At 45.0% G+C, this 60,948-nt stretch overlaps 1 protein-coding gene across 2 annotated transcripts; it reads left to right on the top strand.

Moving 5' to 3' along the window:
* The first annotated feature begins 15,977 nt into the window (after nucleotides 1-15,977).
* Nucleotides 15,978-59,705, top strand: FRMD1 (FERM domain containing 1). 2 transcript variants are annotated; one of them, XM_074818565.1, is made up of 14 exons: nucleotides 15,978-16,078; nucleotides 26,354-26,517; nucleotides 32,782-32,872; nucleotides 41,257-41,336; nucleotides 43,399-43,475; nucleotides 45,137-45,323; nucleotides 47,893-48,048; nucleotides 50,428-50,493; nucleotides 50,671-50,772; nucleotides 50,963-51,137; nucleotides 52,860-53,195; nucleotides 53,336-53,464; nucleotides 54,175-54,254; nucleotides 56,361-59,705. In XM_074818565.1, the coding sequence occupies exons 2-14, from the start codon at nucleotides 26,422-26,424 to the stop codon at nucleotides 56,646-56,648; spliced, it is 1,863 nt and encodes a 620-aa protein (XP_074674666.1). In that variant the 5' UTR covers nucleotides 15,978-16,078; nucleotides 26,354-26,421; the 3' UTR covers nucleotides 56,649-59,705. The 2 variants fall into 2 exon arrangements, with proteins under 2 accessions (XP_074674666.1, XP_074674667.1); XM_074818566.1 differs by having other exon boundaries at nucleotides 50,704-50,772.
* Nucleotides 59,706-60,948: the final 1,243 nt, after the last annotated feature.

The raw sequence follows: 60,948 nt of genomic DNA on the forward strand, positions 1-60,948 counted from the left end.
GCAGCCCCAACAGCCAAAAACTGCAAACGCAGCTACAAAAACCCTGCCCATCATGTCTCCTAAAGATGCTTTCTGAAGCAGACACAGTGGGGGTTTGGAGTACTTCAGTGGTCTACTCCTTGTCAAAAGCACCTGCAAAAGGATGTGAGCTGCCTCGTGCAACTGCGGTTTGCCTTACACAGGTGATGCTGTATGTTTTTTTGTGTGTAGAAGAAAAAAACACAAGTAACTCTGCTGCACATGGATAGCTTGTATAATTAGGGGACCATGAACAGCATTAAAACTGGGCTCTCTAATGCATCCTGCTAACAGAATCTCCCTTCCCACTGATCCTTCTACCACATCAACGTGCTACATAGACATGGAGGCTGTGCCTTGAATTACTTAATAAAGTTACTGTTTATCTGCTTCTTAATCAAAGATGAACAAGTTTAGCCTCTGCTGAAGCCAGCTCTGACCATAAGAAGGGGGTAACTTGATAACCCCACACATGCACATACTCATGCACTCACACTTAGTGAGAAGTTGTCCTCAATGCCATTTTGCCTTCCTTGATCTCACTTTTTCCCGCAAAACCCTTGAGGTGGTATTCAGAACTACCACCTTGTGGTAAATAAGCAGACTGCTTCAGTGTGAATAGGGGCTCTGGGAGCAACAGAGAATGTTGTGGTGCTACTATTCTGAGTGGTAAGCTGCCAGTGCAGAGAAAGAGAGAAAGAAGGCTTGAGAAAGACAGACGGTTATTTCATGATGTTAGGTCAGCTGGTGCTCCACTTGTCCCAGGTGTTAACCTTGCATGGGAGGGCCTGACCAAGACTGCCAGGATGCACTGGCCTAAAAGACTGTATGAAATTATACTTAAGACATTCAACACTAAGGGCATTCATCTCCTGAGACATGGAAAATTCGCTCTTGGATCTGAACATATCTTTGTTTCATTTTATTGGTGAAACACCCTGGAGTATGAACCTCCCAGCCTTCACACAAAGGTCCAGAGCGTTTTGGTTTCAGAGGGGTGGGCGAAAGCGGTGGGGTGAGGGGTTGGGGGGAGATTATGCCTGGCTGTTTTTCTGTTGAAAGTCGGTTTGTTTCTGTCTCATGAAGTATGCAAGAATGTTCCCATGCCCGGCCCGGGCCAGCCCCCAGCAGCATGCTTTGCACATTAGCAGCTGATGCTGGAATGCGGCGTTCCCAGGGCAACTATTAACCCCCCATTGAGCACAGCCAGTCCCCCACCATTGTGCGGGCTTTGGCTGAAGGATGCTTTGTTGGGTGATGTAATGCCATGTATGCAAACTAAGCCAGGGGCACAAATGGCACTTGGAAACTGTTCCCTGACTTCAAAGGGTGGGCTGCCTGACTCCTACTAAGGCTGCCTGGCTCAGGCCTGCGCCTTCGCTGCCGTATTTCACCTACTCTCCCACCCTGCCCCTACTGCCGCAGCCAAAGCCCTGGCAGAAGCATGGCAGGAGCTCTGCGGTGGACACGACTCAGATGTTGCTATCAGTATGTCAATCTAACTTGCTCACCCACTCGGACCCCTGGGATACAGTCAGGAGGCTTTTTTCAGAATATTTTTCTTTCTTGATGCTTGAATATAGGACTGAAAAGAGCGCTGCACAGTAAGAAGGAAGAACTGCCCTCCCAGATCCATATCCCAGCCACAGACACAGCTAAATTCTTACCCATCATCTTCAATAATTCAACTAATTCTACACCACTGTGTCCTCGAGAGATGTGGTTTCGTATTGATTAGAGGCTTAGGCTACAGGGAGCCATGACTTGATGTAGACCTAACACCTGGTAAATGTTAAAAAACCACTATTCTTGTCCCTGACACTTTGCTGTGTTCTCCAGGTAATGAACACAGAGGGGAATTGGAGGTTTGCCACCAGCTTCAAAAAGAGAGAGCAATGTTATTGTTACATTTAAAATCCACTTATTAGGTGGCTGTCTAAATTCAGTTACATAAAATGCAGAAATAGAACACATCAGGGCATTGTGGGGACTAATCAATTCCTTAACAACTCCTTCAGATTACTGAAAATCTTAGCATCAGACCACTCACCGGTCAGATTGATTGAGAAACACACGAAACATGCTTGTTGTGTGTGCCTGGTTTCTGTTCTCAACAAGAAATTGGCGGAGGTATTTCAGAGCATATTAAAAAAAAAGGCAAGCGGAAAATATGCAATGTTCAAAACAATCTTTACAGTGCTCTTTGGTTGTGCAACAGCAAACTAATATGTAACTCCAACTAGGACTGAGAAAACCCCTACCTGGGAACCAAAACCATCCCAGTTCCACACCTATTTGCAGACTGCAGAATTCTTTAATACTGATATCTTGTCCTAGTACATTTTGGCCCAGTTTTTCAAATATATATCGTGTGACGGAAGATGCATATACGCATCAGTGAGTTAAGTGTCTAATGTTTTGGGCCATGCTTCTTTCTATTCTTGTCTTTTAGGACCAGGACCTTGTCAGATAATCTCAGACACTTCCTGTAGCACTTCTGAGAGGCAGGCAAGTCGAGTGCAGCAGTGATGTCTTCACCCAGTGCAAAATCAGTAAGCAAAATGGCTAGAATTTTGGTCACTGTTGGTGACAAAACTGGGACAAGAAGCTGATGGATGCAGATGGAAGAACTCCTCTTGATTTCAGGAGGATCAGGGCCAAGGTTGCTTCCTCAGCCCCCTAGCTCACCTGCTATGCAGGAAGGTGATTTCATGATCACACAGTGCTTCTGATGAGAATGAAAACCGAATGACAGTGTTCTCTGTAATAAAGATAAAGCAAAATCAAACAAAACAACAAAAAAAATACATGCTTGCAAGACAAGAATTTCAAAAATACTCTTAAAACAACCTCATAATGCAGAAATAGAGATGAATATAAAGCATATAACCTTAAGTCTGCCCATGTGTCCTACCAAAACTGCAGCAGGAGGGCTTCTGCTTCAGTTATCCAGCTCCCTAAAAATGAAGCTGAGTAGAGAAACTTCCTGACCTGCTCTAGTGAGACCCAATTCTGATTCCCTCCAGCTTATACAAAGCTCCAGTTGCTTTCAGTGGGAACAGCTTAGCAGTTCTAGTAGTGTGAATGGACGCATTACAATGTCAGTAATAACAAATGTCATGCACATTCCATGATTAGCTAGAAAAATGATTCTAGGGTTAAATAGGCATGTCTCATTCAGATGCATGTCACTGAGATGGGCCCATCACCTAGGTACTGGATGCCATCTCTCCCTTTTTCTCCTTCTCCTATTGCTAAACATGCTAATCCCGCACAGCAACCAATCATTACTGCAGACCAGGCTTGTCCAAAAATTATGCAGAGACAATTAGCCTCATTGAAAAAGGTATCAAAGACCTCACAGTATCATTCATCTGTCCCTCAGTGCGCACGCACACACACAGGCATCCAAGGGATTTTAAACATAGCTAAAGACAGTGTTTTCATTAGTTCACTATGAATGGCAGTGACTTCATGCATTAAAAACTCCGCACCTCCCCCTGTGGTGTAATGCCTGTGCCCTGAGATGAATGGCTTTGCTGCAGCTTTTTGTCCTGAAAGGCTAGGAGAGAGATATTCGCCAGTCCCAAGGGAGATTGCAGCTGAACGTGCCCTATTACGATTATGCTGGCAGCATCTATTGACTGCAAAAAGCAGGTGACATCCCCAACAAAATCAACACAGGGATAAATCAAGGACCTCGAAGTGACTGGCATGGAAACTGGGAAAGGGGAATTTAGAGGAATACCACCGATTTAGCTTCTCTTAGGGTGTAAGTAGTTAGAAACAGAGTCTGTACTTCCAGACTGCTTTACTAGTATGAACAACCACAGTGTTCCTGAGAAGTAGAAATGACATCCTTTGTCTTTCTCCTTTATGTTACTAAAAAAAAGAAGCATGAGGTGTGGTCGATCACGATGTTCGCAAATGTCACTCTCAGCACCCACACAGCATGGGGACAGAAAGACTAAAAGTTAGACAAGTAGATGCAGTAAGGATCCAGATATTTGCAGGAAACTGTGTGAATAGTCTGCTGTGGCTACAAGGTTTCTGCAGGGGTTTCCATATGAAATAATATTATTAAAGGAGTGTTTCTTGTTTAAAAAAATACCTGTCATCTATTTTGATATTTTTTTATGACCACAATGCATATATTCTATTGTCTATATTAGTTATTTTCTTGTTCACAACTGTTCAGTGCATATTCATTACAAATACATGCTGCGATACGGTCATGAGAGAATATCTGAACCACTACAGAGCAATACTGTAGTGAATCAGGCTACTGAATGAGATACTAAATCACTTCACACTTTATCTTACAGAGAACTTGTCAACACACAATATGAAAAACCCACAACTCTGGGAAACAATTACAGTTGTAACTTTTGTTGGGAGACTTGGCAGAGCAGCCACAGCCTCAAGAAGCTATGGAAGCTGAGCACTTGGGAGCAGCTGATGACTCTCTGCAAACCTACTGAAGAGCCTCTGGGCCCAAAAGCTTGCTCCTGTTTTACAGCTGTATGAGCTGTCAGTGCCCCCTAATAACAGCACTTCTCTGGAGCACTGAGGCTGCAACCATTTCAGTGCTGCAACTCTTCAGACCAGTGTCTTTCACAGGATGTGTCAACAGCCTGATCCAAAGTTGGCCATAAATAGAAGCACACCCATTCTAAAAACTTAGCTCTTAAATCTGCTTGAAAATATAAGCTCAAACATTCCCAAATTCCTTTAATAAAAATATTTACATGCTCTGAAATAATTTACAGACTACTACCATCCCCGTAACAGCCCTATGGAAAATCATTGTTGTACCAGATAAGTACATTTTTACATGGGGCTACTTTTTAAGGGTGGATTAAACCCCACTGCAGAGGCTGTACACAGTCTTTTGGAATCCGCTGTTGTTAATGATTAAACTACACACTATTTCCTAAAGGTGGTGCTGCAGCCAAAATGCAATCCATAGGTGGGCAGCAGAAACCAGGCAAAGTTACTGTTCTTCTAAGAAAGAACGATTACTGCCTTCAACCATAATGCTTTTGACAGGCTGGTCTAAACTCTTGTCAGGGTCAGAAGGTTAATCTCACAGCAGCCACAGGCCCCCTTACTGCCGAGCGTGAACAATATGGTTAACATCTTTGGAACGGAGTTAAATTTCTTTGTCATTCCTAGCCTACACCTGACAGACGCAGCCCTCTTCTCTGCTTTCATAACCTGCCATCTGGAAGATAACAAATTCTTATCTAGCCTGTTGATCTTTTCTTCAATCGCTATGAATGTTTCCCACCGCTGACCAAAAGACCAGAAGACAGAGTTTACCCACCTGAAATAAACTCTGAGCTTTCCTGAGGCTAATTCCTTCAGATCCTAATGTGACTGCAGAAAATACAGGAATGTGTGACACAGCAAAGAGCTCTCAATACCAGCAGCATTCCTTCGGCTCATCACCACAACCACCACAGCTCTCATTCCTGGGCTACTGACTAAACGCAAATAAATTTTGACATTGTTTTTTGTTCACTATCTCATCATATTTGGCTTCATTCATCCGTTTATCCTCATGTAAGACTAAAGGTGGGTTAACACAGGATGGATGATGCCATTTAGTTTATGTCCCAACAAAGAAGATGTTGCACTTTGCTTGAGCACCTACAGTGATGGTGCAATATTTACCTTTGGTAAATTAACATGAACAACCAGTTACTGACAATCTCAGCAATGGATCTTCTACCTGTCCACATGAAGACTTGTGTCCCATGCAGGGGGAATTCTGTAAATCGAAGTATTCAGGCTCAAGAGTGAGATCCCTAACCTTAGTCCTTGTAATCATCTGCAAGTGCTATCTACAGCTCCAAGTCTTATCCAAATATATATGTGGCTTAGCATATTTTCTTGGACTCAGGCAAGCTTCTTTTTGTCCTCCATATTCCTGTCAGGAACTTGAAGATGTCATGGCCAGGGTTTCGTATCCAAATGACTCTCTCATCTCACCTACAAATAACCAAGAAATTCCAAATTTTCCTTGTTAGCAGTGCAGACCAAACACTTAAGGTCCAGATCTACAAACACTGAGATCTTACTTACATGCCCAAATTCACTCAAATCACTGAAGTCAGATGCATGCACAGTAATGCAGACCTGGACTATTGAGAGCTATTTAGGCTGCCTAATTTTAGATGAGGCAACCTGTACAGTCACAGAAGGGAGTCAGGCCTCCCAGGGCCAGTCAGAGGTAGGGTTTTTGGTTTCCTTCTCAAACCGACTGATGTGCCCCATCCAGGGGAGGGGGAAACATAATGCACACTGGGAAAGGTGAATATATGTTGAGCCCCAAAACTCTTCCAGAAGAGAAGAGGCACAGTATGAACAGTTTGAGAATCCCTCTGCTAAGTAGCATCTCTGTTGATTCTGTAAGGAACACAGACTAACATCACAACTGCAGTTACCCTGGCTGTCCACTCCCACTCTCCTGCTTCACATCAGATCTAGCAAGCATGCAATTGCCCAGAGATTTAAGTCTTTTCTTTCTGTGGGTTAAGTGCAACTTGATGTTTTAGTAAACCTGATTAAAATACTAGGCTTCTGCTGAAAAGGTGGTTTGCTGCAGTGTTTCCAGCTGCAGTGTCCCTGACGTTCCTCTCATATCCTATGGGAGCAAGGTGCTTCAATTCAGCTGGTTCAGAGTGATAACAATAGTACAATTTTTCCATAAGATCAGTCTTCTGAGGTTACCCAAATAGACTGATTCACCCTGCAACTGTACGATTACTAGACTGCACACCAAAGAAGCAGCAGAAGCCAACGGCAGAGAGAAGCAGATCAGAGCATTCCTTTTGGCTGGACCAGCTTAGCTGTAACCTGAAACCATACCATAAATTAGGTGCCTTAAACACAGATAGCAGGAATTTGCCCCCTTGCCACCCAGGAACAATGCTTAGACCACAAGGCAGCAACAGGGCCAGCAGTGAGCCATGCTATCTGTTTGCCTCCTCAGCAGGTCACGCCATCCCTGCTTTCAGGTTGTGTGGGCAACACAGAAGAGCAATCTTTACCATGGGCATCCCCAGTACATCGGTGGCAGTGACGCTCCTCTTCCCTGTTGAGATGCCTGGATGCATTCACATAGGTATTTATGCATGAAGTAAAATGAGGTGATCAAGACCAAATTACTTTGGAAATACTATTTTGCGTTTCAGAGACGTGAGCTTCCAGAGAAAGAGCTAAATAGCTAGGTAGCAAAGATGCTGTAGGTATCTGAAAGTAGTTTATACCTGTCAGTGCAGGGACTCTGGACTGGCTTTCTATACCTGACATATAATCAAGGGGGTGACAAAGGTACTTCTGTTTACTTAAAAGTATTTACCCTACTCATTTTTACCCATGTAGAGTCACAATACAGTAAATCAAAGATCCAATGAGCACAGATGCACACAACTGGCATATGCATGGTAATTGAAAATGAATAGATATTTCTACTTTTCTTATAATTCAACACAAAAGCTGATGGAAAAAAAAGTATTTGTAATCTAAAAGCAAGCCAAACAACTGAAAAAAATATAGGGCAGGCATTATAATGTGCTATGTACCTTAGTTCCCAGTGGCCTGAAAAAGAACAGCCCGCAGCCTAAGACACCTAGCTGAACGTGCCTTGACCTTAGCTGAAACGACCTCTTCCAGCCACTTGCTTCCTTGCTCATCTCTACCTGAGCTAGCAGTGTGTCTGGGGCAGTGTCAAGCCCACTGCATCCCCCGTGAGTGAGACTCTCCCTTCCATGCTAGCAGGGCTTCCCTCTGCAAGAGCTCAGCTTTACCTCTGGGGATGGCAAGGGATAATTCTAAAAATTGCTTTCATTGCTATGAGATGAGCATTTATTTCCTCTATCATTTTAAGGGAAGGAACCAGGTATTTTTAAATATTAGGCTCAGTTCTCTGTGGGATCGTTTCCATGAGGCTGTGGACATCTTCCCCCAGAAGAAAACCAACCAAAACTCAACCCTCAACTTTGAACTAGAAAATTAAAAATAATCAATAGCAGTAACAGTTTTTTATGGGACATAATTGATATATACAAAGAATTAGAGAACACTTCTTACCTTTTAAAGGTTTTAAATACAATTTGGAAGCAACTTTAAGTGAACCAGGCTGAGTTGTGTTTCTCATCTTTACTTGATGTATGATGACAAAAGGAGATAACCTTGGTATAGATAGCATGATTTATTCAGAACTGAAGACAGTGAGACATGCTTGAAGCCATTGCAGATTAGTAACCCCTGTGCGTACATTTTTTATTACTTTAGGCTTTTCTCCACTTCCCACCCTTTATCTCCAGCTTTTACTTTGTCTTTGCCTGTCTCGAAGTAATGTCCTTTCTAAAAGACAGAAATCAATCCCACCAAGGATTATATTTCACAGCCACATTCTTTATTTACAAGGGGTTTTCAGTGCTCAAGAATTTTTATACTTATTAAGATACTTCAGTTGTTTTTATAACTTGATGAAATGTTTACAATGTGATGAAATAGCTTTCAATTCAGAAATACTTTAATGAGAAGTTACAGCAGACATTTTAACACCTTCAGGCAGACTCTAAAACTATTGCAGTTTGGTGAAATGTGATTATCTTTCTTGATACAAACTTTCAAATCAGCTCTGATTTTTTTCAGTAACAAGTAATTTTTTCTTCCTGGAGAATGACAAGTTGAAACATTCAGTCCTGAGTAAATTGTTTTGTTCAGGCACTAAAAGACCCAACATCCCCTCTAGAGCCAAGGCAAACACACAAATAGGCAGGAGCTATTATTACAGGCAACCGGCCCTCTGACCAGAGCAGTGCCACTCATGATGGGTAAGGGCAGAGCCCTGTCTGTAAGCAAGAGGGGGGCTGTGTGGAGCTTGTGGAGCGCCTTTAATCTCGACCCCCATTTTCAGAGATGAGAGTAAAACCTGACTAACTCCACCCTGGGCTACCCACCCGACTGCTCAGAAAACATTTAGCAGCAATGAGGGGTGACCTAGTTGCCTCTTTTATTCACTTACTTCAAAATATGCTCTCTGGGTGGAATGAACCCCATATTTCAGGCACTTTTCCCAGTGTCACCTCCTGTATGGACAGGTATCATAGCACTCTTCCCAGCAGTCTCTCTCCAGCTTCGCACAAGAGCTGGGAATTCATCTGAAACCCTTGCTCGGTGCCCATGTAATGCGATGATGAAGGAAGCAGACAAGACCTACACGTTAGTAACTTTATTCAGAACACGCTGGAGAGAAGAATAATATTTATGGAATTTATCTGTGCAGGAGATGCACACAGTACAGCAGAAGATAACTTTTTGTGTATTTCAATAGCTTTTATTGTCAGATAGAGGCAACGCCTTTTCTTCATGTTTGGAACTCTTTTTCCCTGAGCAATGCGAAAATCGGAAACATACTTTAGCCAAAGTTACAACATTTGACCTCCATTTACATTGACATTGTTGCAAATTCAAATCATTTCACTCTAAGATCTTAATTTGCTAAAATATAACTGACTTCTAATTATCATTTTTACAACTCTTTGTTTACAGATTTCACCAGTTCTCTCCTGCCATATTATATTCCACTCCTGCTGCCTAATTTCAAAGCTCTTGCTGCTTTGACACAGCATACCAGTGTTAATACATAACTGATGCATTTACTAAATGGGCAGGAGGGAAAAACAGATGAGCAAGAGCAGGGTAAGCACTTGACTGTAATTATCTGTGAATGGGCTTAGGTTAGCAGTGATAATGGTAGGAATAGATTTTACACGTCAGGCTAAATTCATCCTGTGGGTAATTCAAATCGTCTTAGTGCCATTACTTCATGGAAATGTTCAGCCTAAATGTGGCTTTTTTTTCTTTCTTTCATCCCCCATTTCTCATTTAAGAAGCAGGATGACACAGCACATAAGGGTATTTATTCTCTTCCCTTAAACTTGCGGTATCGTGTCCTCATTTTTGGCTTTCTCTCCACTTTTCCCAGTGTTTTCTCATCTAGGTACAAGTTTTCCCAAGGTGGGGGAATCTGCAACACTGTCTGGTAGCAGGAGGTAGAGAAAGGGCCAGGGCATTTGCAAGCCGTGGCCTCTGTTCAGCCAATTGTTTCCTGCACGTAGGATTTTGGAGCTTGTGGAACTGCTCCCAGGCACGTTTTCCTCCCCATGAACTCCCAGACCCCTCCTCATTCCCCCACTAGAAACACCAGCTCTCCTTTGTGGGAAGGCAGAAGGTGCTCCCCAGGCAGGAGACTGCAGGCGGGATCCCAGCAGCCAAGACTGCATTTCTTCCACATCCCAATTTGCTGGGGGGTGGATCAGAGGGAACACATACAGCATTTTCAAAAAACAGGAAAGGGCAACACTTTTGGCATGAAAAAAAACAGTGATTTTGCAGAAGAATCCTTCCTGGTTCTACTGCCTCTTTAATAATACTCTAACACTTTGTAATTGCAGACACTTCCACTATTTGATCTAGGGAAGAACACAGAAATGGAGATGAAAAATATGAAAAAGGGAAAACGCTGAAATTCAGATGAAAATAAAATCTGCCTTTGATATTACAAAAAAAGCTTAACCAGGGAATATTATTCCAAATATTTCAAAAGTCAGTTGTTTTTTGTAACCAAAACCTACCCTTTTCCATCATCTAGTGGTGTTATTCTTCCTTTTGGATTAAAAATATTTAAGTAAACTAGAGAGAAAAAGGGAAAAAAATAGGAAAACAATATTACAGACAGTAATTCTCATCAGAGCAAAAATAAACACATACCTGAAAGAAAATAAAATCAAGAGAAAAGCCTTTGTGAAAGCCATCTTCAGAGACAGCAGAGGCCACTTACTCCTTTGGGAGGTATGGCTTTGCCAGGATTGTTGTTGTCTGTAGAGGCTGAGAGAGGAAAACTTGCAGGGAAAAGACAGCAGAAAAGAATATGTGTAATGTTTGCCATGCAAAGGACATCACAATTATTTTAGCATTGTGCCTGAAGCCTAGCACTCACATGATAAGCAGGGAGAAACCCTGGGCAGGGATTTAACAGCTCTGGCATGGTTTCAAAGTCATCTGAAAGTAACCAAAACTCCATAGTTCAAACTGCAGCGTATGGTTAAATAGATGACTCCTGTGTCGTTATGGTATTAAACACAATTGGACAAGAGCTGTTATAGATCTATTACATTTTATTTGATGAAGTACATGGAAGTGGCATTACTGAGACCCCAGAAAGGGGCTCATACCAGCAGCTTATGCACTTCGTATTTAGCTATAGATATCAACTTGCCAGAGCACCTGTATAGGCAAACACATGTCAAATGGGCCCTATTAGAGAGAACACGACTTAAAACTCCTCATGGCCAGCGGCCATGCCACTGCTAGCTGTGATCTCAGGAGGCTGTGTAATGAACACAGGTTTGGGCTTGATTAGAGCTTGGGTTAGGAAATCTTGAAAGGAAGGGCCCTGGGAATTGGTCAAAGTTAGAATAAAATTGTGAGCCTACAATGATGTTAAATGATTTACTGTTACAGAAAGACTGTTTTGCTTTAGAGCTAAAATGAAGCTTATGACCATTTTAGTAAATGCAGTCCCACGGAGACTCTGTCAAGGGTAAGAGTTACAGCCTCTGTGCTCTAGGGCCAAATTTGATTTATGAATCCATTCTCCCTACCCAGATTCCCCACATGGTTTCCAAAGGTTGTTGACGGAGCAGTGTTAAGCAGTTGCTCCCTCACTACCTGAAGGTGTCTCTGTTTCAATGGCAAATGAAAAAACTTACAGAGGAAGCACATCAGGATCCTCTGGGATGAAAGATATATAATATACAGTGGGTGCTAGGCACTAGACACAATGGGGTGTAACACGTCTCCCGTGTCCTCACAGCCACACGGCACGTCCCTGGCACAGCAGCCATACCGCAATTGCCCACAAGCAGTTTACGGCTCCAGACCTGTTCCTTGGCCTCACTTGCAGTGTAATGTGGTCACTGATCAGCACAACAAGCATTGGATTTTTATTTAATGTAAATTGGTGTCTCAAACCTCACCAATTATATCTATATCTTGTACACAGCTTTTGGTATAATAATGACTAATTATTACTAATAAATGTAACCAATACTGTTATTAGCATATAAGCCACCCTGCAACTTTAGAAGTATTTTTTATTGTTTGCATGCTATTGTAGATAAATATGATATTTTACAGGTGAAAAAAAAAAAAATCCCTGTCCCAGAGCTCACAATTAAACCTGATTTTGCAACATGCTGATCATGAAAGCCCTGGTATGATAAACAGCCCCACTGAAACTATCGATGATTTTCTAGGAATAAGGCAAGAGCCAGCAAAATCAAGCTCTAACATGCACTGAAAACATCACAAAATAAGATTTTGTTTCAGCATGTATGCTAACAGAAAGCAGATTATTATCATTTCATGTGTAATACCTATGATGACTGTATACACGATGACATATACACACAAATAATTATTACTGCTGCAAGAGCTGCGTTATGGTTGGAAGGCCTCCATAACATGTGCAGCTGGTTAAATCTGACCAGTTTAAACCGAGGATGCAGAGTTCTGCAAATAACCTTTCATGTAAGACAGACAAGTAATTTTTTTTTTTAAGGCTCCCTGACTGTCATCTCACTGCTGCCACAGCTAGTTCAAACTTTCTTTAGGATTCATTTCATGCCCTCCTTTCTGTTGATATCCCCGAGATCAATCCTTTCTCTAATGAATAGCTGACCTATTCTTCTTTGATTTGCCATTGATTTCCTCTGCTTACCTCCCAAAGCTTTGCCTGTTGATTAAATGCTAGACATAAGAATGCCTCAAATTTCTGACTTCTGAGTCATCCTCTGATGACTTGAACAGCTTGAAGCCAGCTTCAGCTCCCGGAGATCATTAGTGAAAACTCCTTTTGTTTCTAGACTCTATAAACAACCCATTTCTCTCTAAGTTTAGGTACTCCTTGTGAACTAGATAATAAAATTATCTCCTATACGCATTGCTAAAATTATTGTAAGAAAAGGAAAGATACTTTTCCACAGTTGTGAAGGCAAACCCCAGCTTTTCCTTTTTGCACTGGGAAATCTTTTTGTCTACATGCAATGCAGACAAGACCATGAGCAAAGACATCTGCTTATGCAAACTTTTACTTTTGCATGGGGTCCCTCTGACTTGGCATGACTCTGCATGAGACACAGGCTTACAAAAGGGCCTCTATTTTCTGAATTTTCTGAATCAAGACACTGGTTTATAAGAACCGTTCCATAATTCCCCCTCTCCAGCTTCCACTTTACAGAGCAAGCTGGATGAAATGGCTTATCTGCACTGCAAGAAGGAGAGCTGGAGTTGATGCTTTGAAAACATGCAGTGGTATTTCCTTGAAACACAGATACCTTCAGTCTCCAACACTTTGATGTCTCCTTCAAAAACAAACAGGCTAATGTTATCTCCATTTTCCTGCAGTTCTGATGTTTCTCAAAATGCAGCTTATTTTCTCTAGGGTAACACACAACATCTGCCAATCCTAGGAGACCAGCTATGCAGGATAATTACTATACTTCTAATTAAGGTAATCACACCTGACATACTGTACCATATTCCATTCTGACTGTGGCTAGACTGGGAGCATCAGCTGCATATGACCCACACTTTTCTTACTCTCCTATTCAGGTTCTGTCGGAAGGAAACACAACCCTAAGGTGAGAGCCCTAAGGTTTCTGGTGGGAATGACGAGCGGAGCACGTTAATGTGGTGTGCCACAAAGCACACCCCTATCTCAACAGCCTAGATGCAGTCCTTTGCTCCTGTGACAGCTAAGGGACCCTGTCACAGAAAGCCAAGCTATGTGTTTGTAAGCAACTGTAACATTTTTTTTCCAAACAATCAAAACCAGGAAGCATGCAGCAACCATTCAGAGCTGTTTGCTAACATTTCAAGTTCTCCACTAGCTGTCAGGACATGACAGAAAGTCCTACTGTGACCAGAGCACTGTGCTGGCTCTGCTGCAGGCTTCATGCATGCGATTGGGCAGGTTAAGTAAGAATAAGTTCAGCAACAGAGCCTAAATTTGGGCAGCCCTGCCCTTGCATTGAATCCTGCAATCCATGGTAGAAAGTAAGTGAGGAGACACAGGTGATGATATTACAAGATGCTGACTCCAGCACTGGCTGGACCACTCCATCAGACAATCGAATTCACCAACATGACAGACCACTCTTCCAGGAAAAAAAAAGCCTGAATTTTCTGTCCCTTTAGCGAGTTTGACCAGCTCGGCAGTCTGAAGTGCTCCAACACTGGCATGAGGATGGTGCTACAGCCACAAGCAAAGGGAATGAAGAAGACAGAAGACTGAAGATGGGAAGGAGTAAAAAGGAGAGGACAGTGAGACATCTTTCTATGGGCAGAGGGGAGCTGTCATGCCAGCTCAGCTGCCTGTGAAACCACGTTAGGCACCTCAGAACAGCATTAGAAACAGCTGGCATGCTGAGAGGGTAACTGTATAAATCAGCCTAGACTTCACAAAAGGGTAGGCCATGAAGGGTGAACCTTGGCCATGGGGGGGGTGTCCACCTCTGTTCATCTGGGACCCACAGCCCTGGAACCATTCCAGAAATGAGGTGTCTACATATTTGCTCAGATAATGAGCAAGATGCCAATATTTTCTCTCAGAAGACCATTGCGAGAAGAGAAGGGTTTGGTGATGAGATGTCCCCTGTGCTTACAGAGCAGCCTTGCTATTACAGTCCAGCTGGGAAGAGGCAGAGGTAAGTTGTCATCCACACTGGCAAGGCTGAGATTTTATCCAGCCTCATGTCCAACCTAAAATGCAGGAGAAAAACCTGGGAGCAAGGACAGGCGACCTGATGCTCTGCTTCCCTCACCCTGTCAGGCAGTCACATCACACCAGCAAGCCAGGCTTGCTCTTGTGGTCCCTCCTGGGCAAATTCCAACTCCTTTCCCTGCAGAGTAGTGCAACACTGTGCAAAAGCCTTCCCACCTGCTCCCCTTACAGCTTGCTGCTGCCCCAGTTCCCATGCGGGCTGCACCCTCAAATACAATGGGATATGTGGGGAAATTAGGCAACAGCCTACTTGTGAGGGAGAGGGAGCAACACTACAGAACTTGAGAGAATGTCGGCTGCCTCCTGGAAAATTGCTACATTAAAAAGCAAATTATAATACAGGAGAGGGAGGGAGGCAAGCAGATTTCTAACTCTCGTGCAGCACAGCTCCCCAAGTACGCTGCCCCCTGCACACGGGGCTCCCTGACCCTGCAGGGTTTCCAAATCTGACTCCGGCTCCTCGACTGCATCTTTTGACGCTTTGTGCCCTTTCCCCGCGCCAGCACTGCCCAGCCAACCTGGCTACGGCAGAGAGACCTGGGCTGAATTCTTGTGCCTTGCTGTGATCACTCTTTAATTAACATCTCACCTACGCAGACTTCAGTGCTGCCAGCGCGGAGCACAGAGTACCCTGACAAGAATAAATTCGGCCCCAAAGGGGGACAAAACCCCCACAGGCGGCCCCTCGCCACCCGCCCACACGCGGACTCCCCCCGTGGCAGCCGCAGGGGTCCCCCCGACACAGTCCCTCCCCGTCCCGCCGCCCGTTCTCTCCCCTCAGCGGCCGTTACCGTCCGGGACGGCCCGCAACGACGAACCGCCCCCCTCCCCTCCCGCCCCCTCCCGCCGGCCGCGGCACGGATTGACGGCCGCGCTCGCCAACCCGAGGCCAGCCACCGCCCCGCCCCGCCCACTCCCTGCCCGGCTCTGCCAATCCGCTGAGGAGGCGGTGCGGCGGGGGGCGGGAGAACCCCGCGCGGGGCCGCCGCGGGTGTCGGCGTGCAGTCCCGGGGAAGGGCGGGGTGGGGCGGGGGGCGTGTCCGTCCGCTCCCGGCCCCGCCCCCACGGCCGGTCCTCCTCCCGGGCCCCAGCGTGCGCCCGCCGCTTGCCCCGCCGGGACGTTGCTGGCTCGGCTCGGCGGGCGCTGGGTGCCCCTCGCAGAGGACGGCGGAGCCCCGCGGCTGGGGCCACCCCGCGGTAAGTGCGCGGGCGGCACCCGAGCTCCGCCGTCGGGGCAGCGGCGCCGGCAGGTCCCGCGTCTCCCGCGTCCCTCCGACTCTGGCAGCGGGGTGGGGCGGGGCGGGCGCGGCCCCGGTGAGCTGCCGGGGGACAAAGGACGGGGGACGGGTCCCGAGTGCGGGGCGGGAGCGGTCCCCGGGGGAACGGCGTGGCTGCAAGCGGCGCGTTGCGCGGCGGGACCCGGGGAGCGCCCGGCCAGGCGGGGCGAGCGAGCGGGGCCGCAGCACCGCGGGCGCGGGGCGCCCGGGGAGGTGCCCGCGGGGCTGCGGGGGGCTGGTCGCCTGCCCGCGCCTGCCGGTGTGACCCTGCGGTGGTGACTGCACAAGTAGGTGGACAACTTTGTCCGCAAAGGCGCGTCTGAACTTCGGCTGAAGCGCCGCAGCGGTTTCTAGTTGTATTACGTTAGCGGGGAGTTTTGCCGTCAAAGCAGCGGCGAGCGGCGGGGCTGAGGCCGTGGCTGTCGTCGCAGTTCCCAGAGGTGGCGAGGGCGGGCAGGAAACGGGAGAGAGTGGGGCTCCGGAGGAGATTTGGAGCCCTGGTGACTCCCTCATCCCTCGCTGTTCTCCTGTGCCACCGGCGAGTCTCGCCGGTGCTAGAAGATGAGGTGATGCTGGGATGCGTCCCCCGGCTGCGCGACGAGACCCAGGGCAGGTGGGCATCTCCCAAAGGGCTCCTGCGGGGCAGGAGGTGGCCCCGAGCCTGGGACGCCTTCCAGCAGGCACTTGGTTGGCTGCCACCTGCCTCGCAGGTGCTGGGGGACAGTGACATGGCCGTGGCCGGTTGGCGCGGGACGGCGGCGAGGCCAGCGCTGCCCGGCGGGGTGCGGGCCCCCCCAGAGCCCCGCATGACCGAGCACCTTGGGCGGGGTGAGCCCACTGGGGCAGGTGCACCTGGGCCTCCTCCAGCGCCTGCTGCCACCTCCTCGGAGGTGGCCTCGGGGGCGAGGGGCTGGAGGCGTCCTGCGGGGCTGGTCTGCCCACGGTGACAGGTTTTCATCTACCGCCCGGGACAGGACGAGTGTCCCAGCAGGTACATGTGCACGGGAGAAGGGCCGGGTGTCAAAAGGAAAGTGTCCCCATACTTCGTTGTTTCTCCACCTCTTGAATTCTTTCTTGGTAATGATTTACAGGGAAAGGCTCTGGATTTCCTGTGCTGAGAAATCGGCATCCTCTGCATCGAGAGGTGTTTCTCCTGCTGCTCGGCAGTGACGGGCTCTCAGGTTAACTCCCCGGTGGCATTTAAAATGCACATCTGTTTTTTTCCACCACACCAGGAAACTGTAACGTGCTGTCTGAACCTTGTCCCTTCTTCAGAGAACTGCCATGGTGCCCAGGTGCTGACAATAAATACTTCAGAAGCATAGGGCGCTTTCCCAGAGAAGATAATGAGGATGTATTGCTAGCACTGATGATCTCAGGGGTAATGTTTAAAAAAAGGGAAAAAAAAACCAAACCCAAACAACTTTTTGGACATTGGTTTTCCATTTATTCAGTTTTTATCTTTTTTAAATTTTATTTTGTTTCTGAAAAACTTGGAATGACAACAAAATGCCTTGGCCTCACTCTGTTGTTTATTCCTCCCATTTAATTGTTGTGTACTCTTAATCAAAGTGTTCTCTTTTCAGCACAGGCGATGTTGAGAGTCTGTGTAGTAGCCAGTGTTTTGGCTTCAGATGAAGAATGCCAAATCAGAAGAAAATGGAATCCAAAAGGGGAAAAAATTTTTCCTGCAGAGATCACCATAAGAAAAAAAAAGGGGGGGGGGAACAAAAGAGGGATAAGACAAGTATAGGCAAAAATAAGTCTACAAAATGCTATTGAAGAACATGAGTGTAGTGATTCTTTTCAGTGGTTTAGCAAAAAATACTGTCTGTGCTTCAGACAGGTTTTTTTTTTTTTTTCCCCCAGGGATTTTTGTTTTAATTAGATTTTTATATGTATGCGATAAACTGGGATAAACACCAGTGACAAATAAGTTTGTGTCACCTTTTTTTCCTGAGACAAAAAAACCCTAAAACAAACAAAAAATTTCTACTTACATGTGTTTTTCTGATTTAAGTCTTTTTTGATAGAGGAAATTTTTGCATAGCGGGTAAGGGCCATGTCATTTCTTTTTTTTTTTTTTTTAAGCAAAGCTGATAGTGCTTTAAAGCTAGAGCAGTCTTTTCTGTTCCCAACACTGCAGGTAAAAAGTGTATCAATCCAGTGGTTAACTCTGTATCAGTTAGCTTTTGTAGTAGAGTCCTTGCCCTACTGTTCATCCAATGCAAGACAATGTAAATTACTTGCATGCTTACTGTGCTCCAGGGTTACACTACTTTTCTTGCAGAAAGTCCTGTGCTACTGCACTGCTCCTTGATTATCTTGGCGGTGTTTAGCAGTGGTACCTTAATTCATAGTGTGTGGTTAGTAACTGAGCACGGACAAATGGTGGTCTCAGCCCAAAAGAAGTCCTCTGACAAGGAGGAGCTGCTCCTTGGAGAATTGCAGGAGGAAGTAATTTGCTTCTTGTTAAACCATTTCTTATGCTTGGTCTTTTTTTGCTCCGTTTCCTCTTTTTGCAAAATTCAGCATCACCTGAAAAATGCAGCACTCTCTGTAAAGTTGGCTTTTTGTTCTGTTTCTTTTTTTGGGTCGTGTCTTCCTGTTTCCCCATAGCTTTGCTGAAGTTGATGTCTGGTGGTACTGTGTGCAGTCTCTGGAGCTGCTTCTAATCATAAAGACCCTGCTGTTTGTGTTAATTTTGTCAAGGTATTGGCAAATTGATGTTTTCACACTTGAAATAGAGACAAGCTGTGTTCCAGGCAGAGTTTCATCTATTCTTTCTGGAAGTCCATCCACTTCATATTAATCAGTATTCCTCTCTGCTCTGAATATGTTCAAGATGAGCTGTACACTTTAGGGGGAAAAAGTTAGAAGCAAACTGATGCAGAACTTGCCTAGTTGATCTGAATATTTAGACAGTGATCCAAATGCCACGAGATCAGCAGTGGACTTTCTCCTTCCTCTAGGGAAGTAAGCCAATTTTTTTAACCTGGTTATTACTGGTAGCAAAGCTATTCCTCATCAGAAGAGTTCTTTACATGATATATTGGTAAAAGTGTGTCTGTTCTTATTTGTCCTGCAACTTCAGGTGCTCCTTGTGAAGTTATAATGATGCTTTGCTTTTTTTTTTTTAAATAAAGGTTTTGTAGTCTGCTTACTTCTAGAATTGTTACATGGTCTTTCCTGACAGCTCTGCAAAATATTTCAGAAGGCTTGGTGATCTGTTCCAATTCAGTCCAGCCCAGCTCAAATATAAAAATACCATCACTGTGGAGTAACTTCTCAAAGACAGTCTTGTAGAAGAGTGCCTCTCAGCTGTTGTGCTTAAGGCAAGAACATAATAGATCCACTTGGGAGAAAGCCTCGGTAGACTTAAAAAAAGGATATGTTTCCAGTTGGAGAATTAACTGATAGGCTTCTGGGTCATGAGACCTCATGCGTTTGCAATATGCATGATATAGAAGGATGCTTCTCTCCTGAGTTGCTAGTAGAGAGACCAGGTCTTGCTGCTGCTCTCCCTCCACTTCCTAAGCTTCCTGACAGTTACAGTGGCCATGAAGGAAGCCTCACTCTCACTTATTTTAAAGACATTGCTGCAGCTCTCTGTACTTTGCCTTTCCTGTTTTCCATAGATGCAAAAGATGACCAGTCTTTAGTGAAGATTGCCCTACATGGCAGAAGTGCGCAGGGTGAGCACTGGAGTGCCAGACTGAAGTATCAGTATTCACGCTGAGGTACCAGACTGTGGCGTTTTCTTTACTGCACTCCTGGCTACATATGTATGCCCATGAATAAGCCTTCTGTAAGGGTTCGTCTCGAAAGACATGTGTCCATGTGTTTGAGTGGAGGCAAGCTTGCTGTTACTGAATGGCTATACAAACAATTCACTTCCCTTAACCTCTGTGAGATCTCATGCAATGCTGTCTTGGTCATCCAGCTGAGAAAACATGGCTTCGTGCTTCTGAGTAGGCTTCCTTTGCTGCTGCTTTATGTGAGGTGTGATGGACACTGAGGCTGGCTCACACCTTGTCCCATATTTTGCTGGTTCTTTCTTATGTTTCTGCATTTACGTGGGCCAGTTGATACCTTCAGTTGCTACTTACTCATAAACTTTAATGTGCTTGATATATGAATTATGAGGAAGCTCTATAAGCAATTGATAATCAGTAAACAAGTCCATTAATAGAATATGCAGAAGTAAACAAATTCATTGTGATGAGAAACTTCATGTTGGTAATCAGACGTGATAGGGTACATGCTGCTACTTTTACCAGTCAATGAAAAGGCAGGCTCAGTTGATTGTTGCTCTTCCCCTGTTGGCAAGAGGATGTTTGTCCCCCAAGGAAAAAGGCATTCTGGAATGGAATTGTGTGCTCTAGCTGCAGACTTTACTGTTTGGGTATTGTTTAAAGCATGTACATTGCTAAGTCTTGCCCATGCTTCTGATAAAATAATGTATTTTAAAAGGCTGCATGTTTTTGTGTACAAAAATTCAAAGGTACTTTCCATCACTTGGAAGTGATGGAAAAGTGTAGTCCCTGTGAAATCCTAATTTGTCCCTTTTTGCCTGGAGCCTTTAATACTCATTGTCTGTTTCTCGCAAAAGGCTCCTGAATTCAGTTTTGGTTTCAGGGAAAGATTAAGCCCAGATGATTCATCCTGGGCTGTCCTCACAGTGAGCAAACTGCTGAAGAGCTTTTTTCATCCCATGGGAGAGCCAGGTGGACACGTGGTAGCCACCCTGTGTGGTCCTGCCACTGCTGCTCTGCCATTGCACTTCCGTGTGCTGTAGGAGCACCTCCTTTGGTGCTCTGTCCTTAGCTAAGCCTTTCTCCTCTCCTTGAGGACTAGTTAGCAGCAGTAAGGTCTGATGTGTGCCCAAAAATGTGAGTCACTTTTACTTGACCACCAGAGAACCCTGCCATCCCTGGATAGGAGAGTTGTCCCCTGTCTTTGAGCTTAAGGACTACGGCAGCCTACAGACCGAGTAGCATAGCAGCATGGTCCCAGGTTAGGAATGGGTGTCCCTGGGAATGTTGGGAGATCCCTTCTTCCTGAGCACACTGGCCACGTTGTAGGGCAGGTGCAGAGCAGAAGACTTACAAACTCAAGAGCACCTTTCATGTTCTAGCACTCACTCGTGCTGCTTGATGTGGGGCAGGAAAACTTCACAGCACAAAGGTGGAGTGGGGGCAGTCATAGGGCCAGAGCTGTGTCTAATCCTGCGATGAAGACTAACGAGAAAGCATTTTCCTCTCTATTGTTAAAGCTCAGCGTCACCAGGGAATGCTGCTTGTACAGAAAGAAAGGGAAAAGTGATTTCCCCATCTGTCCCAAAAGATACAAGATGATGGCTAAGTCTGCTAGGGCTCCACAGCCCTGGAATTTTTGGAAGCATCTCCCATTGTACCTTTTGAAAATCCTAAAGGAAAGGTGGGGGCCAGGCCCATTTCCTATCCCTGCGAGAGGACTGCACTCAGATCTAACAGGTGTTGCTAGCAGATGCAGGTCTGCTGCAGTTGCATCTCCCACACCTGTGGACTGAAAGCCAGTTGTCTTTGCTGCCAGTGTTGCATCTTTCCTATAGGCAAGCTGCATTGGTTCTGGGATCCAGTCCTTCAGAGCACCCAAGTGACTGGGAGGTGTCTTGGTATTCCTCATTCAATGGCTTTGAATAGGGGCTTCCTACCAAGTGGTGCTCAGTGTTTGAAGGCCGGTGTGTATGCTACCCCAAAAGCAGTGTGTGGACACCAAATTCAGTACCTTACCTCCTTGTGGCATCCTCGCCCTTGTGCTAGTGGTGGAGTGATGCTGAGGCAGGAACATTTGAAAAGTCAGTGTGCTTCTGGGAATTCGCTGCAGGACATGACCTAGTTGTCCTGGGCGTTGGTTGCAGGTGGCAGTTCTCGCATCATCTGCAGCCATGACATAAAGCTGTTTAACTTCAGTCTTGTTTTCTGCCCTGACAAGCATCTTTTTTTCCCCTCCCTCCTCATGGATGCATCTTTCCAGAGAAATTTTCATCATCTCAGGGGATAGTCAAAGGAGATGGGTGGGGCCTTAAAGGTGGGAAAAGCTAATATATGCAATCATTACCTCTTTTACTTGCTCAGGCTCTTTATTACTCTGTTTTTCAGAGAGTACTGATGCCCTACAGTATGCCTCTGAGGGGACAAAATACCTGGAAGGTGAGGGGGGTTCTCGGTTTTAAGGCTGCGTTTCATCATGGGTACAAGGCAGCCCAAGTGTGGGTTGCTGCCAAAGGCAGATTTGTTTCCAGGCAGTTGTCTGTCTCTCTTGCTGCAGGACTGCCTTGATTATTGCTGCTTAAGCTGATTGTGAAACTGCAGCCTAAGAGTCTAGTTGTCTTAGAAGCCTAAGATATCTCTGGATAAAGACTAAATGTTAAGAAGAGTCTTAACATTTCTGGACAGTTTTTGATGGGACTCTGTAGGGCCGCTGTGGTTAAGATTTCCTCAGCAAGATGCTCAATGGTCATTTTCTGTCATCTCTAGCAAAACCAGCTTTCCTAAGATGTTTTACTACAATAAACCTTACAAAGCATGTTTCCTGGTGTTTTTGAGAGAAGCACAGAATTACCTGTGTCTTTTTCTCGATAGAGGAGGACTTTGTTCTGTTTTGCTGCTTTGAGTTGGTAGGTGATTGCTTGTTCATCTGTTTGCTTTATCCTCTCGAGATGTGGTTCTGGCAGTACCTAGAGGCTGAAATCACGATTAAGGACCCACTTTGCTGTGGTTCCACAAACTGATGTTTAAAATATAGCTAAAATAGAGCAGTGCTCAGAAGGCTATGAGAACCCACATGATGTTTGGATGAGACCTGCTTCCAGGCAGGCTGGCTGTGGCATGGCCCCAGATTCAATGGTGCCAAGCGATCCTTGTGCTATCATATATGAAGGTGTGAGGTGGTTTACGTAGCCATCCTGCTGATACCTGAAGCAAACTGTCTTCCTTCTCCTCTTCCTCCCTTGAAGGGCTCTGCTGCTTCTATCATTCTCACTCAGGCAAATCTCAGCCATTCCTGCTTTGACCCAACAAGTGCTGAGGTTCTGGTCTAGTGCTGGGAGGCAGCTTGAAGGGCCATGGAGAGAGGAGGGGAAGATTAGGGTTTTTCTTAATGATTTTTTTATGTCTGTGAGCTGTTTAATCAGAGGAGTCTTGAAATTAATGGCAGGCGTGTTTTCCAAAGCTCTGCTACATATGTGTTTCGGTAAAATAAACAGTGCTAAATAAGCTATGCTACCACTCTGGGCACTAATAAGCCTCCTGACTGACACCAGAAGAATACAAATAAATAGCGCCTTTGGCTGTTTCATTGATAGACTGCTGGGCCTTTGACCGAGCAATTACATCTCAAAATGCACTTTTCTGGGCGCTAAAACATGAAGTGATGTTATTTAAAAAACCAAAACAACACAAAAACAACCCACCCCAACAAAAACAACCTGTAGGGTGTCCCAGAGGCTGATGATTGACTTCAGCTTTTATTAATTCATCTGCAGTGCATTTGCTAGAGCTTTTAGGGTTTAATTGAGGTTAAGAGGTTGGAATCTGTGGTAAACAAAAGAATGGCATATGGGCAGTCTGAAATAGTGTATCTTTAAGTAAGAGCATTCCTTCTGGCCACTTGTTTTCATTGGGCAGTTATTCTTGGCTCACAACTTTTTTTTTTTAAAAGGTGTAAACATGCAGTACTAGCAAGTTAATGATTAATGTTTTATCACATCCCAACATACCTCTAAAGAAGAGAAGGCTGAGCTGGGCTCGTGTTTAACCTCCCCCTTCAGATTAAGGATATGGCTTCTTTAACCTCTTACCTGCTGTGGCAGGGTCCACAACCTCGTTTGTTTTAAAACATAAGAAGAAAAACACTTTCTCCCCCCTCCTTTCTCACTTCCTGGCTCCCAGGGTCCACAGTTGTTCTCTTAAAAATTCAAATGGACAAAGCAGGTGTGAGACCAGAGGAAAAGCTTTCCAGAAGCTGTGTTTTATAGAGACTATGGAGAAGTGGGATTCAGTTTCTTCAGTTAAACACATGCACGCAATATTCTATAGATTTCATGGTCGCTTCTTTGTCCTATTGTCAGTTCTGTTACGAGCCACATGAACGTCTTTGGACGTGATCTCCCCTCGGAGTGGGAATGTGTACCGGCCAGTGCAGTGGTTTGACAATTAAGACAAACCTCCTTATGTTGGAAAGCTTGAGCTCATGCTCTGAGGTCTTTATGCTGTTGATAAAGTTTATGGTGCATATGACATCAGCTGGCAATAACAGTGGTGACCCGTTGCCCTCAAGTCATTCTGTAGACATCTGTAATTTATATACAGCTGTTAGTAGTGTGTAGCCTGGAGCCTAAGAGAGCTCATCAGTATAATTATGTTGATAAGACAGGATAAATCAGAGTTTTTATCTTAATATTTCATTTAATAGAAGCTTTCACCTGTTCCAAGAAATCAAATATGCTTTTCCTGCTTGCTTGTAATTTAGAGCAATCTCCTTTTTAAAAATCCTAGTTCTTGTTTAATTAAATTCTGATTTTGAAAAAAAAGTACTAAAGCCCTCTTTTCATTAATACAACAAATGCAATTTTTGCGTACTTCTGTCTCATAACTTGTATCAAAAAATGCTTTATTAGGAAGCATTGTATATGCCTGCTCAGGGAAGGAGGTGCATGGAACCGCTTTTGTACTTGTAGATCATGTTTGTACTTGATTTTTTAAAAAAAATGATGTTTGAGCATGGAATTGAAGGGAGAGGGGTAAATCCAAGTTCTTTTTTTCTGTAGTGTAGTTTGTTTTATCCGTGACGGTTTGCTTTTCCCATCTCCCACGCATGAGTGTGATTCCGACATATTTTTCCCCTGAAACAGGACAAACATGATTTTAAATACCAAATGCTTTTAAAACTTATATGTAATGCACACATGGATGTGTACATACATACGTGTGTATGTCATGTGTTAGCATAGCATGACGTGCTTCCTTGCTGCTTATGATCCCTTGTCATTGAATCCATTTTGGAGGGTGAAGGATGAGCCCACACATCCCTTCACAGCCTGTCCCCTGAAGGTGGGTGGTGCTGTGGGTGGTGGGAGAGCGTAGCACTGCCAGAGCCCCTGTGTTTGGCTGCCCTTGCTGGGGGTTATGCCCGTCCCTGGGGCCTGGGGCGCTTTGCGGGCAGACGTCAGCCAGCAGCACCTCTGTTGCTGCATTGGTGATGAGTGTTCGGGTGTTGCTGGTGGAGACGAGTCACGCCAGGGGGGACTTTGTTTGGGAAAGCCAGGGTTTGACTTGCATCATCTTGTACGGGGATGGAGCAGTTGGTATCTTGCTGGTTCAGGTCTCTGCCGGTGTTTATCCCTAACTCACCCTCAAGGAGCCTCTCCCCTTCTTGCTGGATTCGTCAGGTGCCACAGAACGCATCCTTGCCCTGGAGAGCATTGGAGATGGAGAGGGCAGTAAATAAAATGTCACAAGTTGCTGAGGAAACTGTATCTAACCTAGCTATAATGTGAAGATGATGTTGGCTACTGTGCTTTTGAGTGTGAACTGAATTTCTGTCTCTTATTTCTGTTGTTACCGTAACTTCAGCTCCAAGATGCTCATGCAGCTTGGGCTCAACCCTTGGGTGGAGACTGGCAGTGCTTGTCTCACAAGAAGTATGAGACAGTGGCTCAGCCTTGTGAGTTTATGTGTTTCCACCTCTTCCTTTGAGCTGAGGTATACAGCATTTGGGGCAGCGGTGGGGTGAGGGGGAAGACAGCTCAGATGAAGTCCTCTGCACTGACACACACCTGCTGATGGCTCACTGAAATCTCCACTTTTGGGCCAGAGCGAGGTACCTGGTTGAAGGACGGGGTGCTCCCCTCTCTCTCATGGGCATTTTTTGGAAGCAGTCCATGGTGTCACCTGCCTTACCACTTACGTCCAACTCAAAACCTTGAGTCTGGTTTGTTATTCTAGGGAGACCTGATTGTTTTATGGTGCTCTCCTGGGACTCACAAGCTATTTAAAGGTCGACTCTGCCCAGTTTGTGCTGTGATGCTGGTGGAAATGTTGACCGTGGTGCTGCAAAATGATGAATGTGGTTCTTTTTTTTTAAACGTGTGCTGTGGGCTGCTCCCAGCACCGGCAGGAGCATGGCACTGATGCTGTCACCTTCTCAACAGGTGCATGGGATGAAGGGAGCCTGACGCCCACCCGGAGAAAAGACCCCAGTCCCACAGAGCTGCCCACCATGAGCAGGGCGCTGCTGGTGGGCAGGATGCAGCCGGAGAGCCGGAGCGTCTGCGTCTTCCTGCCCACGCGGGAGCAGCTCAGCCTGGTCGTTGGGGTGAGTGGCTGGGAGGGAGGCTGGGAGGTCGATGCATCACGGCTGCAATTCTATTTTGTTAGCTCGCATTGTTCTCCGAAAAGCCTGGTGCTGGTCTGCTGACCGAAAGGCTATTAGCCAGCTTAGGGTAATTGGTGCTTCATTTACTAATTGGGCAGCTTCAACTCATTTGCAGAGTTCCTTAAAAGTACCGGTTGTGTTTTTGGACAGGGGGATCCCCTCTGCTCTTTTTCTGTTGTTTTTTCTTTTTTATTCTCAGAGTATTTTTGCCACTGATAATCCAGCAGTTTTTACAAAACTGAACCTGAAATGCCTTGATGACTTAGCAAGTGTGCCTAACACATGACCATTTGCTCTGGGGTTTTATCTATTTCTGGTTTTGATAGTCTGCAGATCCCTTCAAAGACTCTAAGGCAGAATAAACAGCCATTGAGGGTGGGGGGTTTTTCCCTCCTTTGAGCACTTGTACACACAAAAACTAGAGGTAAGTCACTTAAGTTCTTTGATCACCGCTTCAAATGCCCAAGTGTGTGTGTGCAAGTGATGGCAGAGCCAGGTCAGCTGGCAGCCCAGCGTGGCACGGTATCCACCATGGTGCAGTGCCTCTTTGTGCAACACCGGCTGCTCCTTGAACTTCTGAGAAACTGAGCCGACAGAGGCACTTCACGTTCAGACAACAAGCTAGCCTCAAAGATAAGTGCTCTCTTGTGAGCGTGTGTGTGCACTCGTGTGGGCTGGGGAGGTTTTGCTTTGGTTTGGTTTTTTTTTTTTTACCCCTCTGGGATGGGGAGGGGGAGAAGACAGTTGAGGTGAACTGTTATTTTAAGCACTTGATTGAAACGGTGGTTTTTGAAACTATGCATGCTAATCTTCAAAATCCATGTAGGAATTTTCCTACCTGCTGTGCTTAAGTGTGGCATCCTTAAATGAAACAGCCACAAAGGCTGGATGGAACAAGGCTTTAACACCAAAATCTGGGGTGCTCTGCTTGTAGGTTACCCTCAGTAAGTTTGCAGATGACACCAAGTTGGATGGGAGTGTTGATCTGCTCGAGGGTAGGGAGGCTCTGCAGAGAGACCTGGACAGGCTGGAGCGATGGGCTAAGGCCAACTGTAGGAGTTTCAATAAGTCCAAATGCCGGGTGCTGCACTTGGGCCACAACAACCCCCAGCAGTGCTACAGGCTTGGGGAGGAGTGGCTGGAGAGCTGCCAGTCAGAGAGGGACCTGGGGGTGTTGATTGACAGCCGGCTGAACATGAGCCAGCAGTGTGCCCAGGTGGCCAAGAAGGCCAATGGTATCCTGGCTTGTATCAGCAATAGCGTGGCCAGCAGGGACAGGGAAGTGATCTTACCCCTGTACTCGGCACTGGTGAGGCCACACCTCGATTACTGTGTTCAGTTTTGGGCCCCTCACTACAAAAAGGACATTGAATTACTCGAGTGTGTCCAAAGAAGGGCAACGAAGCTGGTGAAGGGTCTGGAGCACATGTCGTACGAGGAGCGGCTGAGGGAACTGGGGTTGTTTAGTCTGGAGAAGAGGAGGCCTCTACAGCTACCTGGAAGGAGGTTGCAGAGAGCTGGGGATGAGTCTCTTTAACCAAGTAACAAGCGATAGGACAAGAGGGAATGGCCTCAAGTTGCACCAGGGAAGGTTTAGACTGGATATTAGGAAGCATTTCTTTACAGAACGGGTTGTTGGGCGTTGGAATGGGCTGCCCAGGGAGGTGGTGGAGTCCCCATCCCTGGAGGTGTTTAAGAGTCGCGTTGACATAGCGCTGAGGGATGTGGTGTAGTTGGGAACTGTCAATGTTAGGTTAATGGTTGGACTGGGTGATCTTCAAGGTCTTTTCCAACCTAGACAATTCTGTGATTCTGTGGTTCAAACCCAGCCCATCTACCAACCCAGAAGGCTTTTGCAGTCTGCTGGCTTTTGTGCAAACCACAAAATGATGATTTAGTTGAGTTCTTGGTGGCAGGTGAGCGGGCCTGGGTAATGGTCTGTTGTGGCTGACCCTACATCTCACCTTCTTATAGCTTTTATCAGGGAGGCTAAAGGTCCAAGATAGCAGAGCCCGCCTTGCCATGGGGAAGGTGCAGACTGGTGTGCAGGAGGGCAGCATGCTGGCAGGGCTCATGCCATCACCGCTCCTTGCTGTGCGGATCCCTGAGCTGGACACATGGCTGTTCCTCCACCACTGGGTCATGTTCCACAGTATTAAGTTTAGGCAGTTCTTAGACCATATGGTAAATCCTGGATACCTGCAGTTTATCATAAAAGCATTTAGGTTGGAAAAGGCCCTTAAGATCATTGAGTCCAACCATAAACCTAACACTGCCAAGTCCACCACTAAACCATGTCCCTAAGTGCCACATCTATGTGACTTTTAAATACCTCCGAGGTATTTAATAATCATAAGAAATGGTCTTTTGCATTGGTCACTGACAGGGATGGAGGGAAGGTGCCGTGTCCTCCCCGTTCCCGCCTGCTGCCCCTTCAAAGTGTCAGGGCACCTTGAGCATCGCTGCCTTGTCCTGTGGAGGGGTCCCTGACACAGTACCCCTCAGTAGCCCTTTTAAAGATGTTTTCCTTCCTCATTTCTGCTGCCGCTTGCTTTGGTGGCTGGGAAGCTGGGAAAATAAGTATGTGGAGATGCCTGCGTGTGAAAGGGAATAGCTGCCTAGGCAAAACATGAAACCTCAACACACAGTTGTGTCCTAATTGCATAGAGAGTGAAACATGACCTGTTACAGCTGGGCAAGTCACCAAAACCAGCTTTTCATTTGGCTTCTGTCTTTACCACAACACCCCTTCAAAACAACAAAAATTAAGATTTTGCAGCTGCAGAGATTTTTTTTTTTAAAGTAACATCAAGGCAATTTTCTAGTGATGTTGGTAGAACCCAAATTTAATTAGCACAACCACAGGTGATACTTTGTGTATTTATTAGAATAATAATGCCACTACTTAAGATTTCCAAAGCCTTTTAACCTCTTCAGTGTGGAATGCAAATACTAAACAAGCTTGTAGCTCAGTGAGGTAGGTAGGAATGGTTATCCTTCCAGCAGAATAAATTATAGATCCTTCCCGTGATAAGCACAGTGTTTATGCAGGTAATTCCTTTCTCCCCCCCTCCCATATAAATTCCACCCTTCCAGATAAGAGTTTACCTATATGTGTTTTATGTGGTCACATGTAGATTGAAGCCTGCTCTTTAAAATGGATTTGTCTTATGCCCTTCACAGATAGTGCTGTTGAAGAGAAGAGCAGGAGCCATTTTAAAGTCTGTTCCCCCATAACTGGGTATCTTTTAACTAACTTCGGTGTCCATCTTTCTGGATGTATAGATGAATTTGAGGGGATGGCAATGAGGAAAACTTGTCTTCCCAGGACCAACTGTGAACGTGAGGAGCTCACCAGCCACCTGGAGGACAATGAGGCGAAGTGGGAGGTTTCTTCTGGGGAGAAGGGACATCAGAGCACAGAGCAAAGCAATCTGCCTTGCTGCAGGCAGCCCCAGTGGGGAGATGGGGTATGAGCGCCAGGGAGCTTAAGCAGGCTGTGAGTGAGAATGATGCAACTAAAAATTGCATCAGTTGCACCAAAGATCTTGGAATTGTATCCAGTTTGTTCAGTTTTGTTTATCTGCCAGCATTGTGTCTTATCTCCCTCATAGTTTTGAACCTGTTGATCAATATCAACTAGTTTTTATGACTTGGTTTCTGAAAATTTTCTGGAGTGGTAGCAGCTGAATAAAGGAGAGACCTATGGTAGTGAAGGTCTGGCTGCCAACAAGGGGAGCAGGGCAGCAGCCACCCTACCTGTGTTTGGTAGTTCAGAAGCAGCCACAGCAGATGTTGCTTCTTGCCTAGCTGCTGGAGAAAGGGTGGGAGTGTGAGCAGAAATTTTTGGAGGGGAGGAAGTCTGGTGAGGTCCTGTGTGTTGGTGAATGGCAGGCAGAGGTCTGAAGTCTTGCAGTTGTTCTGTGAGCAGGAGAGCTGATGTTTTAAAGCATATGGACCAAGAAGGATAGAGACAACCAATACGTGTGAATATTTTGCACACAGAATGACCCTGGAGTAGCAGTTACCTTTTATAAACTTGCACTCAGCTTCACTTTGGACAAAATTTCACGTGTAAAGAAGCCCTGAGTCTGACATGGGACAAAGCTGAGTATCAGGGGAGGGAATGATTCATGGCGTGTCTGGGATAGAGCTTGGCACAGGAACCATATGCAAAGGGAGGAAAGGCCAAAGAGAAGTGCACAGATTAAAAATGCAAAGGAAAATGTTGGTTGCTTTGAGCAGAGTGGAAGGCAGGAGGAGGGAACAGCAGTTTCAAGTGTAATCAGTATTGCATAGCCTTGAAGGCTGGGAGTAAAACTTGATACAGAAAGGAAGTGCCAAAAGGAGAATGGAGAAGGTGGTAGCTCACATACTTTCTGTGCAAGAAATCTGATTAAATTGCTGATTTATAGCTGAGTGTCACAAAACACTGAAGTGCTCAGTTCCCTAGAACTAAGCATCTTAAAGCAGGTTTTTCTTCCCTTAGGTGTGAAAGCATGCCACTTACAAAATTAATCTAATCATATAGCTTTTACATGTGTAAAAGTCCTGTGTTGCCAGAGACTCTTGTATGCATATAACCATTCTGGCTGGAGTAAGTCACTTCTTCCTTAGCGAGTACTTCCCAAGTAGGAGAACATACTCAGAGCTTGCATCCTTGAGAAGGGAGACAGATCCATGCTCAACTTTCCCTTCCAACTGCATGTTCTTGGAAGCTGAGCAAATACTGTATTTAGGTGTGAGACTGTAAGGGTGCAGTCTCACATGGAGGCCTCCCTGGAAGTGTTCAGGCCAGGCTGGATGAGGCTTTGAGCAACCTGATCTAGTGGAAGGTGTCCCTGCCCATGGCAGGGGGCTTGGAACTAGACGATTTTTAAGATCCCTTCTCAACCCAAACCATTCTGTGATAATAAGACCCAGGTGTGGTTTTGGGTCTTACCAGAACTGTGCACTACCTTCTCCCCTCCCAAAGCACATACATGCACATGCATGTGTGTATTGGTGTAGCGCAGGCTTCAAAGCTCCTGATAAAGCAGTAGTGAGTGGCTGACTAGTGATGCCTTGTCAAGTAGAAGAAAATGAGTACTTAAATGACCTCCAGTTTCCCATTGTCCATGTCTAGTGACATGGTACGTCCTGGGGCAGGGAGGGGAGTGCAGCTGGTTTCTGTAGGATGCCTGTACGAAAAGGATTTGAAGAAAGAATGGTGGCGATGAGTTTGATGGCAGTGATTAGTTTGTCGGAGAGTTTAGTAGTCGACTTCTGCCCCATCATCTTTGCTGCTGTGAAGGTAGCACTGCACTGTCACCCCTCGGGAAGGCTGTTGGTGCTAATTGGCATGGTCCAGCAGCAGCAGCATAACCAAACTCAGAGGTTCTGGACTATTTTGCAGCTGGTAGCACTGAGGGCTGAGCTGAGCTTGTCCTGTGCTGTGCTTGCAAATACTACCCAGCTTCTGTTCCCTGCAGGAGCATATGCTGGCAGTCCTACTTTCCCAGTGCTTCCTCAGTGCATGCACAGCATTATGGGGGGCAAGGGTCTCAGTGTGGCATGGAAATGGGCAGGAGCTTATAGGCCATTGGTGACAGCTTCGGAAGATGAAGATGTTAATTGCTGTGTGACCAGAAGTCAGCAGGGGACAGAAAAAGCTCTTCTGTGTGGGGTACTGAGCAACCTTATCTTTAACCCACAAGCTATTTCTACTCAAACCATGCAGTCTTGGGTTTGTTTCTATACTTTTGTTTCTAGTTCTCCTGAATGAAAGTTTTTGGTTTTGTTATTTCTCTTAACCTCTCAAAAAAGAAAAATAATCTGCAAGAGAGTAGTATTTTCATTTCTGTAATTACAAACGCACTTTTTGTAAGAGCACCTATAAATAGCCAGGTCAGTACTGCACAAAACTAGGACTCCAGCAGCGCTCCAGTCTTGTACAAAGATGCCAATAGATAGAAAACTTTAAATTCATGTCTTACTGAGCTGAGCTACTTTGCACTGTGAAGAAAGGAGAATGATACGTTGATTATTAATCTGTGATAATAGCAGTAATACTGAAAACAAAGCTTTTTCTGTGGGGGTGGTGGTTGTTGGTTTTTTTTTTTTTTGCTATGGTACCCAAAAATGTTTTGGCCAATGTAAAGAAGGAGAATGGCTCCATCCAGGTGTGTGAGCCATCTGTAATGTTGGATTGATTGTTTCTTTCAGGTCAAAGCCACTGGACAGGAGCTCTTTCAGCAAGTTTGTGATTTAGTGAAGATTAAAGAGCCTCACTTCTTTGGCCTCAGCATTGTTAAAAGTAAGCAAACTCAATGCATGGAGCAAATGACTTGGCAAACGTCCACAGACCCGCTTGTGTATTTACAGTGTGCGCATATATACACAGCGGCCGTGCCTGCGGGGAATTTGATTGTAATAAGGTCACAAAGTATGTAGATTATGCACAGGCTTCTCGGAGCTCTTTTGATCTTTGGTATGTGGGCAGACAAATTGGGAGAAGGGGGGGCTTTTGTTCTGCTCCTTTGTTCTTATGTGCCACCTCTTTGTGGGGTTTTCTTTCTCTCCTGTAGCTGAGTTGCTAGCCAACATATTTGTCACTGAATTCAAAACTGTCAGTAGTTGAACAGGAGGTGAATTTTAAAAGGACTTTGGGGCTGAAAGTGTTACTTATCTTCTGAAGTCACACGAAAAGAATGTGGCACCAGGGGGAGGAAACTCAAATGGTTTGAGGGGACTGAATGCATGGAGGGGGGACACTGGGTTTTGAAATACGACATGGGAAATACAAAATTTCTTAGTCTGTGGGTTGAAGTCCAGACTGCTTGGTCCTATGGCTTAGTAATGACCAGGGAGCAGTGTAAGATGATGCCTTAACAGAGCAAACTGATATGAGATATTCAATTTCTGGGATGGTGTGTGCATTGGCACACCCCACCCCACCTCAACTCTTGGTAATTAGAAATGGATCTGTTGTCCTCCTTATCCTGCCTCCCCACATGTCCAAAAGTGTGGAAAGGACTTTTCTTCCCTCCAAAATTTTTCTCAGGTGTATTGATATTTACTACTGCAAGTCTAGATATTGTTTCACTGAAATGGGAATAGTCTTTTATGAGTCCTTTAAATAAAGTTTCTTTTGCCTCCTTGTGAGTATGTGGGATAAAATAGTTTCTTTTAAGATTGCTCATCTCATTTCCTTTCTGCTTTCATTGTCTATGAACTGCTTTTTTTGAGCGCAGCACTCAAACTAAGACCAGTGTAAGCTGTTTATCTCCATAAGGTTTGTAGAGTCTCTAAGAGATTCCATCAATGTAACTAAACCAGTAGCTAACAAAAATATCTGTGCATTTAAGTCAGTGCAGGGTTTTTTTTAATGTGAGGAAGACCTGAATGTTTTTAACTTTTTTCACAAATCGACTGTGTTTCTGTGAGTCCCCACCTCCACCGCCTTTTTATAACACCAGTTTTTGCCTATTCCACTTGCAGGATGTCTTGGGTGAAATTGGAGCTCCGTCCTCCCCTGCAAGACAGGACAATTTCATTCCTGTTTTCTTTGAATTAGGTGCTCTTCTCCTGTTCTCTTGTGTTTATTTCACTTTCTTTTTTCCCCTTCATATCTCTCTTGTTTAATATTTTCTGTTCCCCACCCTGCTTTTTTCTTCCCTCCCACCTTTTGTGTGGAGCAGTTTCCTTCCCCCTGTCAAGCACAGGGGCTCTGGCCCCAAAATACCCTATTGTGGTAGATGCCTTTCAGCCTGTTGGAAATGCAGTGTAACTACCCGAACCCAAAGAGCGTAATAAAGCTGTGTTGACTAGACCTTAAGGTATATTGCCCATAGCTTTAAACATAAACAATTTTCTTTTCACTTCACAAAAGTGTTCTTCCTTTTTAGAGCAGCTAATTCTTCACAAAAGTCTTAGAAAAATCTTAAGGAAAAGAGTCGCAGGAGCCCAGTAGCCTGGACTTTTGTTGTGCTTTCTTTTTGTTTTGTTTTCCTGACCGTTCCTTACTCCTGCTTGCTGTAGCTCAGTTTGTAAAGCTGCTTAATTGAAGGCTCCTTGTGCTCACCCTGGCTCCTCCTGACAGCCGTCTCCCTCTGCCACCCAGGCAGGTGTCAGGATTTTGGATGAGGAGGAGATTTATTTTCGTTTGTGCCTCTGTTTAAGAATCTGTGGGGCCAGACAACAGAGAAGCATCAGCAGTGAGATTCTCAGCCTGAATGGCCGTAGCCACCAGGGAGGCTGCAGCCCACCCTCGAGAGAGGGAGCAAACCTGGTCTGCTTGTTATTGCTTCTCTGGTCCCTACCTTTCAACTGTGAAAGTCCAGTAAGCTGCTGACTGGAGTCTTGTGGGGTGGGTTTTAGGGTTTTCTTTATGTTGTTTTTAAAATAGCTCCAGGTTTATTACTGTAGAGCTGTAGCAAATGAAGTCTTTTGCTTTCTGTTCCCCAATTTGATTTCCCACCACCTTGTTTTGGCCAACAGACTGGTGATCATCTTCCTTGCTGCCAGTGGTAAGTGAGCTCTTGCTTCTATTGCAGATGTAGCACTCTCCATCTCTGGCATTTGGAATTAGCCTTTAAGGCACTGTCTGCTTTTCAGGAATTTTTGGTTTCACAGCAAGCTATCATCTCAAGAAAGAGAAGCAGTCTGGTCAGGTTGTAGGGAGGCCTGGGTAAGTTTTGCATTGCCCAGGGTTGTCTTGTGGGTACTTAAGTCAGTTGCCTTGGACAGGCAGCAAGTCAGTGTATGTCCTGCAGAGGCTGTGAAGGGAAGGCCAGGGGCTGGTCTGCAGGGCGAGGGTGGGCTGGATGTCTACAAACTGGAGAGGAAGCCTGTGTGTTTCGCACCAAACTATTCCTCTTCTGCATCATGGTTTCACCTCTCTGTGCTGCAGCTCTAAGATCTAATTTTTTAAGAAACAACTGCCCTGTTTTAATAAGGATATATTTCCCTGTTTCTTAATGAGTATTTATTTTTGTCAGTCTGGTGCTGCTACATGCAGACCAAGGTATTCTAATCTACCTGCATCCATTACCTTGCTGCTAATTTGTCAACAAAACCCTGACTGTCAGCAGTGGCAAGAGAATGAAAATTAAAGGATTTCTACTGTAACTGTAACCAATCACACTGGGTGGATTATCTGGATTAAGAGCCCGTTTGACCTGCAAGACGTTGTACAGATACACTAATGCTCTGCTGGTCTCGTAGTATGTGTGTGAGGGGGAGAGGTTGGGCTCCTTAATCATAAACAGAAGTTTAACCCCTAAGTGTGGCAAAAATGAAAACAGCACCACAAAGTACCATGCAAACTGCAAACCATGAATGCTGTGAGATCTAAGCTGTGGGTCTTGGAGTGTGTCTTCCAGCATTCATTGCCTAAATTCATTGCCTTCACTTCTGACTGTTACAGATGCTGAGAGCAAGCTTCAGGATTTAAGGTAACACTAATGGTGGCAGGACAGAATTTTTCACCCCCTGAGCTTTTTTTATTCTCAAGATGAAAACTATTTCAACCAACTGTATTTGGGGGGGAAAAAAGCTTGTGTCTATAAGAAGTTGATCACTTTGAAAATTGAGTTCAGGAGTGTATGTTAATAGGAGGCCACACTGGCACAAAGCTTGGGACATGTTGCTCTTCTAGTTTTGTCGTGGATCATCAAGCAGGCTATACCTTGCATGCTGCTGCTGCTAAAGGGCATTTTTTTTTCCTCATAGTTTGCTCAGTGAAAAACCCTGCAATCCTGCCAGGTTCAAGATGGCTCCATAGGCTTCAGCAGCTGGGTCTTACATTGCAGCTCCTCCTGCAGGGTCAACCTTATCTAGTGCCCTGCGGGAGGTTTCGGTCTTGTGTTGCTGCATACTTTCTGATAACAATTCAGTCTTCTAAAACAAAACTGATTGTCAGCAGACAAAGAACAGCCAGGCCTTCTTTGTTGTTATAACCCAGATCTCTTCAACCCCCAGTCTTGGGCTTCTCCTTTCCAGGAGCAAACCTTGTTTGACCCAAGGAGGTGGAAGCCTTTGATTGGGAAGGAGCAAGCCTGCAGCTCCTACACCCTGCTGCTGTCTCTGTGTCCTCTTATCAATTTCTTAGACTGGCTTTCTAACAAAACCAAACCCCTTTGCTTCAGCTCCCCTGCCTCAAGGATTCCCCTGCCTCAAGGATCATCCTTCAGTTATTACAGCTATGGCTGTTCACCTTGCCAGACCCATGCCTCAGCACACGCTTAGCAAGGAACTTGGTGGTTAACTCTGCCAAGACCACTCTGTCTCCAGTTAACTCTTCCACATCTGTGTATTCTCCATTACTGAAGTTCATGGATGGAACATGCTACCATGTTATATTACATGGGTATCTATTACAACAAAGGGTCTCTTAAGAAGACAGATGACAACAGGAGTTCTCCAAAATACTCTCTGACTATTTCTACACCCCCAATCCTTCCCCACTATCTGCTTTCCCCAGCTTCTGCCTCTCCTCCCTTAAATCTGCTTGGATAGTTGCATCTCCCTTACGAATTTCTTCTGTATTCTAACCTGAGATACAGCTCTGTTATAATGACTCTGATACCTCAAATGAGTTAAATTCAATGTAAGAACATGTGCAGAAATGTGCCACCTAGAGGGAATTGCAGGGGTTCAGATGTTCAAAAAGTTTATAGTACTCTTTGCAAGTACTTGCATGGTCTCTTCCTAGGAAGACATTATTTTGCCTGTACCTGCTGTCAGTTGTTTTTCTATCAGCATCACTACAACATCCAGCCAAGGGGTTTGTTTGCTCCTGGATGAGCAGCACTGCAGCTCTTCTTGGGTAGAAGAATCCCCTGTGACACTGCCAAAAGTCCAAAGATCTTTGCCTGGGCATGCCTTGTTGCTAACTGTAAGATGCCAACATAAAATTCCTGCAGTACTTATCCATTGTCAGGAATGACTGAGCCTTTATCTCAGTCAGACCTCAACAGTCCCTAACAGCCACACAACCTTGGGCATCTTGATATTGCCTCCTTTCATTCTTCTGTCCATCCCAGGTAAAGCAACTTCAGACAGGACCTCCCTTGCTATGCTTCCAGCCTCTGTTGTGGTACTTTCCTTCTTCCCTTGGGATACATGTACTTTCCAGCTAAAGCTGAAAATACAAGGTTATCCTGAACCAAGTTCTTCTAGACCCCTTAGTAAACTAATCAACCAGGTGCTGAGAGGTGGACGAGGTTTCTTTCTGTTGACTTGAACGGTGACACCAGGAGCATTGAGAAGTTATGTAGAGGTGGTGGGAGCAGATGCCATGTGGATAGTGATGGTCCCAGGCCACCAGCACTTGGAAGCTTGGGGCGCTCCACATTCAAAAGGAGTATGTAGCTGTCTTTTCTTCAACAAACAAAAAAAATCCATGCTGGTATTCAGGGAAGCTAAACAGGTTATGTGAGGTCTACACCATGTGTTGTGAGGTATTTTTGAGCACTGTTTTTTTTTTTTTTTTTAAGCTTCAGCTCTGCTCTCACCCCAGCATCCCTCTGTTCTGCTCCCAGTCTCTTTCCTGTTGCCTCTCAAGAGAAATAGTGGTGTTGCCATGAGGCTTCTTGCAGCATCTGGGAGAAGTTAAGCACTATAGCCCCTTCTCTTTAAGGCAGAAAATGCTTGCTATGTGGAAGCTTGGCTTTGCACTAATTCATATTTTATTTGAATCCTAATCTTCTGGACTGTCTAAATAGTTATAATATTAAAGTATACTTGACTCAACCAAAGGAGCTAATGGGACATTCCTGGCTGCCAATGGGGCCTGAGCTCTGTCTCTTGGTAGGACAGGACTTGCCTCTGTGGAATTTTTCAGTGTTCCTAGTCTGAAATGGGCACAGGAGGAGAACAGGTTATTGGCATTCACCATTACTTAGCTTTTCCGCAGCGAACTTCCCATTTCATTTTTTATGAAAGGTGAGGCACTGGTTAATGCAAAATAATGGCTTTTAGAGTAACAGTGACTCAGAACTGACTTGACCCTGTATTACAGCCATAATTTTCTATTCCAGTTTTCCCTGCAGTGTAAATAATGCCTATTGTAAATCTGCATCACTCACTGGAACTGTCACCTTTTCCTGACTGGAGACCTGGCCCTTTCTTTTGGTTTGGTTTTTTTTTTTTCAACAACACACATCCTATATTTACCTAAATATGTAAATGTGCTAAGCTAATTTTGAAGAGTAGGAGTGCTTGAATGTTTGCATTTCTGGTGGCTGCTTAATTTGAAGCAAGATTTTTACAGCACAAACTTCCCGTTTCATTTTAGGGCTCTTAAAAGCTGAAATTGGAAGAAATGTTTAAAATACATTACTTCAAGCTAGCTGGCTGCCCAGATGCATTTCTTGGGATTGCAGTGCACTGGTGTGTTGTGCCAGGTCTGGTATCTGTATGCACATACATAAGAGAACCTTATGAGAAGCTGATGTGATATATTTTTAAGCTCACTGCCAGCACTGAGACAAGATTCATGAACACAGTGTCCATAGCTGCTGGTGGATGTGTGTGTATTTACATGTGTGCATGCTTCTGAGCCAGCTTCTTAGTACTTCTCAGTTGTTGTCATTCAGCTGAGGCCAGTGAAGCAATGACAGTTTGTACCTGCTGAGTATCCATCCCTGTTTGGATCCACGGGTCAGACACATTCTTCCCTGGAAAGGCAGCCATTTGTGCATTTTTATACAGTCCTTTACAGCACTGCTCTGAGGTGCTGCAGTTTGGTGCCCTCATCTCTGTTAGAGATGCTTGTTTTCAAACCCGAGACAGTTTTAGCATCTGGCAAAAGATTGCTAAGTTTCACTACTAATCCAGTTTAAGGAAAAAAAGCCCCTCCACAACTCATGTAGGGCTGGGGAGGGAAATACCTCTTTGTTTTTGTAGATGGCTTACACTGCTGGTTGACATTCCAGCAATATTAACTTCATTAAGGCAGGAATGCAGCGCTGCATTCTTGCACAGGAGGTAGGATGGGGAGGATGCTGGGCTGCGCTGGGGAGGAGCAGCACTTTAATTCCCACCACTAAAATTTTCATAATTTCTGTACAGCAGTTTCAACAGTGCTATTAAATACTGTGTTGTATATATATGTGACACGTCAAGCAACGTGGTAAACGTTGTAGTGTATTAAAATTACAGCTGTAATCAGTACAATGCAGGGAAGACTACAGGGATGGAAACAGGACTTTTTGGGGATTGTTCTCTTTATTTGTATCCAATATTACTGGTATTTTTCACAAGCTTCCTGTTAGTGTGGTGTGTGGACCAATTCTGGTTAGCACCAGGTGTGGTTTCTCTCACTTGAGCTGGGAGCTGAAGGAGGTGGTGATAGGGGGTTGTTTTGATTGCTTGTTTTTTAAAAGCTTGCAAAGGAAGTATTTGCTGTATCTGCCCCTGTAAGGAGCTGGAATGCTCTGGGAAGAGGCTGCGAGGTAGCTCACAGCCCCCTTGCATGCCTGCTGCTACATTGGCCTCTGCCAGTTCTTCATCTGCTGTACAGACCCAAGTGCAGGCTCTCATTTGGTTGTAAATTTCCATTGGAAAGAAATCACCTCTGTGCTCCCCTTCCTTTTTTTTTTTTGTTTGACATTAGAAAGCAAAAGCCAAAGCTTGGGATTCTGGGCTGGTCTTTCGGGGCAGAAGGTTGTTTTGTGAAGAGTTCTTTTTCTTTTTTCTTTGTTTTTTCCTTTTTTCCCCCCCTTTTTTCCTTCTCCTTTCATGACTAAGGAACAAGCTCTTCAACTTGGCACTTATGTCACCTGTCAAAACACTTCCCCGGGTAAGACCAAAGAGTAGAGGGACTGGTCAGGTGAATGTGCTCAGCTGGCCTGGCTGCTGAAGCCTGAAACACTTGTCAGGTCTTTTTTTGAGAGACTTGAGAAGGCGCAGGGAAAAATCTCTCACTAGCTGAATTGTTTGGATTTGATAATTGGGAAGCAGTGTTACAAAACACTGGCTTTGAAAACAGCACAAAGCTCTTTCAATACAACATGCTGTCCAGGCTGTCTCTAGTTCACCCTCACCTGGGTGGAGAGTAAGTCCTGGTCTTTTGAGGCAGGCCTGGGTTTCCCTTCTTTTCATTCATCTTTTTGCTCTATGAAAGGAGCTGGGTGTGAGCAGGAGACACCAGACCTTCTGAGGAGGGCATTTGGGTTTGGTCTTCCTCCTTCTCACCATTTCAGAGGACCCTGTTCATATGTAGAGGGTGAAACCTGTCAAATACCTGACTCTGTCCTCTTGCTTATGCCACATTGGACTATGGTGGTACATGATAGTGGAGTGGAAGGTTGGGTAGGGCTTGCTTGTTCAATAATAACAAAAAAACTGAATCCACTAAACTGACAGTACAATTAGCTTGGTAAGATGATGTTTCCCTTCTGTAAGTGGCTTCTTGCTTATAAAGCAAGAATTCTGCATTTCTGGTTAAGGTGTTTGGGCAACTTTAGCTCAGCATTTCTTGCATCAAGGCACAGCTAACTTTGCTTCTATACTGTCTGGAGTAGCACACATACTTAAGAGACTCTGTCCTCTCTCTTTTCCCTGCCCTCTCTTTTCCCTGGTCAGCTTTGTTTTAAAGTGTATTGCTTGGAAACAACTTATATAGTTACTGAAGTATTTAATGAACATGAATTTCTAATTCTTTAACACTAAATGCTTTTTCCTCTTGTCTTTCAGATAATGAATATGTCTTTATAGACCTGGAGCAGAAGCTTAGCAAATACTTTTCAAAGGAATGGAAGAAAGAGACAACCAAAGTAAGACAGATGTTTAATTTTGGAGGCTAATGCTTTGCTATTGGAGTACATGGTGAAAAGAAAGCTTTTAAACTCAGGTCCATAAAGCATTTCTTGAAGATGGTCTGCAGAATGCTATTCAGTAGCAAGATGCAGTGACTTGTGCACGGCTGTACAATTCATTAAAAGACCGAAAACAGCCCCTTACACAACTTTACCTGAGCAATGTAGCCACAGGGCTGCTGCTTAGCTGCTACAGGAGTGGAGAGGGTCAGTTGGTCAGTCTTCCTTTTGAACTAGCCAAGCCCATGAAGAGTCTGGAGACTTCGTTGTTATCCTTAAGCAGAACAGCCTAAAATGACCCTTTGTGACTTGAACCTGATATAAGGGAGAGGGCTGGAGCAGTGACTCTTCCAGAGTGCATGCAAAAGGACAGTGGAGCAAGAGGATGGATATGTTGTTCGAGAAGAGTCTTGGTTCTTTAAGGCTAGCCTGCCCTGTCAAGGGAGGGAAAAGCTGTGTGAAATAAAGACAAGCCTATGTAATTGTTTAGGGCCAGTCATTCAGACATGATAATGCCTGTTTGTGTGTGTCATTGTTAGAGGAGCCACAGTCTAAAACAAAGTATAGTGTGCAATTACATTCAGCTATCTTAATTAGCTCGTTATAATTTTTTCCACCTTCCTTAAGGGTTTTCTTCTGCAGAGTAGGCACGCTTGACATTTCTGCTACTTAGAGAAGTTTGCAGATGACTAGTGAGGTTTGGGGATCTCTTTTATCCCAGACTAGTAAGGGTTACTTCAAAGACAGCTATCAGTTGTGTGGAGGGCTGTGTCCAGCCAGTGAGGGTTTCCTGAGGCAGGTGTTTCTGGTTACCTCAGGATGGGGTATGCCTTGTGGTTACTTTGAGGCTGGATTCTTGCAACACTTCTTAAGTCAGGCTAAGTGTCAAACCTCTGGTGTGAGGTGAATCAGAGAAGGCTGAATGAGTTGCCATTGGCAGTACTGATGTCTGAGAAGAGTTAGGCTATTGGACTGGGTTAGCAGACAGGGATTTTATTCCTATGAAGAGGTTTCAGGTGGAAAGTCCCATCCAGCTGATAAAATAGGGTGACTGTGAACAAGTTCTAGAGATAAAATGTAAATATTTGCATGATGATCAAGAAGTTGCTGTCTGCATCAGATGTGCATGGCATGCCACATACCTTGTCCCAGGGAGATGGGTCTGACCAGCCTTGGAACTGCCCATGTGTGCAGTTACCTGTATGAACGTTAAAGAAGTGAGTGGCAAAGTAGGAAAGATGGGAGAATGAGATAGTAAGATAAGATGTTCCTTTTTTTTCTTTTTTTTTTTTCTTCTCCTGTTTAAACAAGCCTATAAGTCTGAAAGGTAGGCTTTAGTTAAAACAACAACAGAACTCTTGCTGGCTTTCTTCTAACAGCCATCTTCAGTGTGAAGCAGACATCAATGTCTCCTTTTGGTCTGTGGCTGCAGGAAGGTGTGAATAACTAAACATTAGCCCTGCCGAACAAAAGGCTAGGAGTTAATATCAGGCTGGTGCGCTTCAGCCTCGGGCAGTAAATGCTGAACGCAGCAGCGCGTGTGTCCCTGCGGAGTGATGTGGTGTGGCTCAGCGGTGGCTGGTTACTCCTAGGTGTGCCCTGGAGACGCTGCAGCCGTGCCAGGATGGCACGCTGCCATACCACCTTACCTGCTGCTTTGAGGGAGGCTCTGTTAAACTTGCTGTGCTGATGCGTCTGCAGCACTGCCAGGTGCTGAGACAGGTAACTCTGGGCCAGATTGGGCATCCCCAGGCTACGCTGGGACTCTTATACCTGCTCATCCTCCCCATCCAAAATCTTCTGCCCTCCCTAGGATGTTTGCCATTCAGCCTGTCTAAATGTTTTATGATGCTTTATTGTTGTGAGCCTCCAAGACAGTCGGATCCCCCCTAAAACTTGGCAAGAGCAGAAAATGAAAAGCAGCATGGGGAGCAAGCTTGGGAGAAGAGAACGTTACCAGACGGTAATGGGAATCTTGAATGCTGAGTGTCATCTAACTTGTCTTCTGTCTCTGCTCTAGGGAACAGAGAAATTCACCCCTCCTTTTGTTGCATTCTTTAGAGTACAATACTATGTAGAAAATGGAAGAGTAATAAGGTAAGTTCTCTTCTGTGGTAGTTACTGTATTTTATATTATTTGCTGTGTTCTTAAAAGGCAAGAAAAATAATGTTTCTTTGTTAAACTCATCTCTATGAGCTCACAGAAATAAGCTTAAAAAAAATCCACTTGATTTTTTTTAAGACCTTCACAGACTTCCTCACCCAGCCGTGAATGTTTTCCCCCTGAATCATACTCCTTTTTCCTAGGAAAATTGTGACTGCTTTTCCATCTGTGTTTAGAAAGCAGGTTGAATGACGACAGTATCAAAATACGATTAACGCTCTTTTGCTTGCGTCTTTTGGCTGTATGCAAAGCATCAGATGAATATACCAAAAATAGCTATTTATACTCCAGAGCACATGCTAATAATTTTGAATCTGGTGTTTGTATCTGAACAATGCTCTGTGCAGTCTACTTCTGGAAATGGACTTTTGTAAATGGACAAAAGAAATTACTTCATAAGTTAGTTTTGCATTTGTAGCCCATTCACATGGAATATGGGCTGCACTCAAAACACTTCCACCCTCACTCCCAGTACAGAACAAAGGATGAGGTAGTTGAAAATGAGCAACTGACAGAGTTAATTTGCATCAGCACTTCTGGCGTGGCTGTGACCCTGGGGCAAGCCAAGCGCTGGGATCATTTGGGTGGATTAAAATATTTACCAAATTTTTGGCATTTATTCTCGTCTTGAACAAAGTTTAGTGTTTTTTTTGTTTTTCTCTCTCCATAAGTCTTTCATTTTGGATACAGGGGAGTCTTACTTCTGCAGTCTGTTTGGCTGTTAAGTGTTTTTTACTTAGTTTTGCTTTTAGGTACAAAGGGAGATTGCATATCGTTCTACCACCCCTGATGTACACATCCTTTAGTGACACAAGCAACTTCCTCTTGCACTAGTAATGGGAGAGGTTTGTGGAACCATGCAGAGGTAGTTACATGGCCCCTTCAAACTATACACACACACATACACACACACTTTCATGAGCAGGCCATAGTGTCCAGCTCCATCTATCTATACATACATGTCAGCAGCCTGCTTCCCATGAGCTCTTACAGCAGGGGGAGTGTGGGTTATCAATGCTATGTGATAGTTATGTCTTATCAGACTATCCCTGTTTAGCAGCTTGAGGAAGAAATCAAAAACAAGCCCAAGGCTCCTGTGTCTTTTGATCTATCTTGCAGGGAATTAGCTGTTGAAAAGTACCTTGAGCCTAAGGCAAGGTGAAATGAAAAAGCAGTGCCAGGTTTAGAGGGGAAAGGAGGACAGGTGTACAAGAAACAGGACTGGGATTCAAGGGAGTTGACTCTCCTAACTGCTACAGGCTTTCCAGAGAAACAGAAGTGCTTGATGTAGTCAGTCTCCAAAACAGGTGTGACGTGATTTTTCTTTCATCTACCTTCTGCCCTAACTTCTTAGATCTCATGCTTCTCAAGATAGAAGCTACCATTTTCCATGTTTGTACAACACTTAGTGGGAAAAGACCTTGATCTTGGCTTGGTGCTCCCTATGTACACGTAACTATCAGAGTGGCACTGGCACGCATCAGGGATGTCAAAGTTTAATCCCTCCTCTCAGAAGGAAGATGTGTTTGAGGGGCCTTATCTGAGCCTGAACTTTCTTTTCTTCTTCAAGTAAATTTGCCTTTGTGTCTTGCAGTGATAAGGTGGCACGGCAGCTCTACTACTGCCATCTCAAAGAGCAAGTACTTATGTCTCGGTGCAACCACAAAGAAGAAATCTACTTCTTGCTGGCTGCCTACAGCTTACAGGCAGACTTGGGAAATTACAGGGAGAAGGTTCATACTGGCAGATATTTTGAACCTCAGGCTTATTTCCCGCAATGGGTAAGTTTTGGGGGATGTTTCTGACAACAGATTGTGCATGCAGCAGGAGCTATATCAAGGTGGTACCTAACTGCAGCCATGCAACTTCCCCAACTCCAACTGCAGTGATCAGGCAGAGTGGTAGAGAGCATCACCCTGAATTTCCCTCAGGACATATCTCCTCTCTTTCCACCAGATGTAGGTGCCCGTTCCTCCTGGGCTCACTCATCAGTGAGGTGGGTGGTGTGTACCCTTCCTTGGTAAGAGAATGTGGTGGTATCAAATTAATGAATAATGCCAACAGTGCAGCTGTTTTTAAGTCTTCTATGGCTTAAAGGGTTGTGTTTGCAGTTGTACATCAGCAAGATCTGGACAACCTAAGCTCTACAGAAAACCTCAGGGCCACAAAGCCAAGTCATTGCCTTTTGTTCCTATTTCTGCCATGCTTACCTCTGGCATGGATAGACCCAAACCCTAAGGGGTAGTACTGCTGTGCAGTGCCTCTGGTGCTTGCTTTGTCATTAATCTCTGGCTCAACTGCAGTAAGAGAAAAGGGGAGGGCCTGGAAATGGGTTTACATGTTTGTTTATAAGCATGTGCACATCAGCTTCTGCCCTTCAATACTTACAGACAGCTTAGCCTGGTTAGTTGGTTTAGTTGTCAAATGAAGGCAAATTAGCTAAGACTGACAGAGCTGGTTACCTGCAGAGAGTTCTCCTCTTGTGGTGAAATGTCAAGAAAACTATTGATAAACACTTTATTGTCCATTAAATATAAAGGGAAGCTAGCTTGGCCACAGACACATCACTGTAGCTCTGATGATGTCTGCTGAAGCAGGATGTTCCCTGGGACCTGGACAGACCCTCCTCTGCAACCTGATCTAGTTCTGGAGCCCCCTTCTCTGCTGTGACAGTGGATTTTAGCCCAGCTCACACCTTGGGGTAGCTGTCAAAAAGCCCAGATGCCTCTGGTAGTTGGCTGCTTGTCCCCAGGTGAGTTGCATCCTCTGAAAAGTGGCACTGTCCACTGCTTTGGGGAGAAGATTCAGAGCACTGACGGGTTGCACTGAGGAGGCAAGGCTGGTAGTGTCTCCTTTACGCACGAGTCCCAGCGCAGAAATGTGCCTTTCTCCCAGACAACAGGCCTTCATCCCATGCTGTTCCTTGCTACGGGGTGCCTGGCAGGAGGTGGCTAAAGAAGGGCTGGAAAAGGTTGGTCTCATGCATGCCATTTCTGGGGCAGTTAAAAGTCTTATCACAGACTATTGCTCATCTGGCAAACATTGCAAAAGCCAAGGCAAAGCCTGGCTCACCTGTGCTGAGCCACAACCCCAAGCAAGTATGTGGGTAATTTATTACATCATTACAAAGAGGAAAATCTGGCAGGCATGGGGACGCTTCTCTCCCTGCCCCCGGGCTCCCATGAGGAGAGACTAAGTGATCTCCTCCAACGCAATCTCTTCCTCCAACACGCAATCTCTTCCTCCAACACGTGCTGTGCTAGATCGTTTGGCCGAGGGCTGCCCCAAGCATCCCGCTATTGAGGTGGTGGTGCTGCTGCCCTGGGGTGATCAACCCAGCTTTGAACTGTGGAGCTGGCCTGTCTCTTTCTGCTGACATTGCGCAGCTGATGGCATCGATGTCCTCCACTGAGCCTGGCCTTCCTTGTGGGAGGGCAACTGATCTGCCAAGGCATGCAGAGGAGGGCAGAGGTGTAACCAGACAGAGTAAACAAGGGGCTTAATATAAAATGGAAGTGGGAACTGGGTGATGATGAGGTCTGGTTGTTTTGAGCCAGGGCAGGTTGTTCATGGCGGGATGTTCTCCAGTACCTGCTGGGATCTAATTTTAAATACCTCCAATGGTGGGGGATTTTGTAAAGTGAATTCAGCCAACACCCCTATTACCTGTCATTGCCACTCGCAGCCTGGAAGGAGCCACTCTGGCACCAGAGGGGACCAGTCTGCCTTATAGCCTTGTACAAAGAGGGCGTGTGGACAAGCATGGGAACTGGGCACTTACAGGGCAAGAGCAAAAGGCCCAGTGTGGGTTTTTCTACTGCTTAGCAAAGCCATGTGCCTGCCAACCACTCTTGACAGATAAGAAAATACCTTGAGATAGTGTTATCCTTTGAGATAGTGTTATCCTTTGAGGATGGAAATGCTAAATAAGCCTAATGTGCAGTTTCTGGTCTTAAAAGGACCACCTAGCATTTCCGCAGTGTTTGGAGATGTTGCTGTTGATTGTGTTGGCATGCAGAGCAGTAATTGTTATCTGCCCATAAGCATTTATGGATGCCAAGAGTTAGGAAAACTTAATTCCAGTACTTAAAAATGAAAAGAGCTGACACAACCTCTCTAGTCTTGGTCTGTTATGATTTTTGCCATCTGGGATCTGTTTGGAGACATTGGTATCATCTGGGCTGCTTTAAATGCTAATCCTCCAGGGATGTGGAGGTGAATGTGGACTAACATCTTGAGGGACCATATGAACCTCCTCCACCTCCAGTCTCTGCTTTGCTGTTGATCGCAGCCACCTCCCATGGGGATTGCTGAAGAGTTGCTGACCTGTTTGTTTTCCTTGTGGTTTAGATAATTGCGAAGAGGGGGAGCGACTACATCTTGAAACATGCCCCAGAGATGCACCAAGAACAGCAAGGGTTGAGCGCTAAGGAAGCAGTGCTGAAGTTCATTAAGGAGTCCTGCCTGCTAGAGGATGTGCCCGTCCACTTCTACAGGCTGCAGAAGGTTAAACAAAGAGCTGCTTATTTTGAACTTCTCTGCCATCATTAATTGGGTGCACCGTTGCATTTTTTACTTTCTGTTTATTTGAGGGATGGTTGCCTCTGATTCAGATAGGCCAGACAAGTCTAAAATGTTCATCCAATGAGGCCTGTCCCCACAAACAAATCTGTTGCCAATATACAGGTATAGGTGGAAGCTAGTTTTGTTCCTCGGCCAAGAAACTGGCCACAGGAGTGGCAAAACTTAATTTGTGTCCCTGCCTGTCAGTAGACTCACACCAGGGAATCTCTGAGAAGCCTTTTTTTTGTTGCAGTCCAGAAGCTACATTGACATTGACCTACTTCATTCTCAGTAAAAAAATATTTAGCAAGACAAAAGGAAAAAAAAATTGTTAGCAAGACATTCTGGCTTACACATTAAAATGGTGACAAGAGGTCAGCCAGCTTTCACACAAATGCCATGTAATAACTGAAGGTGTCACTGAGTCATCCTGACTTTCTTATTCCCCTCCCACTCCAACCGTGTCAGAGTGGTTGGTGTTTTTTCAGCTGTATGTCAGTTTTTGGATTCTTGGATTGTTGCTTGTCCCTGAGTCTTAGACTCCTTTGCCAAGCCTGCTTAAATAGAATGCGCTTCATTTTCACATGCTAAGATAGTTCAGGTCTAGAAATAGGACTAAAGAGAAGCTTTCTGTTTCACTTAGGTGAGTGAAACCTGCTTGTGCAATTAGAAATGGCTAGGACTTATTTTCCAAACAGAGATACTCCACTTTGTCAGACTCATAATTAAACTTCTTTGTTGTTTGTGCTCAGTAGGAATCATGTCTGGGAGGTATCCTTGTCTTTTGACCAGATCTAGCAGCTCTAGTTAATGGAGAAACATGCATTTTCTGGAGAAAATAAGTTCCTGTTTGGTCTGTAGTCCAGGCTTAGTTTCAGTTCCTTGCAAACCATAGATGCTCCCCCTACCTCTCCTCTGTCCTCTCTGTTTTGATTCTAATGCTTTTAATGATGCAGTCATAAGAGAGTTGGTTACACTTGAATGTGTATGTAAGAAATCCAGCTGGCAGGCTGGATAGATACAATTTATATCCAAAAGCACCAGGACTGTGAAATTGGTTGCTCTTAATATCCAAATTCCTGTCTGACTTGAACTTACATTTTATGCATTGCTCACTGCTCCATAGGTGTTTGATACACAATGTACTCTTCTTCCTGCCATGTGACACAGTTATCTCGTGATGAGATATCATCCTTCTAGGTGACACCTGGGTCACAAAGCTCACGACTGAGTGCACAGGGGTGCCAGGTGAAAGTGTCGGTGCGCTAGCTGCTCTGAGATTTGAAAAGCAGTCTCTTTTGTCCTACACCCTCCTCATGGCTGCTGCTGAGGTTGGGAACTCTGAAAGAAAACACAACACTGAGCCCCATATCTCTCGTCCAAACCAGTACTGATTTATGAAGCTCTTTGCCCTTAGGAGGCAGAAAGCATTTCTTAGTGACTTTAAACGGGAGACCTGGATGGTACCAGGGGCAAAGGGTGAAGTAATGTGATGGCGTAAGGCTTGCATCCTGACAAGCCAAATGAGGGGAGAAAGTTTTTATGTAAAGCTTGAGCTCTGTAAGCCCATAAATTTTTACCCCCAAATTTTCTTCTTCCTAGTGAGAAAAGTATGTATTCCCTTCCCTAGCTCTGCCATGCCAGGAAAAACTGAAAGAACTAGTTTATGATATTTTTTGGTCTTCAAGCAAAGGAATGTCACTAGAGACCAAGTATGTCATATCAAGTTACAGCATGAGGAAAAACGGCAGTATTCCAACCAAGCTGCAAACATTTAAAATCACCTGCTCTCAACACTGAGATCAAAATGTTAAAAGGAAGGTCCCTGTAACTCTGGGCATTGATTAGCTTCCTCCTGGCCAAGAGACACCTAAGGTCCAGCACGTCCCTGGATGGGAACAGCAGTGCCATGGCAAGGAGAAGGAGACAGTCGTTCCTTCTGTTTCGGGCTTTCCATCACCAAAAGCAAGAGTTCATGGGGACGGCAGAGACAGCGCGTGGCAGTATGAGAGGTTACAAGGTACCTCTGAGAGCAGTAATTGTCCATGCTTTCGAATCACTTAAAGCTACAGGATTCCCTGTCCAGGGCAGCTGGGGCATTTGCTGGTGAAATGCTTGAGTTGCCCAGCATGAGGGGATTTTAGGTGTAGATATTTCAGGGGTCAACAAGGCAAGGTGCACTTTACAAACACAATAAAAACTAAATGAGCTGATGGCATCTGCCTGATGAGCAGTCCTGCTACCTCTCCTGCAGTAGGTGCCAGAACAAGAGCATGGTCTTTGTAGATTAACCTTTGACTCCAGGCTCTTCTGTTCTTTTAGGATAAGAAGGAGGATCGCCCGACGGTTATCCTGGGCCTGACCCTGAGAGGAATGCACATCTATCAGGTAACAGACTGCCGTGAAAGCCTTCTGGTGTAGCATTAACTCTGCCCAGCTCTCCTGTCCTCCCCCCACCCCGCCAGCTCCTCTGCCTCCCCTGTGAGCGCCAGGCTCTGCATATCTCAAATTCTTGGTTGTTTGCAAATTCTTTGCACATCACTGACTCCACCCTGTACCTGCCAGTCCCTGTGTCACTCCGAGTTTGATGTGTTGCAGGAGGTGAATCACGTTCGCCAGCTCCTCTATGACTTTCCCTGGTCGCACATTGGGAAGCTGGCCTTTCTGGTGAGTATGACGGAACAGAGGCCATCTGGCAACGGGCTGTCAACCTGAGACCTGGCAAAGGTGTTGGCCTGCCCGCACTGCCACGACAAGTCCTGTCACTCATACACCCAAGGCTGCAGCTATCTCTGGTAGCTGTGTGGCCGAAAACTTGCTCTTGCTCATTTTGCTGGCATCTCTCCTCTTTATGCAGGGGAAAAAATTTGAGATCCAGCCAGATGGTTTGCCCTCCGCACGGAAACTGGTTTACTACACAGGTTGCCCCTTCAGGTCGCGGCACTTGCTGCAGCTCCTCAGCAACAGCCACCGGCTCTTTCTGAATATCCAGCCGGTGTTGAAGCAGATCCAAAAACTGGAGGAGGCTGAAGGTATGTGATGGAAGAGCAGGTGACTTTGGTAAGGGGAAGAGTACAGCATGTTAGGTTCTGCTGTTGCATCACAGTAGCTGCTTTTTATCTAATTAATGGTGTTTCTGCTTTCTCAGGAAGCCATTGAGAGAAATAGAGGTGTTAGATATGCTTCAAGTTCATTACAGAGAAGTGCTTATGGCTCCCACATTGCTAGACTGTGGTCAGAAAGCATGTGTGTGAGACCAGTAGAGGGGGAATACCTCTCTTTAAGAGAAGATCCTTGCTCTCTGTGCTTTCAGTTTGTGCACATTTGACACATGCTTCTGAGTGGAAGTAATTTTGAATAAAAAGCAAGATCTTATGTTCAAGTGGCAGTACAAGTTGTGATCCTGAGTCTTAATTTTTTTAGTGGCCTTTACTAAACAGTGCACACAATTTGGTCTTTGGTGTTCGACAGTTAAGAGCTAGGAGTTGCAGCTGACAGAAACAGCCTGAGAGCAGATCAGGACTCCCAGAATTTGTCTGTTCTGATGGGGTCCCCTCTTCATAAGAACAGTGGTTTGAACTCTTGACAGTCCCTGGTATTCTTCTGGAAAACTTCAGTCATTTCATCACCTCTCAGCTTGCCCCATTCCATTTTTCCAGCTCTACAAGCTGTCTCCTACAACTTCTCAGCCTACATCTCCCTGACGATTGTTTTTAATGCATTGCATAGGTCTTCTTTCAGAGGACTGTGTCCCCTTCTCTCTAGCCTTCTCCTGAATTCTTTTTTTCCCCTACTTCTTTCCTGACTGCCATTCCCTGTGTTCTCCATTCACACTTTCTGTCTTCTCTGGTGTTTGTAAGCCTTGTGTCCTTACCTTCAAGGTCAGTAGAAGTGAGCCAACAGTAATTGTTTCTTCTGTCTGAGGATGTAGGCTGACTTCTTCCAGGGAGAAGTCAGGAAGAAACTTGTTTCTGGTTATTGCCCATCTCAACTAACTCCACGGAGCTTACATCCATCTCTGAAGTGGTGATCGCTGGTTGCGTGGAATCGGTGTACAGGGCAAGGTGGCCCTTGGTCTCATCTAGCTTGGTTACTTTTATCTTTCCCTTCACTGGGGTTATAGAAGTGCCCCTGAGCAGTGTGGGTGCAACCAGTGGCATGTGCCAGTCACCTGTAGAAAGGCTCACTAATCGAGTGTGTGTGGACAAAAGGCCCTTGGTTGTTTTGTGTCTACTAGTGTCTTGTGGATTTCTTGACCACCCTCAGGACACCCCTCTTTAGATAACAGATACAAGCTGTGAGAGAAATAATTAATAAATCATCAGTAAATGCCAGCCATGGGGATCCTGTTCTTAGCTGTCTCCACATGTTGGTGACTCTTTCAAGAAACAGTCAATGCACTGTTTTTAAAGACTAAGCACTTGGGTTAGCTAAGTAATACCTTTTTTTTTTTACCTTCATTCTGGAAGCTACTGTTTTCTGTATCATAACTGCCTCTACCTGCCTGTTCTAATTCAGGAGATGCTGGGTTTTACTGCAAGTATGACTGACTAATTCTTTTACCACCAGCTGGGCATCCCAGTATCTGTTAAGCAAACAAAGTACAAAACTGTCCCTGTATTTGTTCAGTGGCTGCAGCAGTTGTTTCTTAATTGTCAGATTGTGCCAGTCCCAGAACTTACTGGTTATTTTTGCTGTCCTTCCTTCAGTCTTGCTTAAAGTTCCCCCTGGTTTCTCTCATCTTTCCTCCTCAGAGAAGAAGCGCTACCGGGAGTCCTATATCAGTGACACGCTAGATATGGACCTGGACCCGTGTGATAAGAACTCACGGGGCAGTGGGAGCAGTGGGGGCAGCTGGAGGGATAACCGTCTCTCACGCCAGTCCACAGGGAGTCACGGCAGCTCCCACACATCAGGCATCGAGGCTGACTCCAGGCACCGGGTGTCGGTGGAAATGTCAGTGGATGAGCCCTTCAGCATTGACCGGGTGCATAGGAAAGAGAAATCCTGCAGCTCGACTATCAGCTACGGTAGCTCTGGCATTGACAGTGGCAGCAAAGAGCGGGCTGAAGACGACTCTCAGGATGATGGTAAATAATTTGGAGATGCAGAGCAATTTCTAAGCCCTCTTGCCTTCTCCTGCAGGAGAATGGGGGGAGTGAGAGAATGTGAAGCAGCTTGGAGCAGAAGTGTAATGCTAACCCTTCTCCTGCTGCTCTCTTCCTCCTAGAGCTTGAGCTGGCAGTAGATGAGCCAGAGGAGGTACCTGTAGATGAGCCTTTAGCTGGAGACCAGTTAGAGGAGGCCACTGTGGGAGAATCTGTTGAATCTCTTCCTCTAGATGCTGCTAGCTGCCAAGGTGAGATGGCTTTCTGCTACTGCTCAGTGCTTTTCTTTAGGCTCTAGTAACAGGCATAATCTGAGGGATCTAAGAAAGCTGTATCTTCTTCCAAACAACAGCCAGTGCTACTTACTGCCCTACTGCAACAGGATTTCAAGTCAGCTCACCTAGAGGTTGAAGGCCAGCACCTTATATTGTACAGTGCTCCTCTCCTCTGTGCTCCTCAAGGTCTCCCTTCTCTAATTTGCCAGGTTTATACTTGGTTAATGACACAAAGATAACTGAGGTAAGCCTTCTGTAGTGAAGGAATTTGCTTTAAAATCTTGTATGCCACAAAACAGCCAAGGGGTTCAACCACAGATTAATGGGCTAGTCGCAGGAATTAATAGGTAGTTTTGTGGCTTGTGATACAGGGAATGTTAAACAATGGGGTCACACAGGAGCTGTCTGGTCTCAAGACATACAGCCTTATAGCAAAGCAAGATGGGTGAATATGGGACAAGTTGGTGAGAAGCTGTTTCCTTGAGAGTTTTTAAACATTGATCCTTAGGGATAAATAGGCATACTTGTGAGCAAAACTCCCAGAGCATTGAGGGTGCTGACTGATGTATATTTATATTTATAGGATAGCACTGCTTGAACGTGGCCTGTGAGAACAACTTCCCTTTTCCACAGCCCACAAAACCTCAAACCTGAAATGCTTTTCACTTCCTCCTTCTCCTTTGCAGCTATAAATCAGGAATCACTGTCTGTGGTGCAAGTCACGCTAATAAAAATGAGAGGCCAAAGTGTGGAATCCCTTCACCAGGTAAGGGGGGGTGCTCAGCAGGAGGGTCTGTGTGTGGGCATTGAACCAAGGTCTAGTGTAATGAGACAGCTGTAAATCAGGTGAACTTGATTGGTCTGGATTAAACTGATTTTTAAATGGTGTAACCAAAACCAGCTGTTGGCCAGCTACTGCTACCAGGAATAGGATGAGAGCGGTGTTTGGGTCCAGAATAGTATAGAGAGGTTTGGAATGATCAGTGGGGAAATCCTGCAAGCCAGCTATCATCTGCCTTAGGCTTCCAGACAGGAAATGGAAAATAAACCACTTCCAAATTTTCAGTGCAATATAAAGCTAAGACCATCCATGCAGTTTGGATGTGGGTTGCAAACTTGATCATCTTCCTGCTCCTGAAGCCAGAAGGATCTCGCATCAGAGCAAAACCAGATGCTCAAGCTCTAATTACTATCATTTATGTGATTATACTATGTGTGCGCTGAAGTCTTTGTTGTTGTCAACATTTTCTTTTCATCAAACCCTTGAGAAAAGACAACTATATATGGTAAAATATATCATATCAGAAGTTGTGCTTGGAAGAAACTTATTAAAATGTCTTTTTAAGGCCAGACAATATTTCTTTTCAAAGTATAGCTGTACCCACTGGGGTAGCAATGTTGTGTATTTAAAAAAAAAACCTAACACACAAGCCTCCACCATTCCTTCCCTCTCTGAATCCAAATTAGCCTTATCTGCTAAAAGAATTTTAAAAATCTATTCATCATTTTCCCCTTTACTCGCTGGACTTTTCTGAACAAGGACTTCAATCACTTCTTAGGACTTTTTTTTAATCTTTTCATGCTTCTTCCTGGACCCAGTCAAAAGTGATAAGAAATTTTCACTTATCAGCAAAATAGTCCATAAAGTACTATAGGAAATGTGAATAAAATCTTCATTATTTTTTCCAAAGCTGAAGATCATGCAGTACAGATCATAATGAACTTATTCCTATATTTGAGTGGAATGACTTAGGCATGCAAGGCATCTTGCTTAAAGTAATGTTTTTAATGTTAATGCTTTTACCAACACTTGCTTATGCTATTAATTGATCAAGAGGCATCTGTTTTATAAGAATGTTTCTGATCAACACAGGACAGTTTAAGCAGTTGCAAAGACCCGGCTGCCACTTCTATGCATCAAATATTTGGTGCATCTTTAAAAAACCAAACAAACCACCAAACCTTCCTTTACAAGGCCATGTAATGAAACACTGCAGGTCTGAGTTTCCTTAGCATTGATCGGACCATACAGTGTGTGCCTGTTTCTGGGAGTGCAGCTGAACCAGTGCAGAGATTCTTCAGGGTAGTTTTTTAATTTCCATTCTGTGGAGGGGGAAAGTGATACTGGGAGGAAGTTTTCTGTGTTGCCAACAGAAATATCTTGGTTTAAAAGTGATATTCTGGAAATCAGACTTAATGTTATAATTTAAAAGCTGATTATGAAGAGACAGAGTGAGAAAAAACAGGTGGGAAAGTTGGAAATTTCTTGAATGGTCAGTAATTCCTCCACAGAGGCCAAGTCACTACAGCTTGTGTAGCAAGATGCTGCCTCTGGGAATTACTGCTGGTTTGTTGCTCCTGTTTGTTTTGTTGCTGAACAATGTTATGTAGATAAAACTGTAGGCTGCACTTAGTGAATTTTGGACACCGTAACCATTAGTATGCATGGTTGCCTTCTGAACCTTCCTTTCAGCTCATTAGACTTTCACTAACTCAGTGTGTTCCAGCAGTTGGGGTAATTTTTTGTTACATGCACTTTGCCTATTTGAGGATGATTGCACAGATCTGCCAAGAAGTGTCAGGTCATTCAGGTGTCAATACCGGTCAAGTTTTTCATCCATTGTACTGGACACTGAGGACATAATGCAGGCAGATCAGGATCTGGCTCAGTATGGCAGGGCAGCTTAATGCACTTCTGATTTCTTAATGGTTCACAGCTTCATTATTAAGCCGGCATTCTTCAGAAGGCTGGTGGGCTTGTTTTGAAGGGTGGAAGAACAGTTTTGGAAAACTTGTAGCATGCATAGCCAGCGTCCTTAGGCTTGTATCTGAGCTCATTGTTTTTATTCTGTGTGTCTTCCTGAACTGGCAGGTCAGATCGCCCAAAAGCAGGAGCTGCACAGAGCAGCACAGCCAGAGTTTGGATGACATTCGCCTTTACAAGCACCGGCACCCACCACTAAGTGCGACGCTCTCTTCAGACACATCCCACAGCTACACGTTTGGCTGCAGTCTGGAGGATAAGCTCTCTATCTATGGCTGCATTTATTCCACGGCGGACTGCAAAACCAAGTCTGCCCTTTATGGGAAGCGATCCATGAACTGCCTCTCCTTGGATCTTCTGGGAGAGGACCAGCTCCCAGAGGAGTTTGTGGTGTAATGAGATTGGAGCTCTTCCATACCAGGAAACAGCTCATCATGGAAATATATACCTCATTAACACATGTGATGTCACTCTGGTTCTTGCAGGAGATTATGAGCAGCTTTGTTATTCAGCTCCATAATAAGTAAGTGACATCACTTCTGCAGACCTGACTACAAGGCAAATCAACTGGAGTGTAGCACTTAAAGTTGGCATTTGAAGTGTCTGAGCAGAAAATGGAAGTGGCCTGCACCATTAGCAGTGACACAACCAACATAAAAACCAAAAGCAGTGGACCAAAATTGACGCTGAGCTAGTAAAGCAAACACTGTGTCTAAGTAGATTTATCAGAAACCAATTTGAAGTCTGTGTCAGTTTATCTTCCTGCCTTTCTCTTGTGGTCCATTTATGTTAATGCTAGTGTACAGATAGTTTGCTTGTCTTGAGTTTGTACTGCTGCAACACTGCCAACAGCTGTCAGGCCAGGATATACTCTGAGCACATTCGGAGGGCTGTGTGTGGAGATGTCTAGCCTGTTCCTGTTGTAATGAACACAAGTTGCCTGTTTCCTTTACTGGGAGCAAGGCCTGCTCTGCCAGGAGTTTTTATCATCTTTTTTTTTTGTGTTGTTTTTTGTAAGCATCCAGCCAAATAGAATGTGCATTCTTTTTTTATTTAATGCAACAAACGGAACTTTCTCTCAGCTGTCTACTACTGCCATGATGCAGATTGGTAAATAAATGCTTATATCCTTGGGGAGATGGGAGAGGGGATAAAACTAATGACTTGTCTGCTTCTGAGAGTACAAGAAGACAAGAGTGTTAATTGACTGGCTCTTGAAGACAGGAGTGTGACTGGAGAATGTGTCCAGGCATGATCACCCCTTTGAATCATACTTTTATGTTGTTCTTTTCTTTGTTTTTAATAAATCTGTTCCTTAGAAATTTTTCCTCTGCTTAGGAGGCAAGTATGGACTGGAGAAAGTCGCTTTGGAAGGACAGACAGAGTGACTCTGTCCAACTTAGTCATGGATAGGTCATGCAAATGTGAGTGTGTGGTGCTGCAGGGCTGGTGATGGTGGAAGCGTAGGGTATTCTGTGTGCCAAACCAAGGGTACTTTTTTGGTGAATTTGAGAGGTGGAGCTGGCTCTGCTGGCTCTTGCTAGGAAAATAATGATAATTATGCTGTTTGATTCAAGCATTTGGTGTGGAAAACATCCTGCTACCTTGTTACATCCAAATAAATGTATGTTTGTTTGATTTCCTTCCCTGTCTTCCCCCAGTACCTCCTCCCCTCATCAATTCCCACCATCTGGGAAGCTTGTACTAACAGGTGTGTGTAACCTGTGCCCAGCTTTTGACAGCCTTGCAGGTGGAAGCTAATTTTTTGGCAAACTGCGGAAGCAGACTGACGCTGTTCTGCTGGTTGAGGAAGTGTGTGTTGTGCAGTGTTGATCACTCAAAAGCTTAAGATAGCCAAATTCAGGAAAGGAAGGAAGCCAGACCACAAGGAGGGGTTGAGCTGCTGCTTTGACGGTGGGCTTGCAGGCTTTGTAGTTGTCTGGTAAATTGCGTTCCCATAAACTGTTAAAATAGCAAATCTGTGAAGTCTCTCATCTCATTATTTCTATGCAGGTGAGTGTGGTGTTGATGCACCTGCATGCTCTGTCTCCAAATTTACTGAAGTGGCGTCAGTGGCTGTATATCCTCTGAGATGAATCCAACACCAAACCCTCACTGTGTGTTTGAGGAATGAATGATGGGCACAGGCTCGCTGTAGCCATGACTTAATTGACTGTACCCTCTTTGATCACACTGTACTTTCTTTTTATAATGAACAGTTAGGAGCCGTGTGTTCGCCATAGCCTCTCTTCCTTTCTTCCAAGCAAAGCCAAAATGCCTTTGCAGAGTACTTAAGGCATGGTTACTGCATCCAAAATAAACTCTCCTGAATGGATTTAAATGGGTAAAGGACATCTGGCTGTTCGTGAACAGTCCAGTCAAGCCTCCTGCTGTCAGTCGCTCCCTGTTGCCTGGGCCCTGTTTGGCCATAAGCTGTGGGAGACAGGCATGGCCAGGATCCAGAAGGCCAGTGGCTGTGCTGCAGGGAGCAGCCTTGTTCCTGCAGCCACCACAGAGCTGGAGGGGTTGCTCTTACTGCAGCAATGTCCATCTGTCCATGGAAAAGGTGGGGGGCTCTGGAGCGACAGCCCTGCTAAACTGTTGCTCTCCCACCTGGGCAGATGTATAGTTACTCGTGGTTCTGGCAGTGGTTATTAACAGGAAAAAAGCTCAAAATTCATGAGTATAGTTGTTTGGAAAAGTCATAACGCACCGTTCACATTCATGCACGCTTGTCTCAGACAATCACATTCATACCTGCTTCAGCCTAACCACCTTGCTGAAGTGTTTCTTGCCGCCAAGCAGCTTGGTATTTTCTTTTTGCAGTTACCAAGCTTTCAATAGGTTTGGTGAAATGCTGTAATCCTGCTGTCACTGGTTATAAAATGCACCAATGCCTGAAAACAGCGTAATTGGCTCTTGCATGAGCATCCACTGCCTTGTATGTACATGGGGGTTTCTTGTATTTATTCATGGCTGGTGGGGAAGGCAAACTCTCCATGTCTGACTGTCTTCTCTCAGTGGTCTATGTAGCTCCCTCCAGTAGTATAAGTTACATATGCATATGAAGGGGAGACCAGACACTTCTGTATATAGACCGAGAATGAATTAATATCTTACGAGCACTGTGAATGTCTATTATGCAAGTTTTTGTATTCATATGAAAAACACTGTTCCTGCTAGTAGTAGATTTATTTTTTGTTTGTCTTCAGATTTAGAAGGTCTCTTACTATTTTTGGTTTTGATTAGTTTGGTAGAGGGAAATGTGTAGGCATTTATCAGCTGATGTTAGAAAGTAACTGCCAATATTTGTACATACTTGTAAAATACTCATGGTATAATCACTCTATTTTAATGGTAAAAGTTTCTCCTTTCCATGAAAGGAATTTCTTGTTTAAAAAATATAAATAATTATATGTACACTTGCAATAAAGTATGGATAGAAAAAGGTAATGGTGTATATTTTTTTTTTTCCTCTAAGAGGTACATCTTCCCACAGTGACATCTTCCATTTGAGATAAGTAGGTTGTAGAAATGAATTTGCTGCCAGATTCTAATCCAAAGAGCTCGGCTTCTGATGGCAAACCCAGAGGCATTGTAGTCACTGGAACAACTCCTTTTCCTCCCTGCCACTCTCAGTAGCACAGTACCAAAGGGGCCTCTGTCAGGTATCGAGGACCCAGTCAAGCAGGTTGGAGTCAGTGGAACAGTCACTAATGGGAGCTGAATCTAACTGAAGCGACAAGTTAAGCTGCTTGTGGTGGTTAGTCAAGAAAACCAAGCGTGCAAACTCCCAAGGGTGTAGAGAGATCATGTCAGCATCCTCCCGGGGGGCTGCATCTGAGGATGGGCACACCAGCCCACGTGATGCAAAGTGCTGCTGAAGAGTGCTCTGCCCTGAGTCACCTAACCTGCTGGCCTGGAGTCTGGTGTGGATAAAGGAAAGTTTTGCTTTTCTTGGGACATAAATCTATCGGAGTGTGCCATACCATAACTATTCACCTCTCTTCTCAAAGATTGATGACTGGGGCTCCTTTGTAAATGTGCTTTTTCCTCTTGATATGTTATGGACCACTAAAGCTAGCATTCAACAAAAAAAATTAATGTACTTTAATATTATAGTGTTGCCCCTATTATGACTTCTGCTTTTGTACTTATTTCTGTCCAGTACCTGCTATTTCCAGCACACAAATTTTCAGGGACATTAGAGATTCATCCATTTTGGGGATGCTGGAAGGAGGTGGTTTGGTTATACATGGAGCTTTCTCTGGAGATAAAATTAAACAATAGGCAGGTATGAAGCCACTTTTCTTTGTTTCTTTGCTTGGCAAGTAATAGCACCTTCTTGCCTGCCAGGGTGGACTGCTGCTGACCAGAATATACAGGATAAGTCTGTCTCTGAAGACAGGACTTCTCACAGTACCAGCGGATCCTGTGCGGGTTCAGTAATGTGATGTGGCATGGGATGGGGGAGATGTTACTGCACCAGATGCCAAGTGTGGGAGCTGCATAGAGGTAAGGTCTGAAGGTGTGTGCTAAAGCTGATGGGTAGAACACCCCATGTATTTTGGGTGAAGTGAGAGCAGTTCCTCAGGGGAGTTCTTGGTAACAGGGCCTGAGATGCTGAAGGCTGACATGGTGTTTTACGAGCCTGAATGCTTTTGAGCAAGAACTGGTCATAAAGCCTCTCAGCGCT

Source organism: Strix aluco, chromosome 3 (assembly GCF_031877795.1).
Source record: "Strix aluco isolate bStrAlu1 chromosome 3, bStrAlu1.hap1, whole genome shotgun sequence".
Taxonomy (NCBI): domain Eukaryota; kingdom Metazoa; phylum Chordata; class Aves; order Strigiformes; family Strigidae; genus Strix; species Strix aluco.

Bases quoted from the DNA above. Each gene is read 5' to 3' on its own strand.
- FRMD1 (XM_074818565.1), top strand. From the start codon at position 26,422: ATGAGCAGGGCGCTGCTGGTGGGCAGGATGCAGCCGGAGAGCCGGAGC. The intron at 26,518-32,781 runs GTGAGTGGCTGG...TGTTTCTTTCAG, and splicing joins AGCTCAGCCTGGTCGTTGGG to GTCAAAGCCACTGGACAGGA. The intron at 50,773-50,962 runs GTGAGTATGACG...CTCTTTATGCAG, and splicing joins TTGGGAAGCTGGCCTTTCTG to GGGAAAAAATTTGAGATCCA.